General features: G+C 34.9%; 1 long non-coding RNA gene and 1 other non-coding gene across 2 annotated transcripts; both read right to left on the reverse strand.

Annotated features, from left to right (window-relative positions):
- Positions 1-33,331: 33,331 nt before the first annotated feature.
- LOC144282754 (U4 spliceosomal RNA) lies at positions 33,332-33,467 on the reverse strand. The gene has a single exon (XR_013351206.1). It is a non-coding gene; the product is annotated as a U4 spliceosomal RNA (small nuclear RNA).
- Positions 33,468-41,373: 7,906 nt separating this feature from the next.
- LOC144281607 (uncharacterized) lies at positions 41,374-57,839 on the reverse strand. Its single transcript, XR_013350046.1, has 3 exons — positions 57,624-57,839; positions 43,750-43,865; positions 41,374-41,936 (listed from the first exon to the last, which is right to left on the reverse strand). It is a non-coding gene; the product is annotated as an uncharacterized LOC144281607 (long non-coding RNA).
- Between the last annotated feature and the right edge of the window lie 14,250 nt (positions 57,840-72,089).

A 72,089-nucleotide genomic window follows, 5' to 3' on the forward strand; every position in this document is an offset into this window, starting at 1 on the left:
GGGTACTTCATAACAAAATATTCCTATTTTCTCCCTTCCCTTCCCTTATGACATTGCTGTCATTCACTTTCCTTATTCATACCCTACAATACCCCAGTACATTTATCTGTGCTTAACATTCTATTGTCTAGATGTCCTACTAGTTTTGTTTAAAGTTATCTTTTATATAAGTTAAGAATAAGAAAAATAAAAGATCTTATTTTACCTCTGTTTAATATTCTTTCCTTCTTTTTGTAGACTTGAGCTTCTGTCCTAGATCCTTTTCCTTCTCCTAAGATCTTTTAAGATTTCCTACAAGCAAAATCTAGTAGTAATGAATTGCCTCAGGTGTTTTGTTTTGTTTTGTTTAGAACATTTTTTTGTCCTTCACTTTTGAAGGATAATTTCACTAATATAGAATTCTAGTTTACCAGGGCATTTTTTTTGTCATTTATACACTTCCTTCAGACTTTGTGGTTTTGATTAAATACCCATTGTTATTCTTTTCCTTGCTCCTGCATAGGTAAGAGATTTATTTTTCTCTGGCTGCTTTTCACATTTTTTTTTGCTTTGTCTTAGGTTTCCCACAGCTGAATACGATATGCCTTAGTGTAATTTTGTTGTTGTCGTTGTCTTATTTTATTTTGTATTTATCTGGAATGATGTTTTCTGAGTGTCCCATAACTCTGATTTGGTGTTGGTAATTAATTTGTTTCGTTCCCAGGCATTAATATCTCAAATATTTCTTCTGCTTCCTTCTGTCTTCTTCTGGTATTCCAATTATGTGTATTTTCATCTTTTGAAATGCTGCCACATTTTGAAGGTCCTGGCCTGGTTTTTTCATTCTTTTCCTATTTGGATTTCAGTTTGAGAACTTTCGATTGGCCTGTCTTTAAGATTACTGTTTTCTTTTCCTCCTTGTCACTTATGGTTGAGCCCATAACAAACATTCTTAATTTTTCTTATGGTCTTTTTATTTCTAGGTTTTGTTTTTGATTTTTTCTTAGTCTTTTCTTCTTTTTGCTGAAATACATATCTATTTTTGCACATTGTCTTCTTTTTGCCTTAGAACCCTCCACATATTAAATAGTTATTTTAAATCCCCTGTCTGATAATTCCAACATCTGTCTCATGTCTGTGGCTGGTTCTAATGGTCGCTTTGTCCATTCAGATTTTTTTTTTTTTTTTTGCCTTTGACATATCTTGTAATCTTTCATTGAATACCAGACATGATGAACCAGATAAAAAAGAACTGAGAGAAATAGGACTTTACTGTGAAGTTTCTTGTTTATCTGGCTAGGAGTTGGGTAGGTTTAATGTTTGCTGTCCCTGTAGGTTCCAGTCTTCAAATTCCTTATACACCTTGTTTATGTACCGCCTCTTTATTTTGGGCTTCACCAAGTAATTTTCTTCATACATTGTCCTGTAGCTCTTTTAGGTGTAATCCATTGTTATACACCAGGCCTGTTGGTGTAGTGATGAGGTGTTGAAAGGAGAAATATTCTATAATCTCATGATTAAATCTCAAACTTGCAGTAGGCCTGTGTCTCTAGGCTATCAACTTCACAAGTGCTTCTCCATTGACATGGCTTATTTTTCCCCTTCTGTGGGACTGGGGGGATATTAAGAAAGAGGGAGAAATGCCCTTCTCTGGTTCGAATAAGGCTCAAGGAAAACCTTATCACCTAAGGAAAACCTTATCACCTAAGAAGTAGGCCTTTGTTATGGAAAATGTTCTGAGTGAATTTCACGTTGATTACTGTTTCCTTCTCCCTGTGGGAGCTAGATCTTTCTCAGATCCATGAGAAAGATCCATGAGACCATTGTGGGGTGTCTGGAGGTAAAATCGATAAAAGTCTGAGTTCCTCTAAGATCATAGCCCCCAGGAGTTTCTCTCTCAGGCTAATACACTAGTCTTCAGGCATGTTTACTATACCCTTAGGTGTCTTCTGAGAATTAGGGATATTAATTTGTTGTTGTTGTTAATTAAGCAAATGGCTGATTTATCTTTTGAGAGAAGTGAGAATTCTCTCACTTAATTCATCTCTGAAGCAAAATGACCCATAAATCATGTTATAGGAGCCATAATTTAAACAAAGTGTACGGAATCAGAAGCCCAGAGCTAAATATGGTACAAATCTACTATTCTCAAGAATTTGCAGAAATCTTGGTATAAGTATACTCTTATACTTAAAGAGTATAATAGAAGTTTGAGCTGTATGCATCTGTCTTAAGGAATTCTCAATCCAGTTGACAAAAGACACAAGCATATTCTCCTTTAAAAAAATTTTTTTTTTTGCTTCCAGTATTTCTAAGAAAAGTTGTTAATCTTTTCAGGGGTAAACTGAACCCTAAGATTTGGGGATTTAAAGAGAATAATCTAAAACTTGAGATCTCAAAAATTCTATAATTTGGGGAGTAAGCTTGAAGCAATGTAAGCAACACAATGGTCTAATTTCATGTTTCTAAGAGTTCCTTTTTGGTAAAATTTTTAATAAAGTAAAACATTTGTTGAGAAAAGTATACACATTTTAAGTGTATGGAATGACAACTTTTAAGTGAACAGATGTAGCCAACATCGATGAATTTCACAAATTATACACACATGTGTGAACAAGACCCAGATCATGAAACAAACGATTACTAATAGCCCCCATCATTCCCTTTATGTGCCTCCCCACCCTAGAGCAATATAAGTGTTATGATAGCAGCCATAGAACATGTTTGGAGATACCAAAGGAGAACTCAATTTACTTTCAGAAACAATCACTATACAAACCATTGTAATTAATATTTAGGTTTTGCAATGGGCTTTCCTTAGTTGAAGTAGGTTAGAATATGCTACAGATAAAACAAATAAAACTCATCAAAGTCCCAGTGACACAAAAAAGGAAATTTTTATTTCTCATCAGTACTTGAAGTCTGAGTGATGCTCTAGGGATATTATTTTCCGTGTTATTATTCACTGATCCAGACTATACCAGTCTTACTCTATCTCAGTTAAAACTTGATATGGTTGTTCTGGCATAGGACAAAGTCAATGAAGTCTTACACTGGTTCTGTATCTTCCTATAGTGCATTGGCTAAAATGAGGTGCATGGTTCTGCCTAAGCAGAAGAACAGCAGTTGTAGCAGAAGAATAGGTGCCCATGCACCTGAAAGGAAAGGAAAGCTGGCTAGAGGTGAAAAATAGAAGCTTCTACTATAAGCAATATTTGGGGGGGGTTCCCTCTATTATGCTATATTACTCTGCTTAACAACAAAAATATCTGTTCATGATGAGCAGAGTTGTTCTACATAAAATATTTCTTTTTCTAGAATTGCTAACATAAAATATTTCTTTTTCTAGAATTGCTTATTTTTTTTTAATACTGAGTTAGACTGCTTCATACCAGTATATTTTTGGTTCATACTGTGTATTTCATTTCCTGGTCTCTTTCAAGGAATGGTTTAGAGATAAAGTGGAGATGGAAATCTAGTCTTCACCATGACTTTAAGGAAATTGTAAGAGATATAAGTAAATGGGACCATTTAATTTGTTTATAACAGCTTAGATGTTGGATAGTTGTGCTCTGGTTTTTGAGGGAGGAGAGCAAAGGATGCCCACACGTTTGAAAGTATTGGTTTGATTTCTCATAAAGACAAAGAATAATCTCACTGCAAATCTTTCTGTGAAAAACTCATTCTTTGGACATGAGACAGGATTCTGTAGGCATGACTTTATCATGGATTGAGAAAAATCCTCTTGCTAGGCTAGGCTTACATTTGGGGCATTGAGATTTCTGAAGTGTTTCTAATGATGTAGGTTCTTTTTTTTTAATGGTGTAGGGTTTTAGACTCTTTTCCTCCTTAACCTTGAAAGGAATGCAAGTGAATATATGAATATATGGCCCAAAATGATTGCTAAAAGAGGAGGCATGAAGAAACTAAAATCCCTACCAAGACCAATGGACTGGAACTCATCATTGATTCATATCCAAAGAATGAAAGCATTTTCTGGATCTTCAGCTAGATGTTCACAAACACAGTCTCTCTCTGTCACACACACACACACACACACACACTACATACACAGAAATTTATCATAGACATTTATGATTTATTTTTATTTATTTATTCTGTAAATAGGAATTTATTATCCATCTAAAAAAGTCTGTAATTTTATAATAGATTTAAAATTATGGCATATCAGTGTATGGTGCCATGCATGATTCTAGGGCATTACTCAGTATATTAAGCCATTAATAGTCTATATGCAGCAAAAAAATATAGAATAATTTGGAGAAACAAGGTCAGGCCCAAATATCCAAAGTCAGGCCCAAATATCCAAAGTTCTACATTCAGCCTCATTATTAACTTGCTGTGATGCCTTATACATCATATTGAACCTGTCCAGATACATGTCATTTCCTCATTAATTTCTTCTCTGATTCCAGTGAAATCACTTATGAAAGTGTTTTTTTAAATAACTCACACATTCCCAGATCCCATTCTTGGTGACTCTGTGTTGAAGCCAACCCCTCTCCCCACCCATGGAGAGAGACCATTGGAACAGGATAGCTCGATCCATTATCCCAATTACATACTGCTAATGAGAAGCCATAAGTGAGACTCATAGGGGTAAGCAAGCAAACAAACAAACAAATAAACAAACAAAAACACCCAGCTGAGCCCCAGCCAACAAACACAATTATGCAATATAATAATTTGAAGTTATTTTAAACCTCTGAATTTAGGGATGGTTTTCATGACACAATACCAGGTAACAGAAAATGTAAATCTAATCATGTCCCCACGATCTCTCAAAAAAAAAAAAAAAAAAAAAAAACCCAAAAAAACAAAACAAAAAAAACTCGCTAAGTGATTCTAATACCCAGTCAAATTTAGAAATAGCAGAATTCACTGATAGTTGATGTATTTTCCAGTTTCAGCATTTCAGGAGTCCAGGATCCTAGTGTGGCCCAGGAATGAATCAGTCTTAATGGGATTCAAACTGAGTAAAATTCTCCACATCACCGCCTTCCAATGATCTAGAGTTTAGGTGGTCTCAATAGGCACTGGCACAAATTCAGACTCACTATCTGATATAACAATGCTAAATGATAGAAATACCACAAATACTGAGTCTTTTGCAACCTTCATTATATGTTCCAATTGGCAGCCTAGTAGTTGATTCTTAGGTATCATGGGAAATATTGCATATCAAACTGCAACTCAGGAAAACTTACTCTACATTCTAGGATTCCAATTTTAAAACTAATCTGTTTGATTATTGACATCATCACTCAAAACAAAACAAAAAAAATAGCACAAATTATTTCATCAGACTCAGTGGTAAATTTAAGCAAATGTGGCTAATGTGTAAATATGCAGCAGAGCCAATGGTTGAAGGTTGTAAGAGACTTTCACCGCTAGTCAAGGCCAAAACACATAGGCTTATGATTTCTAAGTAAAAACATTGGGAAGAAGACTTCTGGCGTAAAGAGATAAGGGCTTAATTTTACTGTTTCTTGAGAGTCAATAGTAGACCTTTGGGAGCAATCAGTGCTATGAGCAATGTTATTTAAGGAAGCAAAAAACCAGCCTTTTAATACTTTTATAAACTATCTCATAAAACTTGAAGGAAAGAAATGTTTTTTCTTACCCTCCTCTACTAAGAAATTCTCATGTATGGAGCCAGACCCTGATAAGAGAGAAGCACCAGTTGTCGCAGTGGATTCCACAATAAACTTTGCATCTGGCTCGTTTTTACCATTTATTTCTCTGGCCAGACTTTTGACTTGTGGATAAGAATTTTATCTACCTTCAACCTATGTTTATACAGCAATTCAAGATCTAGTTCCACGCAAAACACTATTCCTTTCCTTTCATATTTCAAAAAATTTGAAACAAAGCTAGTAAAAAATTATTTTAGAAGTTATTTAAACTATTTGTTGGGTCTTCATGAAACCTGTGAGTAGACCACATAAACTCAACTCATGTGAATTATGGGTCTATTTTTCACCATTGCACAAAATGTTCTGTCCTAACTTCTGTTTGTAATTAGTTACTTTGGAAAGAACTAAGCAGATGTGTTACAGTTTTTTTGAATTATCAGCATATATTTAAGACAAACTGCATCTTCTGAAGAAATTGTGTCCTCAGGGGAATTATTTGTCTTGTGTTAACAGACTTTTATTTGAGATGTAGAGTTAGTTTTAGGTTTCAGGTGCGCTGGCCTGAAGTTAATATAGCTAACAGTTATAGCATAAATTTTTGAACATACAAGATCATCACACTTGGTTCTGATCCTTTGATTTTTAAGAAAGAATGTATTCCCAGGATTTAATAGCTGGAAATTACATCTGTACAAGGATTTGCAGTAATTAGGATTAATGCAACAAAATAAAGGTGACTGTGAAAGTTTTAAAATAATTGTGAAACCTTCCCTATAGCACATTTTGGGCTAATTTTATTACAGATGTTTGTTTTTATAGGGAAGAAAGTGTTCAGGGTAGAGACATATATGTTTCATCAAAACAAATGAACAGTTCTCAGCACAGAGATTTCAGAGAACTAGTACCTTTCATTTTGAGGAGAAAAAAGGTAGTATTGGGAAAAAATAAGTGTTTTAATACATTGTAACATAAACACAATAACAATATGAAAAAAAGTTCAAATCAGTGACCATTATTGTTTATTTGAATATATATCCAATTACTATTTATCAATCAGAAAATAATGTTACTCTTTCTGTTACGTTGCCAATTTATCATCATTTTTTTTACTTCATTAATTTATTTAACTGCTTAAAAATCCTATCAACTTCTCAATAATACTTTTTGTTCTTTTGGTTAAAGTAGTCATCCAGAAATAATGTTATGACATTTTTATTTTATAAGTGACTTGGTTCCTAACCATTAGCCAAGCAAAGCATCTTTCATTTAACAAATATACTTTGAAATGCATGACTAATAAAGTTATGTTTGATGTAGGATAGCATTTTATGTTTTGTCTGAAATTTTCTCCACATATTTTTATTCTAAGATGTGTACTTTAAAGTAATAATCTAAAGCAAATATGTCAAAATTAAAAGAATGATTAATAGTTTTTTAATGTAGATATTGTGTGTTGATATGCCATGCCTTAAATTTCTTCAAGGCCTTTATTTTTTAAAATTTTATTAATAAGATTTTCATATTTGAAATTTTCTCTAGCTTTTGTCTATATTTAGCCATCTTACTTATGACAAAGATAATGATGCCTTCTGAAAAAACAAACTATATTTTGTCAAATCTCAAAAAGAACACTTGAGGTTATTAGTGCAAGGTTCTTTAATTTTTAAAATGAACATAATTGATATCTTAAGAAAAATTTAACTGAAATATTAATTTGCTCAATAAATTATATTAATTCAATTTAGTTGCATAGTTTATGATTTCCAATTGGCTTCATGTTTAAACTCCATTCTAAATAAAAGGCTTCAGTAAGGCTACTAACTTCACTCACAATATCTTTAGAAAAGAAAAACAAGAAAATCTTCTAAGAAATATATTTTCCCCAGACTTTTCCCTAAGACTAAAATCGGGCTTCATATGTTGTACACTGTTTCTTCATGCTATATTAAAAAACAGACACAAGTTGAAACTACAGGGAGACAAGGGAGGTTCTTTATCTCATTCCTAACATATACACAGTAAAAATGGGTATCCTATTTTTCTTATTTTGTTTTAAATATAAGACTTTGATTCTAATTTGGGAGACCATCAAAACTGTGAAAATGAATAATGACTCTGATTTGGCTCCAATCTGCAATCTGTACATTCATATAACTCCCACTGAAACTAATTATTTTTTTTTCTTCAATTTATGTTAGTAGGAGTTGGGCATTCAGAGGTTTCAGTTAAATTGTGTATATTGAAGTCAATGGGAGTTCACTGATGTTGAGGGAGTTACATACGTGAAAAGGATATAAAAGAGGATGTTAAAATTTGATCAGGTTAGATCACTTAGCAAAGAAATGTGTTCCTTAAAATTAAAGGGCTATTTATTTGTCCTCTAAATTGCAGTTTAAATTTTATGTATGCTAAATTCTCAAATTTTTAAAAATGATTTTAAAATACATATTCAAAAAGACATGCAAATACCTGAATTCTCTAAATTTATCATGTAAAATATATAGTTTTCATCGTAGTGTAAATCTTTTTTTTATTTTCTATTTCTGTATTATTGCATCCTTTATTGACTGAAATCAGATTTAAAATGTTGGGAAAGGCAGTTTCATGTGCACAGTCCACTGATCTTCATTCAGCCATATAATAATCGTTTTGGGGCCTGAGAACTTTCTTACAAACAGATAAAGAGCTCACACACTGGGTAGTGGACCTGTATCTTATGCTGAAATATCTTTTCCTATTTCATGGTCAGTGGGGGTTCCTTTGTCCAACCTAAGTGTATATGTCAGTGGACCTCAGGCATGCCCCTGCTTTCAGTATTCTATATTCCACAGAAGTAGGGCGGGATCCTTCTGCAGGGCCATGTAAATGGAGCACATATGCCAATGCCCTGCATCGCTGCCAGGAACACTCATGAACGATGAAGGACTTACACACACAATTGGAGTTGATCTTATTCTGTCTCTTTCTCCGTTAGAGTAAAAGCATTGATTGTTCCATTTAATGTTGACTATGTTCTGTTTTCCTTGGTGACTCAGATACCAAGGTGCAGTGGACAATGTATTTGGACTTCAATTTCCAGTGGCTAGCATTGGGATGACCTTTGCTATCTCTCATGCAGTTGGAGAGTCCTTCTCTGGCATTGGTAAAGGGGACATGGTTTTCTGCCCAACATAAAGGTATTTAAAAAGGAAGAAGAAGGAAGTGAATATCCACATAGCCAGTCCTTTTGTACATACGAATTTCACTGGATGTGGATGCTGTCCATCTCAGGAACATATAAAACTGTCAATGGAATGAGCTCTGAAAATCTTAAAGACATGAAAGATAAATAGATGGATTGATAGATAAACAATACATAGAGATATTGAAATATAAGACTTTTGGTGGATAATATCCAGTTTTAACCCACAAAAGTTCCATATGTGTCTTTTTACTCAAAGAGAACTTCGTATATACTACCCCTATACAAGGCATCAGTATTATTGTAATGTACTTTATTAACTTAATGTTCAGAACAATTCTGTGGAATTCCAATTCTGTGGAATAGAAATCAATATTTCTAGTATAAAGAGGAGTAAACTAAAGCTTAGAGAATTAAAAAGCAGAGCCTGGATTTCAACTTTTGTCTTGTGACTGTAGTTTCAGTTTTCTTTATATCATGCCAGACTGGCTCATGAATCATCTTCAAAATTATTGTACATATGTAAATCCACTGATATGTTATTTGATGAGCCTATCATTCCCCATCTTATTGGACTTCAATCGAATTTAAATAGCTTAAACTCTCATTCTTTAAATCCCAATTCCCAGTTAAAATGTTATAAAAACTTTAGTAAAGGGATGTAACTCATAAATCTATGCAGAATTCATAAACTTTTTTATACCAATGTTTTGCTAAGATGTATGTCAGTAATTATGGCCATATGTTTTAAATTTTATTTAACAAGATAAAGCAAGGAGAAATGTTGCTTGACAAAATATTTTTCTTAGACCAAGACACTCAAAATAATTTGGGGATGTCTTGTCAAATCAAAATCCTCAAGTCCATTCATCCATAGTTTTCCATGTTTATGGTCACTTTCTTTCTCAGCAAAAAATAGTAATGAGAATTGGATATATATGACCACCTCTGATATATAACACCAATGCTATACCCAACACAGTGATGACTAATTGAAGGAAACCTTATTGTCTATAAAATAAATCTCTTTAGCAGATAGAGGAGTTCACAGTGATGTTGTATAATATAAATATACATAAAATTAAGTGTAAATAATATAGTTTTAATAAATTAATATGACATTGGAATTAGTTTAAGTAAAAATAGGATGATATGGAGTCTTTCAACTTCAAATTAAATTTAGACTTTGCTACAAAATTAGCAAATTTTATTTTCAAAACCTTTTTTATTTCTTTTTTAAAAATTTTCATTGCATTTTTTATTTAAATAAAATTTGCCAACATATAATATAACACCTAGTGCTCAGCCAATCAAGTACCCTCCTCAGTGCTCATCACCCAGTTACCCCATCTCTCCCCCCACATCGCCTTCTGCAATCCTTTGTTTGTTTCCCAGTTAGGAGTCTCTCGTGGTTTATCTCACTATCTAATTTTTCCCACTCAGTTTCCTTCCTTTCCCTTATAATCCCTTTCACTATTTCTTATATTCCAGGTGTGAGTGAAACCATATGATGATTGTCCTCCTCTGACTTATTTCACTCAGCATAACACCTGCCAGTTCCATCCACATTGAAGCAAATTATGGGTAATTTTTATTACATTTTTATTTATTTCTTTTTATTTCTTCCATTTATTGCTTTTTTTATGAGATGCCAACTATGTCCTATATTTACTGAGATTTGATAAACTGTATTTATCATAGTTTTTAATCACAACCTTTTATGCATCACACTAGCTAGAAATCCAAATAAGGGAAATAAGTAATAGATGCACATAGGACCATAGATATATTCATCTCTCTTGATCTTCTGCCTTATATTTAACACAAAGTTTTTTTTTCCATTTACTAATCCTTTCTTCAAAAAGCCAAGTTGGTTACCTCCCCCATTCCTCTTCTTTTTGTAGCTTTTATAAAAGTAACTCTTTAGCAGAACACTTAATTATGTTACCTCAAAAATTTACTTGAAATTATGGACAACACTAAATCTCACTTATCTTTATATTCTCTCTAACACAATCCTCTATATAATAACAACTAAAGAGAAATACTTCTTGAGTTAAACTGTTGTAGCCCTGAACAATTTAAACTATGAATCCTGGATTTACTATACACTCTTTGGTGAATTTCAGATGAAATATAGTCATTATTGTAGTAATGGATATAAATAAAAGTAATTGCCATTTTAGTACCTCCTATGTGTTACCATTATATTGTAACATAGATTACTATGTGTCCGCACTTTTCATAGATTGTCATAGTTAATTTTTGTAATCATTTACAAGGCAGCAAAGTATTAACACAGTGTTTAGATAGGGAAACAGATTTAGAGACATTGAATGATTTTCTGAAAGACACACAGGTAATAGAAAGTATAAGCATTTAAAATCATACTTTTTTTACCTTAGCTTTTTCAACATTTTACTAAGCTATACTTTAAAGACAGTATGCTAACTTTAAATTCCTTGATTTTCTTTTAGGGATATCACTTATTTTCTTTAGTAAAAGTAAAAGACACTGGTCCTGTTCTTTCTACATATGCAATAGAATGACACATATCTGTCCCTTTGAAGAGAAGTATGGCTAAGAGACTTTCTTTGGCCAAAATATATTAGTGATGTGATGTATGTTACATGAGTACACACTTATCCATCTGGCATGACATTTGACAATGACCCAAATAGTGAAGTCCTGGTCCCTAAGGAGGCAATATAGAGCAAACTCCTATAAGTGAAAATCCTTGCTTTTTAAAGCATTGAGATTGAGGGATTTTATTTTTTTTTAATTTTTATTTTTTTTACTGCAGCAAAATCTACCTACCTAGCAAGTTCAAGGAGTTGATACATAACAAAAACCCAATTTTAGACATATTTTGGCTTGTGTTGATTAACATTCCAAAGGAGCCTTCAGATATCAGACAAGGAAATGTAGGGGATAAAAATCTAACCCCTCCTTTTAACAGCTTTATGACATGTAATTGATATGCATAAAAGACACATTTAATATACACAATTGAATAGATTGGCCATATGCAAACACATGTGAAACCATCACCACAATCAAAGTTTTAAACATGTCCAACACCTCTTAAAGTTTCTGTGTCCCTTTATCTTGTTTTTATAGGTTTTTTTTGTGTGTGTGTGGTAACATTTAAATCTACCCATAACAAATTTTGAAGAGCATGATACCATATTGTTAACTATAGGCACTGTGTAGTATAGAAGGTCTCTAGTTATTCACCTAGCATAACTTTATACCTATTGTGCAGCAGAGGCAAATACATTTTTAGTTCAACTGCACAGCAATTATTTTGTGGTCAAGGTCTCTCACTGGTAGTAAAGATAAATAAAAAGTGGCCAGAAGTTAAAAAATAAAAAACTATGTGAACATTTAATGAACAAAGCTCTATTAAAAACAGCTATTTATAGCTGTAAGATGAATGAGGTCTGAGAGTCTAATGTAAAACATGATGACTATAGTTGATAATACTAGATTGTATAATTGAAATTTTCTAAGAGCTTAGAACTTAAATGTTTCCACACAGACACACAAAGTGAGTTGATGAATGTGTTAATTAACTAAACAAGGAGAATTCCTTCAGAAACACAATTAAAGAAAAACAACAGCTATTCTTAAAACATGTGATGGAAAGGAAAACTCTTATATTATTCTACAGAGAAATAAACCTTGTTTATTTTCCCATTTAAATAAAATTTACTCTATTTGTGTGTGTGTGTGTGCATGTGTGTGTGTGTGTGTGTGTGTGTGTGTAAGAGAGAGAGAGAGAGACATATAGCTTTCCAGGCCATTCCTATAAAGTCCTTCTGAAAAAATATATGTATAATGAAATAGATTCAGCACAAATTCACTTGTTGATGAGATATTTAGGGCTCCATTTGATATTATGCTCATATATCATGTGACAAAATGTTACTTTATTTTTTTAAGATTTTATTTATTTTATTTATTTATTCATTAGACACACACAGAGAGAGAGAGAGAGAGAGAGAGGCAGAGACACAGGCAGAGGGAGAAGCAGGCTCCATGCAGGGAGCCTGACGTGGGACTCAATCCCGGGTCTCCAGGATCACACCCTGGGCCGAAGACAGCGCTAAACTGCTGAGTCCTCCGGGCTGCCCCAAAATGTTACTTTAAACATTATTTGTTCACCAATCCCTTATGGTTCAAAATAATAAAAATTAGAAATTATAAAAAAATAAAAAATATGCAACAAGATATTCCAGATTATACATTAATGATTGGAATCTGAGGTCAAGCTGACAAAGATTAAAGCTTGAGTCAGTGTAAAATTATACATGTATGTAAATATCCATAAAAATAAAATTCTTGACTATTTCAAGGCCCAAGTACTATTATAATTAATTTGACTTAAGAAGTAACTTTATCCATGTATATTAAAATAAAGCAAGCCATTATTTTACACCTATAAACAACACTAAAATGCTTGATTGAAAATCTAGTCATTTGACAGTGTTATTGACTACATGACAAAAAAGTACTGTCTGCTTTTTACAGTTTTTATATTTACTGATTGTGTTTTCTTCCTGAGTAAAGAAATTGTCTGTAGTAATATTGTATATGATAATATCTTTAGATTTGAATTGCTGCTATGTTTTATGAAAAAAAAAGATCTATATGTACTTAGTTTTACAGATATTTCAGTCACTACTGGCTTAATTGTGATTGCTCTTATCTGAAATGATTCTTTTTCATTCCCACATCTTCTTTTATAAGAAGTTTTATAGAGCCATCTCTAACCAATTAAGAACTTGTAGATCTAATATTATTTGAGAACTTAATTACTAATTCTTGCTACACAGTTATTAAAAACAAAGATAGGATTTAGTCTTGCATAGACCAGGTATATAAACAAAAACAATGATAAACTACAGTCTTGTTCATCCTCTTAAATGACAATGATTGGTTTTCCTTTTCTTTTCTTATGTGCCTGTATTTACAAAGACATTGAATATACATAACCAGAAACATATTAGCAAAGGAAAAATATTTATATTAACCAAGAGATACTTTACTTTTACAAAAAAAAAAAGAAGTAAACATATAATAAGCATACCACACAATCAAGGTGGTAATATACTTTTACATAATAAGTTAAAATTGTGTCAAAATTTATACTTTTAATAAAACAGGGATATACAAAGCACCTGGGTGGCTCAGTTGGTTCTACATCTGTCTTTGGCTCAGGTCATGATCTCAGGGTCCTGGGATCAAGTCCTGTATTGGGCTCTTTGCTCAGCAGGGAGTCTGCTCCTCCTTCTTCTTCTATCCTTCCCCCTTGCTTGTGCTCTCTCAAATAAATTAAATAAATAAATAAATAAATAAATAATAGATAGATAGATAGATAGATAGATAGATAGATAGATAGATTTAAACAGGATATATACACAATTATAAGGCAACTCCATAATGTATATCATTAGGGTTTTCCCATTAGTATTTGGCTGTTTGTTTATTGGTTTCTAATGAAATGTGAAAAAGATAATTTTGTTGAAAAAGATCAGAATATGGCCAAAATTTATAATTGTGACACACTGTAAAGATTAGTACACAAGATGTATGAGATTTTTGGATAAGTGACTAAGAATATTGGTTTCAATGTCTTCATTTGTAAACTCAAATTTAAGGTTAGATGAGCTCCAAAGGTTTCTTCCAGCTCAAAATTATTTTTGTGCAATATTAGAATTACAAGCCATTTATTACACATTACCTTTTTGACTAAGTCTTATGTGTTCTCAAATGATATCTATAGTAAATACAAATGAGCACTAGCTATTCCAATCATTAACTAATATTGGGAAAGCATTTTTGAAACTCTAAATATATGTACTCTCTGTACTCAGTCTTTTCATACACTTGCCAGAGTAATAGAAATCAGAGACTGTCAGCAGACACTAAAATTCTTTAGCACTTGACACTTCAAATATCTTCTGGCAACATCCCCAAGATGATGTCAGCTTCTTGTACAGTACCAAACATTTAATACTCCCCCAGAGCGTCTCACTTTCAAAGTTGGTGCACTTTGAAATATCAAGTGCAGTAATGGTTTTTCTCCAACTGGTGACTGAAATCTTTAGAAGTTATGCTCTGATCTCAACAATGAATGATATTATGATAGGGAAAACAAAGTGAAAGAAACATAAAATACATATTAAATGTCTGAGAAAACATTTATAATGAACAGATGCCTTAAAAAGCATTCTAGAGACAGCTATGTTAAATGGTATAATTAAAACTGAACTTAATTAAAATAATATTTTAAAGGAAAACATTCCCTTTAGATAGAAGTCTAATGAATGTTGACTCAGTATAGCTGTTGATCCTATTTCTTAATACCACATTTCAGAGAGATTTTATTGTGATTAATCATGTATTGCATCATATATTTAGCATCTATGGGTAAATAATTTGTTGCCTATATGCCAATTTGTATATTAATAAATATTTTAAATCAGAAACTTAGCTTAATTTTTAAATAAAATAACACATTTTTTCCTGCTGTCTTAAAAAGCTAACTCCAAATCTGACTAAAGTTTTTCTAAGCAACTGCAGTACATAGAGTATTTTAATCACCAATTTAGGGATTCTCACTTATGCATGGCAAAATAAATGTTCCAACACTAAAGTCACATTGATAACAACGGTCTTTGGTTTATTTTGCTGATTATAAAGTATAATGTACGATGATAAATAAGACACTGGGAATTATGGGAACAAAAGAAACTGAGAAAGTCACTTACAATTCCACCATCTACAACCATATTTCCTTTCTTCTTTTTTTTCTTTTTTTTTTTAATTTTTATTTATTTATGATAGTTACAGAGAGAGAGAGAGGCAGAGACACAGGCAGAGGGAGAAGCAGGCTCCATGCACCGGGAGCCCGATGTGGGATTCGATCCCGGGTCTCCAGGATCACGCCCTGGGCCAAAGGCAGGCGCCAAACCGCTGCGCCACCCAGGGATCCCTCTTCTTTTTTTTCTTTTTGGTTTTCACATAGAGTAATATTTCTATAAGATTATGCATTCTGCATTCTTTCCAGAGCAATATATCATAACCACTTCTCCATTAAAAGTTTACAACTCCATTTTTTAATGAAATAACATCCATTCTATTATGCTAAGGCACCTCTTACTGGGTTATCAGGTGATCTCTAAGGTTTTTTTTTTTCTCTTAATCATAATTTACGTTATATCCCTAAAACAGTAAATACATTATTTAAGTACCTTATGCAAAAAGCAGTCTACAGGAAGGTAATTTAGCAATTAAGTGACATGAAGCCTCTGCCATTTTTTCAGTCTCTTAATCTTTCCCTTCTGATAGCCAAGCAACTACAAAATCTCCAGGCTTTATTTCCTTATACAATTTTATTGAAAGATAGAAAGTGTAAGAGGTAACCAGAGTGACAAGAGATTTATTAATATATCTTTGTCCTTTGGTCAAAGAAAGAGAAAATCTCTCCAAGGGACCACCAGCAATTCTCATGACTCATCGGCCAAAACCGAATCACCTGAGAACACCTAATTACAGGACAGAGACTGAGAACAAGGGATAAAGGATCAGAATTGGACTAGATTAATTGTGCTTCATCCCCTTGGTCTGGCACACTGATGAAAGATCAGTTTTCACATGGCAAAGTAAGAACAGGCATCCCTGTTGATTGAGAAAATAACTAGATTAAGAAAATCTTGCCATTTATTACCTAAGAAATACTAGCACTTTATATATGCACGAGCAGTACATGATAATGTATTCATCAAAAATGTGACCATTTTTTCTAAGTTCTTATTAGCTGAGAATCGAGTTGCCCTGATGACTCTCCCCCTGGTGGTATTCCTTTTCTTGCTTGTTATTGTGGATTCTAACATCTTGCATATTGGAAATATAGGTGATTTTTAAAATTTTGCCTATTAATTTTTATTTCCTGAACTTCGGTGCTTTGGAGAAATGTTTTAAAAATTTACTCTTGCACATTTCATGTATCTCATAGGTTGTTTTTATTTTAATTTAAATTCAAGTTAGTTAACGTACCGTGTAATATTAGTTTCAGATTTACCATGTATGTTATTCAACGCTTGGATACAAGACCTGGTGCTCATCACAAGTGCCTTCCTTAGTCCTCATCATCTTTTTTTTTTTTTTTTCCTCATCACCTTTTTAACCTATCCCCTCCACCACCTCTCCTCTGGTAACCGTGTCAGTTTAACTTCAACTCTATAGTTAAGAGCGTGTTTCTTGGTTTGCCTCTCTCTCTCTCTTTTATCCCCTTTTGCTCATTTGTTTTGTTTCTGACATTCCACATATGAGTGAAATCGTATGGTATCTGTCTTTCTCTGTCTTGTTTTGCTTACCATAATACCGTCTAGTTCCATTCATGTTCTTGCAAATGCCAAGATTTCATTCTATTTTGATAACTGAGTAATATTCCATTGTACACACACACACACACACACACACACACACACACCACCTCTTCTTTATCCATTCATCAGTCGATGGGTGCTTGGGGCTGTTTCTGTAATCTGGCTATTGTAGATATATATGCTGCTATAAACACTTGAAGTAAATTTCTAGGAGTGCAATTACTAGATTGTAGGGTAGTTCTATTTTTAAATTTTTGAGGAACCTTCTACTGTTTTCTAGAGTGGCTATACCAGTTTGCATTCCCACCAACAGTGCAGGAGCATTCCCCTTTCTCCAGAACCTCACCAGCTTTTGCTGTTTCTTGTGGTTTTGATTTTAGCCATTCTGACAGTGTGAGGTGATTTTTCATTGTAGTTTTGACTTGTATTTCCCTGATGATCAGTGATGTTAAACATGTTTTCATGTGTCTGTTGGCCATCTGTATGTCTTCTTTGGAGAAATGTCTATTCAGATTTTCTGCCCATTTTTTAATTGAATTATTCAGTTTTGGTGTGTTGTGTTTTATATGTTTAGGAAAAATAATGTTTCTTCAACAAACTGTACTGGGAAACCTGGACAGCAACACAAAAGAATGAAAGTATGCCACTTCCTTACCCCATACACAAAAATAAACTCAAAATGATTAAAGAACTAAATGTGAGACCTGAAACCATGAAAATTCTGGAAGAGAGCACAGGCAGTAACCACTTTGACATTGGCCATAGCCACCTCTTTCTAGGTATATCTCTTTTGGCAAGGGAAACAAAAGTAAAAATAAATGATTGGCACTTCATCAAAATAAAAAAAAAAAAACTTTTGCACAACAAAGGAAAAAATTAGCGAAACTAAGAGCAACCTATAGTGTGGGAGAAGATATTTGCAAGTGACATATCAGATAAAGGGTTAGTATCCAAAATATACAAAGAACTTAGATGCTATAAAGTTGCTGAGTGGGGAGTGTTTACATAGAAAAATTCTACCTAAATATTCTGCTTTCTAGAAGCTAAAGAGGGAAAAAATAAGGAACGTCCATATTGCTTGGTCAGGCTATGGAATTAGTTGACAATAATAAAAATGGGGCCACCAATGATTAGCCCATCAGACATCATGAACCCATAACATCCTTCTGGAGTCATTGGCAATTCACCAAATGATGCAGAGAAAGGGAACTTTTATGGATGATGAGGGTGGATCTTTGACTGTAATGGAATGAATTCTGGTATAATTGAAGAAAAATCCCTCTCTTCAAGGACCATATTGTTCAAAAGGTAGATGTAGTAAGCCAAGCAGAACTAAAACATTGATGATATGATGTGTAAGAGTTTATAAAAAATCTTTCACAAAAAAATTTAGTCTTACAGATTTACATTAAATACTGCCTGAAAGTCTTTCTGAAAGTCAGGTTTACCAGAGATCTACATGTCTGCTTATGCCTTTGACTTTCTACCCCCTAATTCTGGAGATACTCAAGGATAGCCACTTTATCTGAACTGGACCTTGTATTCCTAATTACTATTTAAGTGCTTATCTGTATTCATCTTGTAAAATTACATTTCTTAAGGGAAATTATAAAGATTATTTCTCACCTAATAACAACGCCTTTAAAATATATGTAATTTATTTCTATAATTGTAAAGCCTCTTTTCAGTAGGTGAATACAAATCGAGTTGACCATAATCAAAGCAAACAGGCATAGATCAAATGGCAATAACATAGAACAGATATATAGAAGCAATATTATTTTTAAAACCTTTTTGATTTTTTTTTAATTTTTAAAGATTTTACTTATTTATTCATGAGGGACACACACAGAGAGGCAGAGACATACGCAGAAGGAGAAGCAGGCTCCCTCCAGGGGAGGGATTGCAGGACCCCGGGATCAGGACCTGAGACAAAGGTAGATGCTCAACACCTGAGCCACCCAGGTGCACCAATATTCAGTTCCATTGAGGTGAACCAGCAGTGATATTATAAGTTACAAATAGCATTGGTGCTGTGTTGATAATGATTATTATAAGGGTTTTGGTGCTTACTGTAAGCCTGACTCTTAGAGCTACATTTTCTATCATTCACTTTCAGTACATGAGAAACCAGGCTATGGAAGCTTAAGAAATTTGCTAAGACACCCAGCTTGTAAGTAAAGAGGATTTTATTCCAGCATATATCTGTTTGGCTTTATAATCTATAGGCTAAACCTGCCGTGTAAAAGGTAATATTATCAATTTCAAAGTAACCAAATATGAAAGCAATAGATAGAAAAGGAAAAAAATAGGATATAAAAATTTGTAAGTTGTAACAAGCTCTACCAACTGAGAATATTTTTTCACCTTTGAATGAATTCAAAATGCCAGATTTAAAATATAAACTACACTAGCTATGGGATATTTGTCTTTATAAATATTCAATAAAATCTGTGGCTCATGAGCTTGTAACATTACAGTAAAAAGTGAATTCAAAATAACAAATACTGTTATTCAAATATGAAACCACAGACTGATCGTCTAACTATTCTAACACTAAAACATTCCAACACTTTTGCAGTATATTTAACAATAATTATAGTAATAATATCAAATTTAAAGTGATTATACTAAAGCAATTAGTATATTAATAGCTGTATATCCTAAGTTTCAAGAGAAAGTTTAGATTTAAGCATCTCTCTATATATACAGTGTCAATATATATAAAGAGTTATATTTATATATCTTTCTCTCCCTCTCTCACTCTCTCTACCTACCTCTCCTCTGAATTTCTCTCTCTCTAACAGAAATAAGCATAATAAATAAGAGTTTCTTTTAGAAAACAAATTCCCTCTACCAGCACCTTCCAGTAATCACTGGCTTCACTATCAGTATTGAATTCTGAATATTTAATATGCTTTGGAAATAGTCCTAAGAGATCCAAATTTCAGTTGTTCTATTTACTAACTACAAAACCCTGTCAGTAAGCTGGACCATGGGACCTAAAAAATATTAGTGCCTCCACACACATTTCTTAGAGTTAAGATTTCAATTATATTTTAAAAAATTAGCTTTCATTGGAAAAGAGGTAAACTAAACATGGTGTACAGGACAAAGTGAAGCCATAGTTGAAAACCATAAACTTAGCTCTCAATTTTGGAATATAGATAGAAATTTAAGCTCCGTAATAGATGTCATCTATTTACTTTGAAACAAAATTAATATGCTACTTTAATTATTATCACCTCATTAATATAAATATGCATAACAAAATAATAAATCTTGAAGGATATCCCCCTTTTCAAACTGTTTTTTAGGTCTACTAATTTCCTGTGCTGACAAAATTGGTTTCCTGTGCTGCAGGAACTGGAAATTAAATTTTTCAATTTAAAGAGCCCCCAAAATAATAAATAAACAAATTAAATTATATCACAAGTTCAATTATTCAATATAGCAATATAATGTAGTTTACCGTGGTCACTTTAAGTAGCTCTTTAAAAAGATCCAGAAAGTATAAATTTGACCTAAACATCAATTTCAGTACCCTATGTTTTTGTACCATTTCCTTAATTTCTGTGAATCACTTCAAATTTGTCTAAGATCTCCTAGTCTATTCCATCTTTCTGCTCTTGTCTGCTCTTGCATCCCTTTTTGGCTCTAGATTCTTCCTTGAATTGTGAAATCCAGTTCTTTGGCTTCTACAAGAATACCCTCAAGCAAACATTTCTTAGTAACTTTACTGAAGAACTGGATACTCAGTCAAAAAGGATTGTATTTGGCTTTATTCTCAATTCACCTCTACTCTGTCCTTTCTCTGTCTCTCTGCCTCTGTCTGTCTCTGTGTGTCTGTCTCCCTTTTACACACACACATATAATGTTTGTCGGGTCATGCCACAGAGAGAAATTATTTACCTTGGGAATCTCGGGTTCCACTACATATAGTTTGTCAAAGAATTATTTCTTATGAATCCCCTGCAATTTTTAAGGGCACACAGGTTTGTACATATTGCTCATTTTGTTATGGCAATACTGTATAGAACTTGATGAGGTTGTAATATTTTTCTCTGGGCTCAAATCTAGTATGTGCCGACGTAGAGAAATGCCACACAGAAGATGCCACTAGAGCTTTTAGGCTGGATCGTGCTTCTATTGGCAGTTGTGTTCATTTCTTACATGATGCTTGTATAAAGAAATAGAAGCTGTCAGTCATTAAAATGGAAGGCATTCAGCTTTGTGCCTGTCTGAGGATAAAATTGGATTTCTCTGTCTGGGCTCTGCTGATTCCTTTTTATTCCACAAAGCAAATTGCTTTTCCAAGGTGTCGATATTAACGGAAAAAGCCTTTGCTAGGACAGGTAGTACTAAAAGCTTATTAGGAACAATACTTTGTATTCTCTCCTGAATATCATACTATTGGAGAATAGATTCATGGAATACAAAACTCATTTTGAAAGTTTTGTGCAATTTCATGTGTTTTACTATTTTTTTATCTTTCATTCCCATTCCCTTCTCGTCTTGTTTGTGTCTAATGCATCACATTTTTCACATTTATTGACAGTGCAATACTTCATTTTGGAAGCAATAGACAGCTTTAGCAAATGGCTACATTTGTGATGAAAAACCAGATAAAAATTTTAGGGTCAAAAATAAGATATTATTCTATAGCCTTTGTTGATACATTTGAGAAATTGTTTCAAGCATGCTAATTATTTCTGTAGCAATCTTTGTACAATTGACGGCCTTAAGTGCCAAACATCAGTGTTTCCCTATGGTATTTCTACTATATGTATTTCTACTATAACAAGGGAAATTTATAATGCAGCACATATAATTTAAACACATATAATTAAATCAAATTTGATTTAAACACAAAGTTTGAGTACATATTATGTAAATTGATACCTTCATCATTCATGTTCCCTAACACCGCAGTAATTTCAAAAGGTTTGATGTAAATATAGTCATCAAGTTGCAATTGAGGTACTTAGATCTTTTTTTCCAACTATTTAAATTTACTTTTAATACCACTGAGACATAAAATGGTTTGTCATTTAGGTGAATATGAATCAAAGTTTACTAAGGTACTAATGAATTTCATAAAGGTGTGTCTCCACAAAAGTAATTCATGGTTCTGGGCCCCTGGGTGGTTCAGTCATTGAGTGTCTGACTCTTGGTTTTGGCCCAGGTCCTGGTCTCAGAGTCCTGAGCTCCAGTCGCACTTGAACCCTGTGCTGGGTCTGCACAGTGGGCACTTAGGATTAATTACCTCTTCCTCTCTCTCTTCCTCTGAGCCCGGCTTCTGGGTGCACTCTCTCCCTCTTTCTCTCTCTTTCAAATAAGTAAATAAGTAAATAAATAAATAAATTTAAAAAACCATTTTTTAAAAGGTCATTCATGGTTCATTTACCTCCGCTGTGACTCTGATTGAAGATAACTGTATAAAAAGCAAAAACTGGGGGTGCCTGGGTGGTTCAGTCAGTTAAGCATCTGCCTTCATCTCAGGTCCTGATTCTAAGTCCTGGGATGCAGCCTTGCTTCTGGGTCCCTGCTCAGAGGGGAGACTGCTTCTCCCTCTCTCCACTGCTTGTGCTGTCACTATCTCTGTCTCTCTCTCTCAAATAAATAAATAAATAAATAAATAAATAAATAAATAAAAATTTTTAAGGAGCAAAAATTGGGTAGCCATTTGGAATTTTAAGTTTTAGAATCCTGGAATTTTATTTGTAATATCATTTAGAGATAAGAAATAGCATGCCCTTCATTGGTGAATGGAAATAAAATTCCACTTAAAGCATAAATTGCTTTAATTTCATTGCTTAAAATCATAGTTTAAAACTATTTAAAGATTAGTTTTCATTTTGATCTAGTAAAAATTAGTAAACTTTTCTCAAATAGTTCTTTGTAACATCATTTGAAAATGTTAATGGTATCCTGAATAAATATCTCAACCAAAGTATTGCTGGTTCATCTTTTCTTGCTGACCCCATTAAAAAAAATAATGGAAATGACTTTTAATAAATTAATTTTTATTGCTGTTCAATTTACCAACACACAGAATAACACCCAGTGCTCATCCCGTCAAGTGTCCCCCTCAGTGCCAATCACCCACACACCCCCACCCTCCGCCCTCATCCCCTTTCACCACCCCTAGTTCGTTTCCCAGAGTTAGGAGTCTTTATGTTCTGTCTCCCTTTCTGATATTTCCCACACATTTCTTCTCCCTTTCCTTATATTCCCTTTCACTATCATTTATATCCCCCAAATGAATGAGAACGTACACTGTTTGTCCTTCTCCGACTGACTTACGTCACTCAGCATAATACCCTCCAGTTCCATCCACGTTGAAGCAGATGGTGGGTATTTGTCGTTTCTAATGGCTGAGTATATCCCATTGTATACATAAACCACATCTTCTTTATCCATTCATCTTTCGATGGACACTGAGGCTCCTTCCACAGTTTGGCTATTGTGGACATTGCTGCTAGAAACATCGGGGTGCAGGTGTCCCGGCGTCTCATTGCATCTGAATCTTTGGGGTAAATCCCCAACAGTGCAATTGCTGGGTCATAGGGCCGGTCTATTTTTAACTCTTTGAGGAACCTCCACACAGTTTTCCAGAGTGGCTGCACCAGTTCACATTCCCACCAACAGTGTAAGAAGGTTCCCTTTTTCCACATCCTCTCCAACATTTGTGGTTTCCTGCCTTGTTAATTTTCCCCATTCTCACTGGTGTGAGGTGGTATCTCATTGTGGTTTTGATTTGTATTTCCCTGATGGCAAGTGATGCAGAGCATTTTCTCATGTGCTTGTTGGCCATGTCTATGTCTTCCTCTGTGAGATTTCTGTTCATGTCTTTTGCCCATTTCATGATTGGATTGTTTGTTTCTTTGCTGTTGAGTTTAAGAAGTTCTTTATAGATCTTGGAAACTAGCCCTTTATCTGATATGTCATTTGCAAATATCTTCTCCCATTCTGTAGGTTGTCTTTTAGTTTTTATGACTGTATCCTTTGCTGTGCAAAAGCTTCTTATCTTGATGAAGTCCCAATAGTTCATTTTTGCTTTTGTTTCTTTTGCCTTCGTGGATGTATCTTGCAAGAAGTTACTGTGGCTGAGTTCAAAAAGGGTGTTGCCTGTGTTCTCCTCTAGGATTTTGATGGAATCTTGTCTCACATTTAGATCTTTCATCCATTTTGAGTTTATCTTTGTGTATGGTGAAAGGGAGTGGTCTAGTTTCATTCTTCTGCATGTGGATGTCCAATTTTCCCAGCACCATTTATTGAAGAGACTGTCTTTCTTCCAGTGGATAGTCTTTCCTCCTTTATCGAATATTAGTTGCCCATAAAGTTCAGGGTCGACTTCTGGGTTCTATAATCTGTTCCATTGATCTATGTGTCTGTTTTTGTGCCAGTACCACACTGTCTTGATGACCACAGCTTTGTAGTACAACCTGAAATCTGGCATTGTGATGCCCCCAGCTATGGTTTTCTTTTTTAAAATTCCCCTGGCTATTCGGGGTCTTTTCTGATTCCACACAAATCTTAAAATAATTTGTTCTAACTCTCTGAAGAAAGTCCATGGTATTTTGATAGGGATTGCAATAAACGTGTAAATTTCCCTGGGTAACATTGACATTTTCACAATATTAATTCTGCCAATCCATGAGCATGTAATATTTTTCCATCTTTTTGTGTCTTCCTCGATTTCTTTCAGAAGTGTTCTATAGTTTTTAGGGTATAGATCCTTTACCTCTTTGGTGAGGTTTATTCCTAGGTATCTTTTGCTTTTGGGTGCAATTGTAAATGGGATTGACTCCTTAATTTCTCTTTCTTCAGTCTCATTGTTAGTGTATAGAAATGCCACTGATTTCTGGGCATTGATTTTGTATCCTGCCATTCTACCAAATTACTGTATGAGTTCTAGCAATCTTGGCGTGGAGGCTTTTGGGTTTTCTATGTAGAGTATCATGTCATTGGCGAAGAGGGAGAGATTGACTTCTTCTTTGCCAATTTGAATGCCTTTAATGTCTTTTTGTTGTCTGATTGCTGAGGCTAGGACTTCCAGTACTATGTTGAATAGCAGTGGTGAGAGTGGACATCCCTGTCTTGTTCCTGATCTTAGGGGAAAGGCTCCCAGTGCTTCCCCATTGAGAATGATATTTGCTGTGGGCTTTTCGTAGATGGCTTTTAAGATGTTGAGGAATGTTCCTTCTATCCCTACACTCTGAAGAGTTTTGATCAGGAATGGATGCTGTATTTTGTCAAATGCTTTCTCTGCATCTAATGAGAGGATCATATGCTTCTTGGTTTTTCTCTTGCTGATATGATCAATCACATTGATTGTTTTACGAGTGTTGAACCAGCCTTGTGTCCCGGGGATAAATCCTACTTGGTCATGGTGAATAATTTTCTTAATGTATTGTTGGATCCTATTGGCTAGTATCTTGTTGAGAATTTTTGCATCCATGTACATCAGGGATATTGGTCTGTAATTCTCCTTTTTGGTTGGGTCTTTGTCTGGTTTTGGAATTAAGGTGATGCTGGCCTCATAGAACGAATTTGGAAGTACTCCATCTCTTTCTATCTTTCCAAACAGCTTTAGGAGAATAGATATGGTTTCTTCTTTAAACGTTTGATAGAATTCCCCTGGGAAGCCATCTGGCCCTGGACTCTTGTGTCTTGGGAGGTTTTTGATGACTGCTTCAATTTCCTCCCTGGTTATTGGCCTGTTCAGGTTTTCTATTTCTTCCTGTTCCAGTTTTGGTAGTTTGTGGCTTTCCAGGAATGCGTCCATTTCTTCTAGATTGCCTAATTTATTGGCGTATAGCTGTTCATAATATGTTTTTAAAATCGTTTGTATTTCCTTGGTGTTTGTAGTGATCTCTCCTTTCTCATTCATGATTTTATTAATTTGAGTCTTCTCACTCTTCTTTTTAATAGGTTGGATAATGGTTTATCTATCTTATTAATTCTTTCAAAGAACCAACTCCCGGTTCTGTTGATCTGTTCCACAGTTCTTCTGGTCTCGATTTCGTTGAGTTCTGCTCGAATCTTAATTAACTCTCGTCTTCTGCTGGGTGTAGGATCTATCTGCTGTTTTTTCTCTAGCTCCTTTATGTGTAAGGTTAGCTTTTGTATTTGAGTTCTTTCCAGTTTTTGAATGGATGCTTGTATTGCGATGTATTTCCCCCTTAGGACTGCTTTTGCTGCATCCCAAAGATTTTGGATGGTTGTATCTTCATTCTCATTAGTTTCCATGAATCTTTTTTTTTTTTTTTTTTTTTTTTATGATAGTCACAGAGAGAGAGAGAGAGAGAGGCAGAGACATAGGCAGAGGGAGAAGCAGGCTCCATGCACCGGGAGCCCGATGTGGGATTCGATCCCGGGTCTCCAGGATCATGCCCCGGGCCAAAGGCGGGCGCTAAACCGCTGCGCCACCCAGGGATCCCTCCATGAATCTTTTTAATTCTTCCTTAATTTCCTGGTTGACCCTTTCATCTTTAGCAGGATGGTCCTTAACCTCCACGCGTTTGAGGTCCTTCCAAACTTCTTCTTGTGACTTAGTTCTAATTTCAAGGCATTATGGTCTGAGAATATGCAGGGGACGATCCCAATCTTTTGGTTTCGGTTCAGACCCGATTTGTGACCCAGTATGCGGTCTATTCTGGAGAAAGTTCCATGTGCACTTGAGAAGAATGTGTATCAGTTGAGTTTGGATGTAAAGTTCTGTAGATATCTGTGAAATCCATCTGGTCTAGTGTATCATTTAAAGCTCTCGTTTCTTTGGAGATGTTGTGCTTAGAAGACCTATCGAGTATAGAAAGAGCTAGATTGAAGTCACCAAGTATAAGTGTATTATTATCTAAGTACTTCTTCACTTTGGTTAATAATTGGTTTAAATATTTGAGAGCTCCCACATTTGGGGCATATATATTGAGGATTATTAAGTCCTCTTGCTGTATAGATCCTTTAAGTATGAGATAGTGTCCCTCTTCAGCTCTCACTACAGTCTTCGGGGTAAATTTTAGTTTATCTGATATAAGGATGGCTACCCCTGCTTTCTTTTGAGGACCATTCGAATAGTAAATGGTTCTCCAGCCTTTTATTTTCAGGCTGTAGGTGTCCTTCTGTCTAAAATGAGTCTCTTGTAGACAGCAAATAGGTGGGTCCTGCTTTTTTATCCAGTCTGAAACCCTGCGCCTTTTTGATGGGGTCATAAGCCCGTTCACGTTCAGAGTTACTATTGAAAGATATGAGTTTAGTGTCATCATGATATCTATTCAGTCCTTGTTTTTGTGGATTGTTCCACTGAACAACTTCTTAAAGGGGAATTTTAAGAGTCTCCCTTAAAATTTCCTGCAGAGCTGGTTTGGAGGTCACATATTCTTTCAGTTGCTGCCTGTCTTGGAAGCTCTTTATCTCTCCTTCCATTTTGAATGAGATCCTTGCTGGATAAAGTATTCTTGGTTGCATGTTCTTCTCATTGAGGACCCTGAATATATCCTGCCAGCCCTTTCTGGCCTGCCAGGTCTCTGTGGAGAGGTCTGCTGTTACCCTAATACTCCTCCCCATAAAAGTCAGGGATTTCTTGTCTCTTGCTGCTTTAAGGATCTTCTCTTTATCTTTGGAATTTGCTAGCTTAACTATTAGATGTCGAGGTGTTGAATGGTTTTTATTAATTTTAGGGGGGGATCTCTCTATTTCCTGGATCTGAATGCCTGTTTCCCTTCCCAGATTAGGAAAGTTTTCAGCTAGGATTTGTTCAAATACATATTCTGGCCCTCTGGCCCTTTTGGCGCCCTCGGGAACCCCAATTAAACGTAGTTTTTTCTTCCTCAGGCTGTCGTTTATTTCCCTTAATCTATCCTCATGGTTTTTGTTTGTCTCTTTTTTCATCAGTTTCCCTCTTTGCCATCAACTTGTCTTCTATGTCACTCACTCGTTCTTCCACCTCGTTAACCCTCGTCGTTAGGACTTCTAGTTTGGATTGCATCTCATTCAATTGATTTTTAATTTCTGCCTGATTGGATCTAAATTCTGCAGTCATGAAGTCTCTTGAGTCCTTTATGCTTTTTTTCTAGAGCCACCAGTAGCTGTATAATAGTGCTTCTGAATTGACTTTCTGACATTGAATTGTAATCCAGATTTTGTAACTGTGTGGGAGAGAGGACTGTTTCTGATTCTTTCTTTTGAGGTGAGGTTTTCCTTCTAGTCATTTTGCTCAGTGCAGAATGGCCAAAAACAAGTTGTATTGGGAAAAGGAGAAAAAGAGAGAGAAAGATGGAAAGGAAAGAGAAAAAAAAAAAAAGGAAGAAAAAAAGAAAAAAGAGAAAGAAAGGGAAAAAAGGGTGGTGGAAGCAAACAGAAATCAAAAAAAAAAAAGAAAGAAAGAAAAGAAAAAACACGGGGGAGTATCTTCTGATTCTGTATACTTTAAGTCCCTTGACTTCCCCTGGAACTGGTCCGTCTAGCTGGTCTTCTGGGGGAGGGGCCTGTTGTGATTTTCAGGTGTTAGCACTTGGGGGAGCTGCTCAGCCCCTGCCTGGTGCAGGGCTCAGTGGGGGTTGTTTACCCCGTGAGGCCCCAGGAGGAACAGCCCCAGTGGCGGGGCCAGCTCTGGAGCCCTGGAGTCAGCCCCCGCAGTAACCCCGGAGCTCTCCGTCTGCAGGGCCTGGAGGCTCCGGGGCGGGGCCGCTGATGTGCTCAGCTGGGGCAGGAGCGTCCTCGCTGTCCTGGGCCCTCCCGGCCTCTGCCTGTCCCGGGGGAGGCCGGATCCTGGGCTGTGACCCGGCGCCCTGTGCTCCCGGTCTGCGCTGTTGGATTCGCGCTCCCGCCCCGCAGCCCCCTCCGCGGAGCCGCCCCCGAGCCCCCCCGAGCTGCTCCCGCCCCGCAGCCCCCTCCGCGGAGCCGCCCCCGAGCGCCCCCGAGCCCCCCGAGCTGCTCCCGTCCCGCAGCCCCCTCCGCGGAGCCGCCCCCGAGCCCCCCGAGCTGCTCCGGGTCCCGCCGTGCGCGCTGCAGCCCTTAGGGAGCTCGGCGCACTCTCCTGGGCGCGCAGTTGCTGTTACTGTCCCCGGGAGCCCGAGGGCATCCCCGCCCTCCTGGGTCCTGCTCCACCTCCCTGCGAGCCCCTTTCCGCCCGGGAAGGTCGGTGCAGCTCCTGCTCCTCCGGGACGGGGCTCTCCTGTCCTGGGGACACTCGCCCCGGCCTCAGCCCGGCTCCTCGCGGGGCCCCTCCCCCTCGGAGGCCTTTTGTGTCTTTATTTCTTTTTCCCCGTCTTCCTACCTTGGTAGAAGCGCAAACTCTTCTCACTGTAGCAGTCCAGCTGGTCTCTCTTTAAATCTCAGGCCGAATTCGTAGATTTTCAGGGTGATTTGAAGGTTATCTAGGTAATTTGGTGGGGACAGGTGAATGTACCGTCTGATACCTCTAAAACAATGTGGTTGAGAATGAACAGCCTTGCGGTTTTTGTTGTTGTTGTTGTTTCTGTATTTAGGAGCATTTAGTCTTAACCCTTTTATTTTTGTTTAAAGATTTTATTTATTTGTTTGAGAGAGAGAAAGAAAGAGAGAGATAGTGAGACAGAGTATGAGCAGTGGAGAGAAGGAGTAGCAGAGTCCTGGCTAAGAGGGGAGCCCAATGTGGGGCTCCATCCCGGGACCCTGGGATCGTGACCTGAGCCGAAGGCAGATGCTTAAAAACTGAGCCATCCAGGCGCCCCTAGTCTTTTAATCCTAAATATAATATTAGCTGTAGGTTTCTTGGAAGAAGCCTATATCAAGCAAAAGGTACCCTATTTTTCTACTTTTCTTAAAATCCGTATAGTGAATGGATATTGGGTGTAGTCATTTGATTTTCCTGCATTTAATGAGATTATTAAATGGTTTTCCTCTTTTAGTTTGTTAATTTATTATATCACATGACCAATTTGGGGATATTAAACCAATATCACATTCCTGGGATAAACTTTAATTAGTTTTAATGAATTTTTCTTTTTATAAATTGTTGGGTTTGGTTAGCTAAAATTTTGCTTAGGATAGTTACATATATATCCAGGAAGGATATTCATCAGCAGTGTTCATTTATTATTTTGTGATTATTTGATTTTGATATCACAATAATGCTATTTTCATAGAACAATTTGCAATATATTTTCTCCTTTTAATTTTTTGTAAATAATTTGTGTAAAATTGGTATTACTTATTTCAAAATATTTTCTAGAATTCATCAAGAGCATCTGATGGAGTTTTCTTCGTGATAATATTTTAAATTAAAGTTACATTGCTTTTAAAAAATTTAAATTGTTTTAATAAATGCAGGGTTGTTTAGATTGGCTGTTTCTTCCTGAGTGAATTCGGTATGTTGTATCTTTTGATGAATTCATACCTTTTATCAATTCATCTTTTAAATTTATTGACATGAATTTTTTATATTTTCCTTTTACTTATTTTCCTTTTAGTATCCATAAAATCAGTGGTAATGTCATCTGTCTCATTCCAAACATTGGTTATTTGTGTTTTCTGTATTTTTTTCCATAATCTGTCTCTGTAGATGTTTATTAGCTTAATTTGAGAAGTCAAAGAAAGGTCTTTTGGTTTCATTTATTAACTCTATCATTACCCTGTGTTCTTATTCACTAATTTCCATTCTGAATTTTATTATTTGTTTTCTTCATGTCCTTATTTGCTTGTATTTTTCTAGTTTCCTAAAGTGGAAACTGAGCTCATCAAATAAATCATGGCTGTTCTTCATAACAGAAGCATTTAGCGCTACAAATCTTTCCCTGAACATATTAGTGCCATCTGCAGATTTGGATATTCTATGCTTTCATATTCATTCATTTCAAAATACTTTTATTTCTCATTTGAATACTCTTTTAATGCTTGAGTTATTTAGAAGAGTGCTAAAATAAATATAGAATAAACATGCAGGAATTTTTTAGAAACTTTTCTATTTTTTTATTTCTGATTTAATTCCATTATAGTCAAGACACAATTCAGTATAATATCAATATCTTTTTAATTTTTAAGACTTGTTTTTGACCAAAAATATAGAATATATAAGTAAATATTCCATGTGTACTTGAAAATAATACTCTGTTGTTGTTTGGTAGAATGTCCCATAAATATCAGTGTCATCTTGTAGGTTGATATTTGTTCATATTTTCTATATTGTTATTGATTTTCTCTTTTCTTCTTCTATCAGTTATTCACAGAATAGTATAAAAAAAAACTCTATGATTTTACATATGTTTGTTTCTGCTTACCATTCTATTATGTTGTGTTTGTTTATCCAGGAGCTTGTTTGGTAGCTACTAGCTCCTTTCTTTGGTCTGAAAACATATCTTTAGGAAGTGGGTTGTTCAGACCATTTACATTAAATGAATTTATTGATATTATACAGTTAAAGAGATCATCTTGCTACTTGTTTTCTATTTGTTCCATGTGTCTCTACTTCTTTTTTGCCAAATTTTCATTATTTGACAATTTTGTTATTTAATTGTATCTCCTCTGAAATCTTATTAAGCATAACCATTTATTTTGTTATTTTGGTGGTTATGTTAAGATTTATGATATTCACTTTTAGCTTATCAAAGTCCAACCTGTATATAGCACCAGAGAGTTGAGTTATATTTTTTCATATAAATGGTTCCAGCATGATCTTTTACTACTGATTTTCCCTTTCTTAAATGTCTTTTTTTCTTTATGTGTGAAAGAAATAAAAATTACTATCTTTTTATTTCTCTTCTGTCTTTGAGTTTATACATGAAGTTTATTTCTTGTAAACAATATAAAGCTGGGCCTTGCTTTCTTGTCCAATCTGAGAATCTCTACTTTTAAATTGGGCTGTTATATCTATATTTAATGTAATTATTTATATGGCAAAGTTTATGTCTATCATCTCTCTATTTATGTTCTATTTATCTTACATTTTCCCCTCTGTTTCTCCTTTCCTTTATTCGTTTCTTTAAAATGTAGTGGTTTTGGTTTTGGTTTTGTTTAAGATTTATTTATTTATTTACTCATGAGACACACACAGAGAGAGGCAGAGACATAGGCAGAGGGAGAAAAAGGCTTTGAATTTTACTCGCTTGACTATATTTTACTTGAAATTATTTTTCTTCATTGTATTGTTTTTGTTGTTGAGTTAAATTTTCATTCAAATTCAGGAAAAAATCAATTATTATTTCATGAACATCTCTTTCCCATCACATTCCTTTTCTCCATCTGGATCTCCACTTATACAAGCAGCAAACCATTTGATATTACCATCATGTCTGTGAAACTCTTTTAAAATTAAAATCTTCTTTTGGAGTTCCAGCTTGCAAAAAATTCTATTTGATTGCATGTTTACTGACCTTTTCTTCTACAATGTTCAATTTATTGCTTGTACTGGCAAGTGCATTTTTAATTTTAGAGGTTGTGTTTTTCATTTCTATAATCACTATTTTTTTCTTTTTAGAATTTCAATGTTTCTACTAAATTCTCTAAGTCTTCACTTATCCATATCCATATAAATTCTCTACATGTTAAAATAGTTACAGAAGAGTCTTTATTTGCTAATTCCTTTGTAGACATATGGATACATTTCTAGTTACCAGATTTTCACGATATTTTTATAGGTTCTACTTTTGATCTTATCAAAGACCCATTGCATCCTAAGACTCAGAGTTGGCAATTATTTTTTTTAATTTTTTATTTATTTATGATAGTCACAGAGAGAGAGAGAGAGGCAGAGACACAGGCAGAGGGAGAAGCAGGCTCCATGCACCGGGAGCCCGATGTGGGATTCGATCCTGGGTCTCCAGGATCGTGCCCTGGGCCAAAGGCAGGCGCCAAACCCCTGCGCCACCCAGGGATCCCAGAGTTGGCAATTATTAAAAAGGAACATTTGCCCGTTATATCAGACCTCTCCTGCACTGTTTCTAAAATTCCATTTTTCTCTCAGAGCATGCTGAGAGTACATCACACTCTAGATTGTACCTTTTTATTCCCTATTTAGGGAATCAGAAAGTGCCCTGAAGAGAAAAAAAAATAAAATTGACCAAAGTAGGGTTCAGACTTACACATTTTGTTTTCTCAAAGTTCTTGCCTCCTCAAACCTCATCTCCCTCGGATGCTCTCCAATACTTCAAACTGCTAAAATTTTATATTTCATTTATTTATTTATTTATTTATTTATTTTTATATAATTTCAATTAGCAATAATCGCGCCTCGGATAAACCTCATTGGCTACGATACTGCCACTGCGCAAAGCTTTTTTTATATAATTTCAGTAAGAGGCTTAGTCTGATACTAGCAACTGTCATTTCAAAATAAGAAAGTGTTCCCTTTTTTCTGTTCTGTGTTTATTACTGCATTGATATATAGTTGAAAAGATTTTTTATATATCAATGATTAACTCATTTCTTTGATCAGCTATTTATTCAGCAATTATAGTTTATGTACCAGGCATTGTGTTAACTCCTGAGACCACTGATAAAAGTGGGTAACAATAGATCATAACATCTTTGCATTGAACACAGACTTTTATTTATCATTTCATTGAATTTTTTCAATAAGATTGTTATTATTATCTTTTGAATTTTTGGTAAATTGAAGCTTGATGTTCATATATTTAATAATGAATTTAGATTTTGGTCCCAAATGCATATAACTTCACATAGCATGCATTTTTATTGGATTTTAAGCATAATAACAGTGAAAAGCACTACGTTTTTAGAGATTATTATACTACATGGTACAAAATAGGCATGATGGAAATAATTGCTTAATTTACAAATGATTGAATTTCTAGAATAAAACATTCTGCTTATACAATGAATCTATATCAGTTGATCTAAATCTTGATATTATACAAAACTGTTAACAATTAAGCAATTGCCTACTTCCTGTTCATCATCTTGCCTAAAAACCCTTATCTTCCTTTTCCATGTAAACACACTATATATAAATAGATTATACCATATTTGTTAGAGCTAAGTTCAAACCACTCAAAAATATCCTACAGTATTTACAGAATGGGTACCTATACGATACTTATCAATACAATATTTATCATTCTGTGATATTTTATGCAAGAAACTTACGAACCAGGTTATATACATCCTTCTATGCCCTCTTCATAGATTAGATATAGAATTATGTGACCCAACCATTTATTGAACAGTCTAAAACTGGAGCTTTTAGGATCTAATAATAATAATAATAAATCAATAAAAACCATGCTTTGCCTAAAGCAAAACCTAGAAAAGGAATCTATTTATAATTTTGGATCACAGCCTGATTAATAAGAGGCAAATAATTTAGTTATATTTGGTTTCCCTAGAACTCATGAACTATGACATTTGTACAAGTCTATGGCATTAAATTATTAACCTAAATCTTATTTAAGATTTTATTCTATTGAACACAAATATTATATTATATGAACACATCACCCTTTTTGTACATTTTATTAAATAATATCACCTATGATTTTACTACTTATATAGCTTTCTGCTGGGACTTTTATTATCATAGAAATTATTTGCCTCTTGGGACTGTTGAATTACATGACTTTTATCAAGGATGAACCTCCAGTATCTAAAACCCAAGTTTTTTAAATTGCCCTTTTGTATAATATACAATTATATTTTCATGGTTTTATTTAATAAAGAGTGTATTTGATGTAAATATTTGTTAGTTCACAACTCCCTCAGGAGCTCTTTAGGTATAATCCGAAGTAGCCCCCATATGTAAAGAGAACGGAGAAACCAAAAAAAGAGGTAGACCATTCCAGATTGGTAGGTAGAAGCTTTAAAAAGCAAGGAAACATACTTATGAGGCTTTGTTTTGGGCAATCTCAAGACAAATAGATCTTCACACCTTCCTGGCAAATCTTAAACGTTTACATAGAGGCTTTAACTGCGTTCAGACACATATACTATCCAAATCAGGTCAACACCATATTTCAGCCTCCGGGTTGTATCCTTGGGACAGCTTCTGGGAATGGGAAAGGCGAGTGGAATACACATTCCTAGGACAGGGGAATCTTCGATTGCCTGGGTCCAGCTTGCAGGTCAACCGGTGGTCATGTCTTCTCAATGACTTTTGCAACATCACTGGTGCCCTTGGTTATCTATATGGAAGGAATGGCATTAGGACCAAAGTAGTCCAATGAGACATTACTTCAATCTGTTGACAGAGAACCAAATTTTTGGCACAGCCTCAAAGAGAAGCTAATGAGCCTCCAAAGACAATGATTTCTTTTTTTTTTTTTTTTTTTTTGCTTCTTAGCTAATATAGAATATATAAGAGACCTGATCTGAAGATTTGCAAAGTTCATCGAAAAATGCATCTACTTTATTGGGTTATAGTAAGATTTTAGACCATAGGACACAGCTGGTCTCCAGCTGGTGCTTTGCATTATTTCACTGGAGTGGAATGTTTGTTACTCCAAGCTTCATTAAAATTAAATTCTACCTTCACTCTATTTACAATGAAAATTAATATGTTTTATAAGCCATAGCTCATGATTCCACAAGTTACAGAGTAAGAATAAATAAAATGGAGTAGGTTAGGATATGTATAATTTAATAGAGTACAGATAAGGTTTTGGAATAAATTTTTAAAAAAAACTATTTAAAGAAGTCAGTATTTACAGATTAGTAATATCTAAGATTTGATGAGATTAATATTCTTGATCCTGAGAATCTTATAATCAATCTAGTTGAGTAGTAGCCTTGAGATCAAATTAGAGATAAGCAACTTTTCTTCAACACATTTATTAAAATAAATAAATAAACAAAAAAATATGATCTAAAAGGGGAACATTTATCTAGTAATAGTAAACACAATATAAGTAACTCAAATATGAATCTAAGATCTGAGACATAGGAAAAGAGGGGCAAATAGTAAAAGATAAGGACAATGAAAGTGGAGAAATAATTTAAATTTTGCTTCCAGTGCAACTGCCTTTAGACTTGCAGCCATTGGATTTTTTGCTATAAATTATAGAATACCAATATAACAATGGCTTAAATAATTCAGACATTTATTACATAAATTGACAAGGCTGGAAGGAAGCCATTTCATAGTGCAGTAACTTACTGATGTCATCTTCAGCATAAAAATAATATTCAAGTGACAGTTGCAGTGTATGCATCATTTGGTATGCGATAACGTACCAATAAGAAAGGAAAATGAGTTTTAAAAAAGTTGTGTTTTTTCTCAGCTCCCCTTTCCATAAAGGAACAAGCTTTTCTTCTAAAAACACCTTGTGGACATTCCCTTGAGGATCAGTGATGAGGAAACAACCATTGTCCCTCAAGAGACAAATCAAAGGCCACAATGACAGAGTTTCCATTAGCTGGCTTTTATCCAAAGATTTAAAAGTACCCCACAGTAAAAAGGTTACTTTTATATGAACACTCTTACACACAGTTTATATTTTAATAAAAACAGAAATTCTGTAAAACTATATTTACCATACACTGGAAAAAAGCACTTTGATTTTTTCTTCACAGTTTAAATTGGTTTTGATCCACTAAATTAATTTTATGACTCACAGTTGGGTAATATTGCATAGATTGGAAAACGCTGACTTACTTATTTCCTAGAGCTGGCAGGTTACTTAGGTTTCTGTGAGCTGGGAAGGTGGACAAATGATTATTGGGCGTGTATTCAACTATATCCCACTACCAGAGACACAATATGGCAAAGTGGGTTGTCTTTGGCTTTTCTCTGCTTTTCTTTTTATAATTCTCTCCTACCCTTCCTCAATGTGGATGTCATCCAGATTGTACCCTACCATAAAGTTCAAAGTTGCTCTGAAATTACCAACATTCTTCATGCCTGACAGGGGAAACCATGTTCATTAGCTCAGTGTATGTAAAAAAGGAAAATTTTTATTAATTCAGACAATATGCGAAGGATTATTAGGCCATCACAACACAGCATTTTTAAAAAAAGGATGATTTCTAGCCAAGCAAATATTCATTTGGTGTCAGGTAATACAACCAACTACAGCAAAAACAAAAATCAAGCAGTGTAAGGAAAATGCTTAGTTACAGAAGTGTCAACCACTTAGCAAGGGAGGTTTTTCTGGGGTTGTCAGCTTGTGTGTGTCTTTTAGGCCATTCTCAATTTTCATAGGTATAATTTTTCCTTCTCTGGACCCACTAGCAGTATTTTACTCCAAATGTGTGAAATATAGAACAGAATGGGAAATAAGCACTTTGACCTACTTGTTAACTTTAAAAGTAATATGGCTTTATGAAGATCAGGTATTGCAGATGACCCAGTAGAAGGCATTAACATTTTATCAGATTGTCCCTATAGAATTTATGTATTCAACTCTGTGTTTTTGTTTTCATTTTCTGATGCTAGATTTTGCAGGTATAGATGGGCAAACGTGGTGATCCCTGCTTGGGAGTAACAGGAGGAGCATATAAGGAAAGAATTTAATAAGCAAACTAAGTTGTAAAGCAGTGTATTTCTGATTAAAGATAGGATTGCTTCTCAGAGAGGGTCTTCCTCTTTGTATAATCATGGACTTCTAGATTTTCTGAGCTATTTCATACAAATGTTTCATGAAAACATAATATTTATGACCATTATTGATTAAATACATAAATATATGCCTTTACAACTTTTTAAAATGTTTAATATTTTTTAAAATATTCATTGTCCATTTCTAGGTTTTCTATTCTGTTCCATTAATCTATGTGTCTGTTTTTGTGCCAATACCATACTGTCTTGTTTACTACAGCTTTTTTTTTTAAGATTTTATTTATTTATTTGAGAGAAAGAGAGAGAGAAAGAGAGAGAGCGGGCACAAGGAGGGGGAGGGGTAGAGGGACAAGCAGACCCCTCCATAGCACAGAGCCGGACTCAGGGCTCAATCCAGGACCCTTGATCTCAAGACTCTGATCATGATCTGAGCTGAAATCAAGAGTTGGACACTTAACCCACTGAGCCATCTAGGCATCCTTTGTTGACTACAGCTTTGTAATACAACTTGAAATCTGGAATTATGATGGCCTCCAACTTTTGTTTCCTTTTTAAATTTTTTTTAATTTAAATTCAATTTAACTAACATATAGTGTATTATTCATTTCAAAGGTAGAATTTAGTGATTCATCAGTTGCATGTAACTCCAGTGCTCATAACATCAAGTGCCCTCCTTAATGTCCATCACCTAATTGCCCCATCTCACCACCTACCTCCTCTCTAGAACCCCATTGGTATCCTATATTGTTTCTTATCATTAGGAATCTCTTATCCAGGGCTTAATCCTGGAGTCCTGGGATCAAATCCCACGTCGGGCTCCTTGCATGGAGCCTGCTTCTCCCTCTGCCTGTGTCTCTGATTCTCTCTCTCTCTCTGTGTCTCTCATGAATAAATAAATAAAATCTTAAAAAAAAATCTCTTATGGTTTGTCTCCCTCTCATTTTTTGTCTTATTTCATTTTCCTTCCCTTCCACAATATTTATCTATTTTGTTTCTTGCTTTTCTTTTTCAAGATCGCTTTGGTTATTTGGAGTTTTTTGTGGTTCCATACAAATCTTAGGATTATTTGTTCTAGCTCTGTGAAAAAAGTTGATAATATCTTGATAAGTATTGCATTAAATGTTCATCAACTAATGAATGGATAAAGAAGATGAGGGATATATATACAATAGAATATTACTCAGCCATAAAAAAGAATGAAATCTTGCCATTTACAACAATATGGATGGAGCTAGAGAGTATTATGCTAATTGAAATAAATCAGTCAGAGAAAGACCATTTGATTTCACTCATCAGTGGAATTTAAAAAACAAACAGATGAACATAGGGGAATAAAAAAAGAGAAACCAAGTAATAAACTCTTCTATAGAGAACAAACTGAGGGTTACCAAAGGAGAGGTGGATGGAGGGCTGAGAGGGCATTAAGTAGGTGATGGGTATTAAGGAGGGCACTTGGAATGAGCACTGGGTATTGTATGTAAGTGATGAATTATTAAATTCTACACTTGAGGGATGCCTGGGTGGCTCAGCGGTTTAGCGCCGCCTTCAGTCCAGGGTGTGATCCTGGAGTCCTGGGATCAAATCCTGCGTTGGGCTCCCTGTATGGAGCCTGCTTCTCCCTCTGCCTGTGTCTCTACCTCTCTCTCTCTCTCTCTCTCTGTGTTTCTCATGAATAAATAAATAAAATCCTTTTAAAAATAAATAAATAAAAACTTAAAAAATAAATTCTACACCTGAAACTTATATTACACATATGTTAACTAGCTAGATTTTAAATAAAATCTTGAAGAAATAAAATAACTTGGAAAAATTACTTTTTAAAAAAATCAAGAAAAATAATTTAAAAATTTTTAAAAATATACATTATCAAGCCCCATTTAAAAAATAATATCTGTGTTGTACTGCTACTCATCTTAGGTACCATTTTGTAGATGAGGGGGAGTAGGTCTTGTTTGTGGACATTTCTTATGTAGTTATATTCTTGTTTAACTATATTTTTGTTTGTTTTTATCTCTTTTAAGCTTTCTAGTTTTCCTGAAAAATAAAAAAATCAAAACTGAAAACAAATACTAATTTTTTTATTTTGTTAACAGGCAAAACATATAGTGAAAAGATGTAGTTTTTAACATTAAAACAAAAAGGTATGCACATTCCCTAAAATTACTTTTTCAGGAAAAACAGAAGATAGAATTATTCCTAAAACTTAGCAATGTATTTTCCTATAAAATTACCTAAAACTTAGTTAATCTTCTTCCTAAAGAGAAAGAATAAAAAACCAGTAATACTTGGCCACTTTGTTTACTTGGGTTCTAGGGAATTTTCAGGTCTATAATTTGTAGGTGACTCAATAATGCTTTTAAATATAATGGTGGGGGGGCAGCCCTGGTGGCTTAGCGGTTTAGGGCCACCTTCGGTCCAGGGCCTGATCCTGGAGATCCAGTATCGAGTCCCACATCGGGCTCCCTGCATGGGGCCTGTTTCTCCCTCTGCCTGTGTCTCTGCCTCTCTGTCTCTGTCTCTCTGTGTGTCTCTAATAAATAAATAAAATCTTAAAAAAAAAAAAGGCCCATAGAGGTAAATAAATAAATAAATAAATAAATAAATAAATAAATAAATAAATAAATAAAATGGGGGAATGAAAAAGGACAGTAGTAGGGTGACCACATAATTTATTTTCCAAACTAGAATACTTCTTGAGAGTAACAAGGAATACTATTAATAACTATGTAATGACAATAGGTATAAAGCACACACTCAGGGACAAAAGGAACCATAAAGTCATTCTACCTATAAGGGATGTTGGAGAAGCAATTCTTCAGGTTCTTTTGCCTAGAATAAACTTTCTGTATTCATTAAAAAACAAGGTTTTTTATTATTGTTCTTACATTATTGCTTGCTTATTATGTGCTGCTTCTTTACTGAGTGCATGCATCACTTCATTTTTCTTTTAGCAAACCTATGAGGTAGATATTATTATTTTATCTAGCTCATGAAAAGAAACTGAGATGAAGCTCACTTTTCATTATCATGCTCTAGTGTCTTGCACTGCTTCAAGCACTATTATATGCCTCCCTAACTAAACCACTAAAGCACCAGAAGAAATGAAAAACAGTTATAAATCTTCCTTCCATGGGGGCTTTATAGAGCACTTGCCTCACAACATCTGTGAGAACATTGTATCAAACAAGCTACTAACCTGTTTTCAAGCAGAGATGATAAAGCAAATAAGGTGCTTTGGATGATGTGGGCAAAACTCACTCATCCATATGGCAAACAGTTTTTGAGCAACTATCAATTATGAGACACTGAAGTAAATAAGATGGAAGAAATCAAGTTCTTAACTGCAAGGAACCAACATGCATCAAGATAAGATGGTAAAGACCACTCTACCACATGGCATTATTAGATTAGGAGCCCAGCTACAGTGTGTTGCCAAGCACGGAGTGATGGACAAGAGGGGCTTTCCAAGTAAATGAACTGAACGGACCAAAGAACGAAATGCCCACTTTGTCTCAGGAAAAAGAAAATTGCTCTTGTCAGAGGGGAAATACACAGGTACATCTGCATATGCTTGTGCTTGTACTTGTATATTCGAATATATACTTGTACTCCCTTAAATACTCACACCTACAGGTATCCGTGCATGCACATCCATGAACACATGCATCCTTAACAGCTCTGGGAAATGAAGCAAACAGGGCAATGAAGGTTGCATGACTTTAATTATAAAAATCTATATAGTAGTCCTAATTCTGAAACTTATTTCTGAGATACAGGAACTTTTTTTGTTGCCAGCATACTTAATCATCAAACTTCCATCATATAGAAATCATATGTCTGTTATTTGTGTAAAAGGAAACATGCAATTCCCTTGACGCTTTCGCTTAGGAAATTGTTATATTTGTCACTGTTTTCAGGGCATTTTGCAAAGAAGAATAGAGCTATAATTTATTAAGCTCGGATAATATATTTGCCCTTTTGGAATAATGAAAGACCCATTCAGGAAGCTCCGTCTGTGGAGAATATGTTTTTCAAAAAGTGATACATTTTATAGATAAAAATCAAAAAGGGAGGTGGGGCAAGGCAGATACGTGTATGTTACTTTATTTAAAATGACATTTAGAAGCAAAATAAAGCGATCTGGTTTCAAGTATATTCAGTATTGGAAAATGAAACACTGCGTCTGTTTTTCTTAAATTGGACATTTCTTGTTAGAGTTTTAAGATCTTGCCTCCCTGGAATGAAAAAGATCACAAAAAAAGTTGTCAAAAGCATTAAAGCTTCCTTCGTTAACCAATTACTTTGATGAGTAGTGGAGTTATATTTGCTTGAATACATTTTGTAAAGAGATACTCAACATGTGTAATAAAATGGCAGTATCCAGGAAATTAATATCACATACAAATTGTAATAAATGTTTCAATAATACTTGGAATTCAAATGTATAACATAATTTACATCTTGATTTCTTCACACCTCTTTTCTTTTGTTTCTACATTGGTAGAATTGTCAATTTAGACTTTTAACAAAAAGGAATTATTCTAAGGCACAGTGATTTTCCATAAGATATTATTTTCTGCCTTCTCTCAATAACATTGCCCCCTGAATCTTGCATAGCCTGTTCTTGTACTCAAAATATTTTAAGCTAATAGAACTCAATTTTCTGTTTTTCCAAAATAGGGTCAACATATTTTATATATTACATATTCAGTATTTTATTCAATGAACGTATTCAATGATAATATACTCTAAACACAATATTGTGGTTAGAAAAAAATTGAGTAAGCACGATGTAAAGTGTTCTATCACATATGGATGGAAATTACAAAAAAAATATTGATTAATAGTTTCAGTGATTCAGTCTAGTTTTGTTGTGTTTTAGAAAAAGAGAGAGCACAAGTGAGCAGCAGTAGGGTGTGCAGAGGGGAGGGAGAGAGAGAATCTCAGGCATGCCCACACCCAGCATGGAGCCCAACACAGGGCTCCATCTCAGAACCCTGAAAACATGACCTGAGCTGAAATCAAGAGTCAGATGCTTAACTGACTGAGCCATCCAGGAGCCTCAATTCATTATAATGTTTAAAATAGTAAAGATAAGTTTAAAAAAGATTTTTAGATTTTTTTTCTAATGGAATGCCATGTGATTTTTAAACTTCACATTCCCTATTTTCTTCCATTAATTTGTAGTATGATTATTGGATGTTTTAGACTATATTTGTATGTATATTTCTAGTGTATTCCTTGGAATATTACTAAAATCATACAGCCCAAAATATAATTACTTATGTTGGTTAACCCCAAATATTAAATATTCATTTATTACTAAAAATAATAACAGCAATTTTTTTATTTTTTGATTTTAAATATTTAAACAATTTGTTTGTTTAGAAAGAGAGAGAGAGAGGCAGAGGTGGGCTGGGGGAGTGGCAGAGGGAGAGGGAGAAAGAGCATCCCAAGCAGCCTCCATGGGAGCCAGACATGGGGCTCAATCTATCAACCCCAAGATCATGACCTGAGTTGAAATCAAGAGTCAGACTCTCAATTGACTGAATCACTCAGGTGCCCTAAGATCATAACAGTCATTTATATTTGCACTAGATGTTATACTGTGGACTTTTAGACAAAAAATATCACATAACTATATATTTAAACAACATAAATGTGTGATAAAAATAGGAAATTCTAGACAGCAAATACCAATCACTCACTATGTTTATTTTTTATATTATTGCCATTCAAATTTGAATATACACATATAAGTATATATATGTATTTACATATGATTTTCTGTACAATTTTAGAATAAATTGCAGCTGTACATGCCATATCACTCCGAAATAGTCAGTGTGCATTTTGGAAGAACAAGAACATTTCACACGCAATCCTAGTACAAGTATCAAAATCAGATTATTTAACCTAATTTACCGTAAGTACAATTAATAACTATAAACATATTTAGTAATTATAATTAATAAATATGACTATAGTTATTTTTTTACTATAGTTATTAATTTATAAAAATCAAGTACAGTTATCTGGTTAACATACCACAGATGCTTTGCCGATTTCCCAATAATGTCTTTCTGTGTAAGATAATCATCTGTCCTGACCCATGGTCCAATCAGGATCACACAGCCATTTAGTTTTCATGTCCCTATAGCCTCCTGAATAAGAAATAGTTTATCAGTCGTTGTCTTTCATGTTTTGGCATTTTAGACAAGGGAAGGCCTCTTATTTTATAGACTTCTCCTCCTTTTGGGTTTGTGTATTACTTCCTTACAATTAAGAATACCACAAAGGTGATGCTGTGTCCCTCTCCTTGCCAAACAAAGCCCTAATCCTCGGTGTCCATCGAAAGATGAATGGATAAAGAAGATGTGGTCTATGTATACAATGGAATATTCCTCAGCCATTAGAAACGACAAATACCTACAATTTGCTTTGACGTGGATGAACCTGGAGGGTATTATGCTGAGTGAAGTAAATCAATCGGAGAAGGACAAACATTATATGGTCTCATTCATTAGGGGAATATAAAAAATAGTGAAAGGGAATAAAGGGGAAAGGAGAAAAATTGAGTGGGAAATATCGGAAAGGGAGACAGAACATGAGAGACTCCTAACTCTGGGAAACGAACAAGGAGTGGTAGAAAGGGAGATGGGCTGGGGGTGGGGGTGACTGGGTGACGGGCACTAAGGGGGGCACTTGATGGGATGAGCACTTGGTGTTATGCTATATGTTGGCAAATTGAACTCCAACAAAAAATTTAAAAAAATATTTAAAAAGCCCTAATTCTCAAGCAGAGAATTACTGTGAGAATGGCCATGTTACTCTGGCCATTCGCAGGATTCGAGCTAAGAATAAAGACAGTCACAGGACCCACCCTCAGTTATTTTGACCATCCCCAGGTTTATTCTTTTTGTGTTTAAATTCCTAGTGCAGTTCAAAGCAGTTAGGTTATTGTCATACCTTTATATTTCTTATTTTTGCTGGATAGTCTATTGTAGCAGGTCCTCAACCTATCCAAACTTGACTTCAAGAGACATTCTATTTCAGCACCACAGGCTAGGTAAGGTAACTGCTTTGCCCTGATGTCTTATTAAAACACCAGTGTCCTTTCCCTCATGTTCATGAGGATGTCAGCGACTCCAAACAGAGCCAGAAAGATAGCCAATCTCACAGTGTCATGTCCCTGAGTGCCTGTTGCCTGTGACAACTTCTGGTGGCATCAAATGTTCTAACAGGATACAGGGTGCAGAAAAAGGCGTGAACTCTTAAAGTAGTTTGCAGGACTGTCTCCTAAGCTATTGATGACAGAAGCAGGACACTGAATCACCACTGTCTTATCTGTAATTCAGAGAGTGTTGGCATTGTTGTGACTTCAATCAAAATCACAATTATCAGAAGCCTATCATATTCCGGAAGCTGTATGTTCCAGAAATGTGTGACGTGGGCAAAATGGATGTCCCATGCCTTCCCTCTTGGCATCCCTAAGTTAGTGACTGACAGAGATGGGTGCTGTAACACAGAAAAACAATGGCTTCTGTAACTGCACCTGTCAATAGAAACTTCAGAACCAACAGACTTTGGAGCCCCACCCTACTTCCAACCTCCCCCTTCCCCACAAATCTGGTTGGCCAGATCTAAATTTTATCTGCAACTGAGCCACAAAAGAATCTAGAAAACGTAAATCCTAACTTTTCAACCTCTATTTTACAAGGAGCCGTATAGTTCAGAAGTGCTGACCCACCCTTACTCTTACTTTTGAAGAGAATGTTGCAACATCCTCAGAGTTTCACCTCTTAGCATCTTCTACTACAGTTTGCTTAATGCAGGCTGTGGTCTTTGGCTCTTTCAGCCAGATATGTTTTGAGTCCTCCAGTAAATAAAATTATTTTTTATAGAATATTTTCAAAAACTTCTATTCAATATGTTTATTTTCTACAGATGTCATTATTTTGTTTTCCATCACTAATCTGATGAGTAGTCTTAGATTATTTTTCATTTAAATTTAAGGCATTTATTTTCACATATTCCCCGGGCAGGTTTAACTGTCCATTTCTCTGCATCATGTTTACTATACTGAGGGTTACATAAACCCTGACAAAGTTACTAGTTTCACAGAAATGAAGGCAAGATATTAGGATTCAGAGATGTTCTCAATCTTTCTTCATCTGCCAGGCATGTGTACTAAAATCTCTCATAATTTACATCAGCTCGCACTGCCAGTGCTCGAAATGCTGAGCACTGCCTAATGGTACTTTAAGAGTTACTTTCCCATGTGTGTAAGATGGGATTTGGAACAAGACTTCTCATTCTATTCCTGAGTGTCTTGTGGGATTTAATGAGAGATGAGTTGAATGTACTTTCCTTAGCTCTTAGGAGCCCTGGGTTGCTGCTCCCCTACCTATCCCTCGGGTGTAGCCAATCTGTTGACTAAATTACTGGCATATCATCCCCTTCCAGTCCCCTGCTAAGATTTCACTGAGCTCTGCATTCTGGCATGGCCAGCTGAGAGTTCTGATCTCCTCATTTGGTCTCTGCTGGTACTTCCCCTCGGGGTCAAACCTTGCTTCTGGTATCCTCTGAGTCAAATACATGTTGTCCAGCACATTATCTTTCATAAATAATATAGAACTCTCACTGCATTTCCTGGCAATTTGATCACTTGCTCTAGGTTTCATATTGAAAACTGTCTCAGTCTATATTGAGTTTTCCTTGTTCTTTATACTTATTTTTTTCCTTTAGCTTTTCAGTCATGAAGTATGGGCTTATTGGATTTTATTGTCTAACTTGCTCTCTGTGGTCCATAGCTGTCCATAGCTCAGTCCTATGCCTTTCCTTCCTATTCCTTCTCTAGAGAGTGGATATTTCCATCCATTCTTTTATCAAAGGTACTTTGAAAAAGGGTCTAATAAATTTATTTACACAAAAATTTTTTTTAACAGATTTGCATGCTAAGGAAACAAAGCTTGGGCCAAAAGAAAAAGGATGTAAAAAAGTAATATGTCCCAAGCCATGATGGATGGATTTGGCTTATAAACCGCACCAAGTACCGTCTATATTGTTGAAGTTTATGACCATCATTATGGGGAGATATGTTGCTTTTAGGGAATAATTAGTCATTTATTAATGGAGAATAATCTGGTTTTATAAAACTTTAAAGGAAGAAGAAATTTCAACAGCCATGGCCTGAGAATATTTCTTTGGTGGGCTTTTGGCCTCTGTAATGAAGCAAGTCTTTCATGTTTCAATATATATTCTTATTCAGCAGGATCAGTTCTTACAACTCCAGAATCCTAGATTTAAATAGCTCTTGAGGGGACCAAGTTTTTTTATTGGTCTCCAATTACTAGTTGTCCAGTCCTCAGACTAAATCAGTTCTCTATTTTGGTCCATTATGATATCCACCAGTTTTTCCTGAAAAGAAATTGTAGGTGATAAAACTAATAACTCAAGGGAAAGGGCAACTGTGACATTTAACAAGGACAAAATAAATGGTACAATTTAAGGCCAATATTGCTTTGCAGAATATGAAATGCCATACCCTTAGTAGCCCCAAAAGGCCAACATTTTTCAAAATCTCTCTGAAATGCTAAGGAATATTTGATAAGAGTCTACAATCCTTATAAAATATATATCTTTATATTAAATAGGCTGTGGCCTGCCTTTTTTCAGCCTAGAATTCAAGAATACTGCAATCTTCTTCTACAGTCAACTTATATTTTAAAGATGCACTCCTTTTTCTAAACATACAAAAAATCTATTTCTCTTCTTTCTAAGATTGTATTATACTCTGTGAAGTTCAAAGCAATTAATCTTCTCACTTCATTTGATCATTCTAAGTGTTCTTATTTTCAGAAAAGGAACCAAGTCTGAAATATTGCCTAAGAACTTTGTACACAATAAGATAGGTAGCAATGTGCTTACTAGGGTACAATGGAATCTAACCAGTCATCCTTAGTATTGTTATTTGTTCACGTTAAAAAAGAAAAAAAAAAACCCTTAACACTTATTATTTAATTCTCCAATGTTTTTCAATTTGTAGCCTACTAATAGAAAACAATTTTTAAGAAAGATAACTTGGAAACTAAATTTACAGCTTTTTTTTTTTTTTAAAGATCCTATCTATTTATTAATGAGAGAGACACAGAGAGAGGGGGGCAGAGACACAGGCAGAGAGAGAAGCAGGCTCCATGCAGGGAGCCCAATGTGGGACTCAATCCAGGACTCCAGGATCACACCCTGGGCCGAAGGCAGGCGCTCAACCACTGAGCCACCTGGGCATCCCCTAAATTTACATTTCTTATGAGTCAGCCATGTTAATGGGAAAACTGGAGGTTATTATACTACTTGATATTTTTCAGAGTGTGTTAGAAAACACAAGGCTTCACAGATAGATAGAAATAAGTTTAAAATACAATTATACTGTTATTGAGGAACTAGCATAACCTGTATGACTCAGTTTATTCATCTCTTAATAGGTAGACCACAAACTTATAAAGTTTGTAAGAATAGACATTGGAAAGGGCTGAGCCTGAGTCTATAATAGGCGTAACAGTACAGGGAACATAGACTGTTTCACCAGTTCTTAAAACTGTCACTCAGGCTAACAGAATTCAAAACAACTACTCCTAACTAGTAGGCACTCATGTAGCCAAAGCTTGAGAGCATAGAAAACAGCATTAGAACTAAAAGCACCCTTAAGAATGACAAATAGAGCTGCTTAAGTGTCTCTCAACCAAATAAGGGCATTTCCAATAGCTCCTGGGAATCATTGTGAAAAATCGTTGTATGCCGTATTCTATGCAGCTATCTTCATGATGTACCTCTTTCATAAACCTGTATTATTCTTTGTATTTGCTGGTCTATACATCAGTCATTCTTGAGGCAACTGTGTGGATTTTTATGCTGTCATTATTAAAAAAACATGTAAAGTGTCTGACACATAATAAATAAACCCTTAATAAATGTTCATTTGCCCTCTTTTCAATACATACTACATATCAGTGACCATATCTCCCATTTATATATATATGTATATATATACATATATATCTTATATTTCTCCTAAAAATTCTGAGTGTCACATACAACTACTGTGATTTTGATTTAGATGGGGAAATTAAATCCCAGTGTAAAAAAAAATGACAAATCTAGTAATTGACTGAATTGTTTGGAACCCAAAACTGGCTCAAAGCTTATGTTTTTTTCCAGTGTCACATAAGCCTTCATTTTCAGTGAAGCATACAAGTGAGGAAAAAAAAAGATCTATCCTTTATACCTGAGGAAGCAGTATATATAGTGTAGAAAACTGGTGCACTGATTACTCTCAAACTGATGTGTAGAGCAAAAGACACAATTAGTATAATATTGATGTATATGGTGATTAATGATGATAAACTGAAAAAGTCAGTGACTGGCTCTTTCACTTAAATAAAGAGTGAAATAGAGATAACACGAAGGAGGTAGAAGTAAAGGTAATAAAATTGTTTATAAAGTGGGAGAAGTTTTACAACAAATCTAAAATCCATTCTCTTTTGGTGGAACAAAATGGAAAAGTAGACTGGACTTGCATCTAAAAATCTTCGGCTAAAGATCCAACATTTGTATTTACTTTATTTATGATTTATCATCCCTTAACAAACATAGTTGGCCGGGGCACCTGGGTGGCTCAGTCAGTTAAACGTCCTACTCTTGATTTCTGTTAGGTCATTATCTCACGGTCATGAAATCAGGCAGCTTTGGGCACTGTGCTCAGCAGAGAATCTTCTCAAAGATTTTTTTTTTTCTCTCTCTCTCTCCCTCTCCCCCTAACCCCACTTATATGTGCATTCTCTCTCTCTCTCTCTCTCTCTCTTTCTCTCTTTCTCAAATAAATAGATCTTTGAAAAACTAAACAAAACAAATATAGTCAACTGACCTGACAAAGGAGCAAAGGCAATTCAACAGAAGAAAGATAGTCTCTTCAACAAATGGATCTGAGATAATTGGATATCCCTATTCAAAAAACCAAACCTGGGCAGCCCGGGTGGCTCAGCAGTTTAGCACCGCCTTCAGCCCAGGGCCTGATCCTGGAGACCCTGGATCGAGTTCCACGTTGGGCTCCCTGCATGGAGCCTGCTTCTTCCTCTGCCTGTGTCTCTGCCTCTCTCTGTGTGTGTCCCTCATAAATAAATAAATAAAATCTTAAAAAAAACCCCACAACCCTAAACAAGATCTCATACCTTTCACAAACACTAAAAAAAAAGTGAATTGTAGACCTGAATGTAAAACATAGTATCTATAAATAATTCTAGAAAAAAACTTATGTGAAAATCTAGGTGACCTTGAGTTTGGTGAAGAGTTTTTAATCCTTTTTTTTTTTTCATTGAGGTATAATTGGCATATGACATTATATTGATTTCAGGTTTCAGGTGTACAGCATAATAATTTGGCATTTATGTATGTTGTAAAATGATCACCACATGAAGTCTAGTTAACATCTGTCACCCTACATACTTACAGTTTTTTTTTCTTGTAATGAGAATTTTTAAGATACAACACCAAAAGCACAATCCATGAAAAGAAAAATTGGTAAGTTGAACCTCATTAAAATTAAAAACATCTGTTCTGTGGAAGGCATTTTTAAGAGAATCGGAAGTTAGCCACAGAATTGTATGAAAACACTTGTGAAACATATATATAATAAAGATCTTGATTAAAACATACATAGAACTCTTAAAAATCAATAATAAGTAAACAAGGAACCCCCCCAAAAAATAAATCAAAGATCTAAGCAAACTTTACAATGAAGAAGATAAATATTTAGCAAATAAGCATAATGACAGGCACTTAACATTATTTGTCATTAGGGAATTGCAAACCAAACAAAGAAATACCACTACACGCTTATTAGAATAGCTGAAATCCAAAAAACTGAAAATACCAATTGATGTCTAAAATGCAGAATGATAGGAATTACTTCAAGAGAATGGAAAATGGCATAGGTACTTTGGAAGGCAGTTTGGGGTTTTCTTACGTTACTAAACATGAATAACTTACCTGTTTACATCCCCAACTGGTTTGAAAAATATATGTCCACAAAATCCTGCACGGGGAGAGCCCGCAATGTTTAAAGAGACTTTATTCATATTTACCAAAAAATTTAAGCAATTAAGATGTCATTTAATAAAATGATAAATTCTGGTACATCCATGCATTTGAATATTTTTCAAGTGTAAAAAAAGTAATGTTATCAAGCCATTTTAAAAACTTAGATATACTTTAAATGCATATTGTTACATGAAATAAGTCAGTCTTAAAAGGCTACATATTGTTTGATTCTAATTATATGACATACTAGAAAAGGCAAAACTCTAGAAACAGTAAAAAAAAAAAAAAATTAAAAAAATTACACCAGTGGTGGCCAAAGCTATGAGAGAATGAGGAGGATTTTTTAGAACAGTGAACATATTCTAAATTATTACTGTAATAGTGGATACAAAACTAAATACTTTGCAACACAACCAGTGAAATGTAATGCATGCAAATAAAAAAATATTTAGGAGGTCAGGGGATACTGATATGGAATGACGAAGATGACACAACAATCTGTGTTATGAATACATGCAGCAGCCACACTAAAGGGCTTGGGAGGAACAGGTGCTGACCTAGGTAAATATGAAAAGGAAGGGTATCTAGAAGACTAAAGGCAAAAGAAATCCCACATAAGCACTATACTGTAATTAATAAAATCTGTTCCCATGCGAGTACAGGCTAATAATTCTGAAATTGCTATCCATATATACTGGAACTGAACATGTAAGCAAGCAGGTGGTGTTACTGGAGCAATTAATTTTTTTTATGGTGGTCACAGGAAACCAGCTTTCTCATTGTTAGCGTGGGAGATCAGCAAGAAGAGGCCAGAATAATTTATAATAATTTATAATAATAATAACAATTTATGATAATTTATGGTAATGGCTTGAGGCCATAGACATTAGAATCCACATTTACCTTAATATAGATATAGATATCTACATACAGATATCTATAACTAAATAAAAATATTGATTTTTAAAATGCACAAGCATATCTGTGCGTGTATGTGTGTGTGTGCTCTGATAGCTGCCAGGGACTAGAAACAGGGACACCCCAGGATCAAGGAGGACACCTAGCACCTAAGTCTTGATTTCTAATAAAAGGCATCAGAGCTCCTTGGAATTCTAAGACTGAGGAAAGAAATACTTAAAATGAATCTAGAGCTCCTTGTAGTGTCAGAATGTAAGGAAATACTGACATTTAAAAAGCCCTCAATGACAGGTTACATCAAAGGGATGCAAAAACCAATTGAATAAGCCCCCAATGGCCAAAGTTTGAACAATTTGAGAAATAAAATAAAATAGAGTAGTATTGGATTATAACTAAGGAATAAAATAAATATTCACGAGTCCATAGTGATGTGAATAATACAATTAGATACATTAATAAATGGAGGAGAAGAGGCAAATTTCCCATGTGGAAGAAGGTATAGATTTTCTGCCCTCAAGTAGTGAGGCATAACTCCGCACTTGATAAGGGTGGGCTGAGTATAGTGGCTTTCGTCTAAAGGATAGACATTTCAAAAAAGGTGACCCTAATCCTAGCCTTTAATATGACATGATGAAGATGTATTTTTAAAAGATCTTATTTATTTATTTGATAGGGAGAGAGGAAAGAGACAGAATGAGAGGAAGAAGCAGACTCCCCACTGAGCAGAGATCCCAATTCGAAACTCGATCCTAGGACCCTGAGATCATGACCTGAGCCAAAGGCACTTGTTTAACTGACTGAGCCACCCAGGCATTCCACTGAAAAAGACTTTTCTTTCTGTAGTCTTTCGTCTAAAAACCCATACCTTTGTTCTAATCATGTTTTTTGTAAAAAAAAAAAAAAAAAAAAAAAAAAAAATCAGAATAACCCAGTTGAGATATTTGGATCTAAAAACTTCTGACCAGTACTCCTTACAATTACGAAGATAGATGATTAAAAAAAAAAAAAAAAAGTTTGAGAAACCGTTAGTCAAGGAGAGCCTAAAGAGACATAATGAATATATGTAATGTGGTCATCTCAAAAGGATCCTCAAATAGGAAAAAAAAATTCAATAATAAAGATCTGAAAAAATATGGACTTTAGTTAATGGTACTATATCAATATTAGTTCATTAATTATAACAAATGTACTAATAACATAAAATGTTAAAAACAGGGAATGCTGAGTACAGAGTAAATGGTACTCTCTATATCTGATTTTTCTGTAAATCTAAAACATTTCTTAACATTATGTAAAAACAATGTTTTATAACTTGTGTTGGCACTTAGAGAATATAGCAGGGCCAGGATTTGAACCTCGCTATTCTGACCCCACATCCACTTTACTGCCAACTAATACTAACTGTGAAGAGATATATGTATAAAAAAGAACATAAAGAGAAATAACCTGAACCAAGTTAGGTTGAGGAAGTGTTAGTTAACAAAACTAAATCAGCTTCTTTATCACATTAAAAGATTTCTAGGTATCTTCAGTGGACTAATGTAACCATGACTACTCAAGAAAAGAACAGCATTCAACCATAGACTCATTTCCCCACCCTGAACCTTTTGGTCTTGGGGCACATCCTGGGATTTCTGTTCCATAAAATATTCACTTTAGGGGAAAAGACAGACCACTTTCACACATCTGGGAGGTGAATAAAAGATTACTCTGAGCTAAACCCTGGGCATTGCGGATAATATGTTAATTTTAGTTTGTATATATATTTTTTTATTTTTATCTTTTTAAAGATTTTATTTGACAAAGAGAGAGAGAACACAAGAAGGGGGAGCGGCAGGCAGAGGGAGAGGGAGAGGCAGGCTCCCCTTGAACAGGGAGCCCCAGGTGAGATTCGAGGTTCGTTCCCAGTACCCCGAGATCATGACCTGAGCTGAAGGGAGACGCTTACTTGACTGAGCCTCTCAGGCTAGTATTTTTTATTATTTAAAAGAGGAAGGAAGACATACTAAGACTAGAATATCGTGCTTATATCATCATTCTCCATTTAATAGGAAAGCCAAGGAAAGGAAAAACACAAAGTGAAATATTATCTATTGTTCATTATTGGCGTATTTCTCTATTTAATTGGACCAATTTTAGAATAATGATGTGTGTTTTTCTATAATTAATCTTAGTTTGTCATTTTATTTTTCTTGGCAGCACTTTGTTCTTTTTTTTTTCTGATTGTATAGCAAGGGCCATAGTCTAAATGTGCTGCAAATTATAGAAGAGGGAAGAAAGTCTGTATATATCTTCCACTTCTGTATTTTAAAAAGTACAAAATGATCAAACTATTTTAGTGGCTTATGAAGCATTTGACTGAACATTCATTCTGATTTTTTTCAGAAACTTTCTCTCATCTGACTCTTACTATTCAGTACTAGAACCAGATAGAAAACAGTTCATCTTGAGTTTTCCTCTGAAAATACGAAATGAAATAGTCTATAAAAAGAATATGAATAAATGCCAGGTGTAAAATCAATACAAGGGATGGAGTGAATGTCTTTCCTCAATGATTAATATTCCAAAATTTAAAGTGGTCTAGCTTTTATAATTAAAAATATTTATACTTAGCCCAATGAATGATATAAAAGACTTCATCAAAAAAAAAGACTTCATCAAATATGGAATTTTCTATAACTGTCAAAATAAAACTATAGATATTCTATCCTATTGGGCCCAAGATATACGAAAGTTATTCAGCATGCCATCCTGAAGTCAAAAACAGGTAGTTACTGCTGTCTTGCCTAAATCTGACATTCATACAAATACAACTATGTAGGTAATTTATTACATGAAAGTCAAAAGGATATCATATTGCTAAATAGTAAATATGTATATTTTCAAACTTATGTGATTCAACTATATTCTAAATTCCTCTTACTTGTTTATCCAAATAACCCGTTAATTGTTGGTTTCCTAAACTTTTAAAGCTATTCCATTTAGTTCACCTGGTTAAAGCATTGACAATAGTAGAGTGACAGGTATTATAACAATTAATGAAAGTTTTAAAATTTTATAAATAAATACAATATAGTAAGACTTGCTATGATATTTCATGCACAGAAAAAATATATTACTGATCACCATTTTAAATAGTACAGAAAATATAAATATGCACTGACTTTTAAGGTAAAGGTAAACCCTAAGTCAAACTGATGAAAAGAAATTAGAGAAAAAGTTCTATAAGGACAATTTAAGTATAACTTATTAGTATATTAACTTTTATTTTGATATTTATTTTATATTCATTATATTTCAGTAGTATTCTAACAGAATTATTCTGTGATGATTCCATTAAATAATAAAGCGGGGATAATAAGGATGATAATAATAATGACTGTCCCTCTGTGAGTTCATCTTATGCCCTAAGAGTCATTTCTGGCTTATATTAGTTCCTCTAATAATCACAAGTTATAAGAGCTAAACCTCATTATCTCAATACTTTGAAACAGGTGGTTGCATTTGTTGTATAAACTCTAGAAATTTAACGTGATTTAGAAATTATTTTTGCAATCCATAAAATTGTTATTTATATGATGTTTTACATTTCCTGGTAGCATGGATGGGTATTTAATAATTTAAACACAGTTGACTACTTTAATATCTAATATATAAAAGTGTATATAACATTTTGAAAAATATAAATGGTTGAGATACTCTAAATGGAATCCAAAAAACCTTAGCAACTATCATTTAATGTCTTCAATTGTAATATGGGATATTGACAGTATACTGATAGAGTATCAACCTTGAAGCTTCCTTTAAGATTTTGAAATCACTTTACAGAAAAAAAGACGTACACTTCAAAAATAATTATTATAATGAATATTAATTCTAAAATGTTGAAATGTAGAAGAATGGTGAAAAACTCTACAGTTTTGGACGCATTAATAAAGTATGTAACGATTTCTTTAACACAAGTTATATACCAAAATCTATGCTGGTCGATTCCTTTTGTTATTTATTTTATCCTCACAGTGTGATTATGCGATTTTATTATGTCCACAGATATGAGAACTGAGGTTCAAAAACTTGAAATTGGAGGAATAACAAAAAAAAATTGAAGAAAAATATAAATAGGAAAACTAGAACAGTCTATTCTTAATGTAATAGGAGTAACTATTTAAGACTCAGGAAAACGATAAGATTAATGAGTCTTAACACTGGGAAACAAATTGAGAGTTGCTGAAGGGGAGGTGGGAGATGGGGTAACTGGGTGATGGACATTAAGGAGGGCACGCAATGTGATTAGCACTGGGTGTTATATGCAACTGATGAATTATTGAAAACTACATCTGAAACTAATGATGTACTATATATTGGCTGATTGAATTTAAATTAAAAAAAAGATTAATAAATCTAAGCATTATGATTTGTAAACAAGGGACACAAGCATCTCTTCATCCAATGGACTAGCAGGACTTTTCACATGGTGATCAATAAAAGGTTCCCAAGTGCCATAACAGAGTGAAAATCTCAGTGAGCAAGCACTTTTATTAAAATCTCTCTTTGAATCATGTTGGTTTCGCCCAATTGGCCAAATAAGGTCACAGTCATCTTGATTATTGTCCCATGGCCAAGAACATAATCAGTATGGGAAGAGACTACCAAGAGTAGTGGCTATGAGGAGGTAAATTATTTGCAAGCAATCTGAAGTTCAAATTGGTTTTTCTTATCTCAAGCCTACACTCTGTCCACCACAGGGTGCGTTTTGTATCTGCAAAACGCAAACAAAAAAAATAACAACCGTCCCAAGACTATTGGTTCCAAACCTTCTTGCTCTCAAATGTTGAAATCAAATGATGCCGTCTTATTGGCCTCTTCATACTGCCTGGTAAATACCCTTCTATTTTCTCCCTGGATTATTTTCTCATATACCTCTTAAACTACTGGAGTCAGTTGCATTATTTTCCCACTGCTACTTCCTTCACTCTATTGACACTCAAGCTACTTTTAACATGAAGCGTATGTGTTAAGAATATGTATTCCAGAGTTAAAATATATGTGTTCAAATCCTGACTATTGACAAGTTACTTAATCACTCTGCTCTAAGTTTAATTCCTCATTTATAAAATCAAAAGAATCAAGTACCTCCTAAATAGGGATAAAGTGAATCTTAGTAAAAATAATACGTGTAAATAAAATACTCATCATTTGCATAATACTTTCTGTGTTCAATAGTAAGTAGCTCTCAATATTTTATTTGCCTTCTGCTGTCATATGCAAATATTCTTAATTCTTTGAAAATGATTTTTTGGTTACACTCCCAATTCCTGCTATCAAACTGGGTGATGTAAATAATATTATGGGTAACTTACCTAACACTGCTGGGCTCTGAACTTTATTGCTTGTCAGAAACTTTTTTCCATCCTACCTTGGTAACTAACCTTCTCTACCATACCCTGAAGGGCCATTTCCACAAACTTGTCTTCACTGGAGTCACAATTCTGCACCTTCCACTCTTACGAATCCCTCACAGTTACTGCCTTCTCTGTTCCAAATCTTCATTGGGACCTTCCAGTCTTTGATCCCTCCTTTCGTTCTCTATCCACCTGCAGCTTCCTTACTCTGCTTACCTCCCTGTATGGATTCTTTGGTCCAGTAGGTCAAGTTGTCCTTTGCAAGTACCTTTCACTTCTTTTTGGCTGCTCCATGGGGATATTATATCCTTTAAAGTTGATCTTCACTTCCTGGCATAGAGTTTTCCTCATATTTATTAAATCAAGTTCCAATTCTTTTGACCCCCTCCCATCCCTGTTCACTTAAGTAAACTCAAATCCCCTGGTGGAAACCTCAATGCATTATTTCAGGTAAACTCCCCATGTGTTTTTATTGTATAATTCAACCCTCATCAAAACTATGCTTACCTAACTCATCAAACTCTCCTTGCTTATTTGTCAAATCTCTTATTGGCAGTTGCTCCAATGAGCCCCTAGAGAGCAGGGACCACATCTGACTTGCTTGCCATTTTCAATAGTAAACTGCTTTATAAATATTGTTATTGATGTCTAGGTCAGTACAGATGTGAGTACTCTTTTGGCTCTTTTTCTTCCCACCTACCCCCTTCTTCAAACTATTTTCCATTTTCTATGCAAAACAGAACTTCTTCTCTTAAAATTCTGAGTTCTAAAGCTAGTAATACAAACCGGGTTCTGTTAGGTCATTGTATCCAAGTCATCTGTTTTGTATTGGTTAATATTATTTCTTGCAGATGACAGGAAATGCAATTCAAACTGGCTTAAACAACAACACAAAAAATTTTATTGCCTCATGTAACTGAAATGTCCAGCTGTAAGTTTTCAGGTGCAGCTTGATCCAGAGCCTCAAATGCTGTCAACAGGGCTTATTTTCTCTAAATGTCTTGGCTCTAAATATACTATGCTGGCTTTGTTCTCAGCCCCCTAGCCTTTCAGGTTTAAGCCTAATGGGAAATAGTCTCTGCCTCTCTTTCATTGGCCCCAGAAAGCATCACACTGTGTCTCAATGGCTTTGTTTGGGTACTCATCACTTAGCCATCAATGTATGCAAGAGGATGTTCTATTTCATTTGGTCAGATTTGAGTGTCCCACTTGCCTGTCCTAACCCTGACATTAGGGGTGGAATCCTATGTGAAGCATCTGGGCAGAGACTTTCTCAAAAGTAAGTTACAGAACTGTTTTATATAGCTACCAGATTACGAATATGCAGCACACACACACACACACACACACACACAGATGTGTACTTATACGCACATGTTTACTGTAAATCCCATAACTAGAAAGGCATTGATGAAATTATATATGCTCATATTTATAACACCAACTCTTACCATTTTGGTCACATAGACAAGAAAAAATTTCTTGCAGTGAAATCCAACAAGATCCATCTCTCTAATTGAAGGACACTTGATCATCTTTACTATATAGGGTTTTTTTTCTAAAAAAGATTTGAAGACAAAATTCAAACCATGGAGTTGATCATATTCGTGCTTATCTTAGACATTCACATAGGTATAGCAAAATTCATTTTGCATGTTTCAGGTTAGCCCTTAACTGAAATATATTCCATGTTCAAATTTTCTCACTTCAAAAATTAGCATAGTAAATAAATAATTAATCTCATGTTTCATGAAATATCAAATATGATTAATTTTTATAATAAAACAGCATAATGTAAGGAAACAGCTGGGACCATGTGGGTGAAAATCTATCCCTGTGAGAGCATATACTTATCCAGCCTACAAGATAAAGAGGAGGTCGGAAGGAGGACATTGTATGCACTAAAAGTAATGTGACAGGAATTCAAACCCAAAAGGTCAGTTCTTAAACTAATTGGAAAAATGAGATAACTGTCAGAAGAAGTGAAAACCTGTGGTTGGAGAAGGATTTACAGGAGTGTGGTGAGGGGGGCACTTGAGAAGGTCCCAGTCCTGCCACTTACTATTTGACTTTGGTGAATTGTTGAGATTCTCTGGGTTGCTGATTTCTTATCTATAAAATGGGCATAGTAAGACCTACCTCTCCAGTAGTGATAACCAAGATCTCTAACACAATGATATTGAAGGCAATTATGACTCCACCTTGGAGATAGACTGTTACTTTATAAGGCAGAGAGGGAAGGGAGGATGAACATGAGAAGGAAAAAGTTAAAACAAAGACATGTAGGCACAAAACTAAATGTACTGTGGAACTATGGAATGCATTCTCTCACCCATTCTTCGTCCAAATCTTAGATTTTAAAACTTCAAGAACTGAAGTGTTGATTGGCTTTCACGAATGTCATTCTCTCTCCTTTACTTAATTGTGCCAATTACACCTTTCTCCCCCCCACCCCCCGCCCACAACAAGTAGAAATCTCAAATGTCTGCCGACAGGATCTCCTCTAAGATCTGTGATAACCTTCCCACCTGGAGTTGTGGGAGATTCCCAAATTACTCACTTAAACAGTCATCCAATGCCTTTCCGTGCCCCGGTTTCCAGATCATGTCTAAGTATGGTGGCTACATTTGGACAAGCAAAGCTCAAATAGGGGCGGGAATAAACTGTATCTGACCATCCTGACAGCATAGAAGTTGTCAGCCTTGATTTCACTATAGTTATTATAGAATACTTTGTGAATTATTAGCTTCTCTCACCTCCCTTGAGAACATTTTCAGCATGTTCACATTATCAGTTATTAATTGGTTAACATATCAGTAAAGATTCATTGAGGGTACATTCTTTAAGCTACCCCCCCCCCAAATAGGTTAGATTCAAAATTGATGGTGGACCTTTCCTGGCAGATATACAGATTAATTACTGGGTCACAATGTTTTATCAATGACTATTATGATTTTTAAGGAATGGAAAAATAATTTGACAACCCATGCCCTTTTCATAAGGACAACTAATTTTCTCTTTGGGAGTAGAGTCTCTTTGCCTTGTAACCACAAAGGCTGAGAAGGAATCCTTTTTATTCCCAACTCCCCCAAACTAGGATGCATTTTTATGAGTGTGGCTTTTTAAAACTGCACATGTGTTTAACTTGGTTTTTGACTTCACAATCCAACAATTTAGACAATGACTGACCAACACATAAAATCTATGATACCATTCTAGGTTTTATATACAGAAAAAAATACAAGGAATTTCTGGAGTACACAGGAATGATACATCTACTCATTCATATCAGTTGTCTATGTGTTTCTGTACAATGTCCCATGATCCCCACTCACCTCAAAGTGTTTCCTCCTGAGTAGGGGAATAAGGTTCAAAAGCCTCTGTGTTTTTTCTGTCTCTGCTTCCATTAATCCAAAAAGTCTGTCTTGCTCCATCAGACAGTATTTCTCCTTTCTCCTTTTTCAACTATTCCCAATAGTTTTAGATCTGAGATTTCTAAATGCTTTAACATTGAGTTTCAGCATGAGTTTTATAAATGGTACCATTATAAATATCACTGGTTTTACATATTTAGTAGCTGACTCTTGCAAACTTATTTTGATAAAATGAGTGAATTCATATTTGGAATAAAAACACAACTAATGATTTTGTCAGAAGTTCCAAAAAGCATGACTGCAATGAATCATAAGATATTTAATATTGAAGTTGTTTCATGAGTTTCCAGTGTGAAAATATCACTTTTCTTGTGTTTTGAACTCCTTTTATAACCCTCAAATTACATTATTGGTTTAATTTCTGTTTCCCTGGCTATACCATGAGGTTTTCAAGAGCTAAAATCATTTCTACCTTTTTCACCAAGCATGAAGTGTCCAACATATGCAAGGTACTTAATAAATATTGGTTGATTAATGAATACATTTTAAAAATTTGCAGAGAACTTGTAATTTTAACATCATATCTTTCTATAAGATTTATCATTTGGTGACAAAAATTCTTCCTAACAGAGATTGTGTTATTTCACACTCCTACTTATAAATAATGTTATTACTTTATTCGAACTTTCAGAAATAACTACCAGATCATTTAAAATCTTCCTTTACAGCAGTTTTCCATCTCCACAGTATTCTTCTCTACACTTCTTTACCTCCCTATTTCTGCCATTGTTACCTTGGCTTATAATATTATCCTCCTAATTCCATAACTTATAAAACTTATAACTTATAAAAGTAATTCATGTTAATGCCAGCTCAAAACTTCAAACTTAGGTTGTGAATAAAGCAACACCATCATGAGATGCTCTGACCATGTTATGATTCAGAGTAACTGAAGAGGAAATAGGCTTGAAAAATATCCCTTCATTCAGTTGTCTGAATTCTTAAAAAGGCATTTACAGTGACTTTTGCTCAAGCATTAATGACTGGGACATCTGGTTTATCCCTATAAAATGAAGGGCTATGCAAATAGAGGGAGCCAGTGATTGTGGCTGAGATTGAGTTTTGACAGGTTGTGATGCTACTGCATAGATTATCTGAATGAAGATCTGAATCTTGGTACGTACATCGAACTAGTCAAGTAATGGACAAAATTATTCATGATTGATCATGGGGCCTATAGTTCCTGACTTGTAAAGATGATAACTAAGCTACCTACTTGTCATCGCATAAGATTTGCTTATTTTTGTGTTTTTTTATAAAGATTTTATTTATTTATTCATGAGAGACACACAGAGAGAGAGAGAATGAGAGAGAGAGAGGCAGAGACACGGGCAGAGGGAGAAGCAGGCTCCATGCAAGGAGCCCAATGTGGGACTCGATCCTGGGACTCCAGGATCACACCCTGGGCTGAAGGCCATGCTAAACCGCTGAGCCACTGGGGCTGCCCTATTTTTGTGTTCTTAATTATGGCATTTTTCATCTTCTTTACTTCAGTCATGGTACCCTCCCTTTTTATATTCTTTCCAGCTCCTTTAAATTTTATACTTTCTTCTTGAAAATTTTTCCCTGTTACATGAATGTATATTGAGCCCTCGCTCATGGAAATCTTATCATGTTTAGTATATAAAAAAAGAAACAACTTGGCCAAATAGCTGGAGAGCCAGACAATTAAGTGGTTAAGAAAATGTGTTTTGTAGTCATACAAATCTTACCATAAATAGCAACATCACCACTTTCCTTTTGTGTTCTAATTACCATGCATATGTGAAATATATGAGGTATTTTATGTTCGAAGAAAAAAAAAGAAATTTTGATCCCAGGGAATATTTTTCCCTGAAGGACATTCCCTACAAAGACATGTTTACAGAATAGTTAAAAATTAATATATGTGACATTAGTATTATGTGACAAAAATCCATGACACCAGCACAATCCTTTTTCTTTCAGCTTATACCTGAAACTGAGTTTTTTAAGTACTCTCCAGCAGGCATTTTACTTTTCACTGAGTTTTACCTAGATTTTTATTCCTTTGCTCATTCCCAGGGACATAATTATACTTTTTTTTCTCATTTAACACTCTGTAACATAATAAAACATTACCTAAGAAACAAGTTAACTTTATGAATGTGAAACGTATTTTTTTTTTTTTGCCACAACATGTTACACATCGCTTTTGATTTAAATGTAAAATTTGGCACACACAGGCAAACAAAGAACAAAGAAGCATGTTGTTGGAATCAGTTGTGTATTGGCCTCTGAGGATGGACTTCAAGGTATAAGCTTATAGAAATTCTTTCTAACTGGAAGTTGTGTGTGTTCCCTCCTGCTGTTTTATCCACAGTACTTGCTTATACACTGGAATCCTTTTGGGGCTCTACTCACAGAAATTCAGTTAGTCTGTTAGGTTCAAAACCATGACTCTTTCATATTTGAAATGTTGAATTTTTTTCTACAATAAGCTACTTAGATCAAAATTTATAAAATAAAAGAGAATTTTAAAGGTCTTAAATAACTCAGTGTAATAGGAATCCTTCACCATATTAAACTGTGACAACTTGGTCAATTTTACATGTTCTTCCTCGTGTCACTAACTTGATTCTGCATAGAGTGTCTCTGAAGAACAGAAAGACACCAAATAAACAGATGTGAGAAAGTGTGAGTTTGGCCAAAATAAAGACATATCATCAGAAAGATGGGCAAGATTCCCAGCATTCTTCAGAGACACCTGAATTCTGTTTTCTTTGCAGTGTGTAAAGTTTCCATGTCCAGTTGATTCCCTTATGATTTGAACTTAATTAAGTAGAACATAAGAAACATTTCAGTAGATTTGATGGCTTTCCTTTCGTGTCCATAAACTTCACAAGGTCAGAAACTATATTAGCTTGTCCTGAGTCATTCTAACAAATAATCCTATAATTTTACTGGCTTAAAAAAACAAAGGTTTATGTTTGTCCATATTATGTGTCAGCTGTAGGTCAGCTGGGGCTCTGCTCCACATATATTCATTCTGGAATCCAGATTGAAGAAGCAATAACTAGGTGAGACATGTCATTCTTATGACACACAGAAACGAATAATGGTAGAAAACTACATGGGTTCTTAAACTCTCCTCTTGACAGTGGCATACGTCACTTTTGCTTACGTGCCATTGGTTATACCAATAGCATGGCTAACCTTGATGTCAATGGAATGGTATCTTCCTACTTAGATATACATGGCAAGTCATATGATGATAAGAATCATATTCCTTGTAGGAGATGGGCATCAAATAATTAGGAGCAATTACACAATCTACCACAAGAACTTAGTCTTGACATTCACCACTACTTGTACCTAGGACAGTTTTGGTCCTTTAGTAGTATTTTATTCATTCAATGGCTATTCAAACTTTCATTTATTATTTATTATTTCACTTATTTCATTTAATTTACTACTATGTGCCTGAAATACATTAGATGATTGGATACTGTAGTAAAGAAACATGGATTCATAGAGCTTATATCCTAATGATAGGGAAGACACAATAAACCAAATAAGTTAAATGTATAGCAGTGAGATGGTGATAATCTCCATGAGAACATTTAGAAAGAGGCTGTTGTTTTAAATAGTGTGATCAAAAAACGTCTCACAGGGAAGGTTATAGAAAGACTGAAAAGGAGTGTCGGAGAACAGTGTAAAGATCTGGCTGCCAGTGTAATAGGGACAGAGACCAAGAGATGAAAATTCCCTCATGCGGATGTACCACGTGCGTTTGAGAAACAGCAAGGAGATTAGTGTAGTAAGAGTTCAGGCAGATGGAAGGGATGTAGTAGGAGAATCAGTGCATGAGAATTTATAGTGAATGCAGGTCTGTTCACATATTTAGCTTTTCTACAAATAGGAAATCATCAGAGGGCTTTGAAGAGCAGCATGATCTGATTCACATTGATTTACATTTTATTTATTTATTTATATTTAATCTTGTTGATTTGCATTTTATTTTATTTTATTTTTTATTTTTTTAATTTTTATTTATTATTTATGATAGTTACAGAAAGAAAGAGAGGCAGAGACACAGGCAGAGGGAGAAGCAGGCTCCATGCACCAGGAGCCCGATGTGGGATTCGATCCCGGGTCTCCAGGATCGCGCCCTGGGCCAAAGGCAGGCGCCAAACCGCTGCGCCACCCAGGGATCCCTTGATTTGCATTTTAAAGAATCATTTTAGCTGTAATATTGAGAACAGATTGACTTGGGATTAGGTGGGAGAAGGAAGGCTAGTTTGAACATGTAACAAACTAGATAAGAGATGGCAATGATTCAGACCATGGGGAAGCAGTGCTGGGGGTAAGAAATGGGTTCTGGCTATATTTTGAAAGTAAAACCCATCACATTTCCTTCTTGAATAGATGTGGGATAGGAGACAAAGAGACACAGGGATGATTCTGTGATTTTGCCTGAATCGATAAAGGACTGAAGAAGTGGATTAACTGGGCCAATAAATCCAGTTTGTTCTCACATTCCTTTATCAGCATATTTTGAATACAAGGATATTTCTTTCAATACTCCTATGCTATATCTGTGCTTGGCCATATGACTTGCTTTAGTCAATGTAACAGTAATTTGTAAGACTTTAAAAGTGCTTGCATATTGGGGCTAACCCTCTTGCTCACCTGAAACCCTGAGCCTCCATACAAATAGGCCCAAACAGGAGTCCAGATGATTAAAAGCACACAGCCCAATCACCCTGGTTGTCTCTGATAATAGCCAGTCAATCCCTCGAAGCAGAACCAATCCAGCTGATTGGTCATTAACCTCCAATGCATAGGTAAGCCCAGTTTGGAGTAGTAGAATAATTACCCACCTGATTCTAGCCCAAACTCCTAACCCACATAAATGTTAGCTAAATAATTGATTTCTGTTTTTAGCTACTAAAATGGAGGGGCGGGGTGAGGTTTACAGAGCAAAAGCTGTCTGATACAATGAAGTTACTATTAACTTTGATATATTCTGACGATGAAGATTAGAAGCCTATTTTTGGACATGTTAAATATACAATACCTAAGAGGTGTTGAAGTGGAAGAAATGAACAAGAGAAATATAGTAGAACAAGCAGGAAGCCTTAGAGACTCCATACTTTTAGTGACCAGTTGGTGTATGTGTGTGTTTCTCTCCACAAGAATGGATAAAGAAGAGGAGGAAGCAGAGAGCTGGACTTGCTAGATATTTGCTAGATGTTAGGATATTAAATATTGGTAGCTTAAAATGAATAAAAATTGATTAAAGAAAATAAAAAATCTTCAGAGTCTCTCAGTGTATCTCCTATATTCCAAATTTCTTAGTCAAGCACTAAATAAGACCCACAAATCTATGCTCAGTGCTGTGAAATATACAAAATAAAAATAAATATGATTTCCATTTATTTGGAAAAAGAGATTAACATACATGAAACCAAGTGAAATGGATTACATGAAAAGCTGCATTATACTAACTAGGATTAGAAGAAATAACAGAAGATAGTAAAAACCATAAACTAACGTAGCTGGGGAAAATTTCTGGCAAATTCTTTTTTTTTTTTTAATTTTTATTTATTTATGATAGTCACAGAGAGAGAGAGAGAGAGAGGCAGAGACTCAGGCAGAGGGAGAAGCAGGCTCCATGCACTGGGAGCCCGATGTGGGATTCGATCCCGGGTCTCCAGGATCGCGCCCTGGGCCAAAGGCAGGCGCCAAACCGCTGCGCCACCCAGGGATCCCAAATTTCTGGCAAATTCTAAGTAAGATTTTTGTTGGTAGAGCAGAGAAGAAGTAGGGAAGAGAATTTACAGAGGCAAATAAATTGTAAGGATAGAATGAAATCACCAGCTGGAGCAGGAGATGGATGATACAGTAAAGGCGATTACTAGACTTTGGTAACTCACCAATCACAGGCTGTCAAGGGCAATGGATATCCTGGTAAATATTTAACAACTGGCTTTTCAAAGATTGAGGAGGCTGGTTATCTGTAACATGTGCTGTTTTCCATGGTGTAAATTCTGCCAACATTGCCAACTGCAAATTACCAATATTGTTTGACCAAGTTGTAAAAATCCTGAGATTGAATAATCATGTCTTGTAGGCCAGTGTATGCCAGGTCCAACATATCACTCCTGGACATTCTTACAAGTTAAACATAAATGTCTTTGTCACTTTGAGAATACTGCATCTTGGGATAGTAAGCCCTCTGGATCACCTGGGAAATGACTGCTTTTATTCAATCCAGAAACGTTTCTAAAAAGCTAAAATAACTTAAGTGCTCAATTAAATGTGGTTGATGATCTTTTCCTTATTATGAGGCAGACTTATAACATTTAGTTCTGTCCTCCAGAATGCAACAGTTCATTGAATTCTCCTTGTGTGCGGGTTCTTGATCTATCTCTGGTGAACCACCAGAGATGGCCCATGGTTCCATAGAGACAACTTCGTGTCGATCTCAAGTGTTCTATCCCTAATCTTATGGAATTTGATGTCCTGGGAGGCAGTTCATATAGACTGAAAGAAACTTATGAGTTCACTTATGAGTTCCACAGTTTATCATCTCTGTTTTATAAAAGCAAACTTATTTCTTTCTTCACTCACAACAATTCTTACACGAGATGTATGAATTGTTCTATACTAAAGCAATTTTCCGGTTCTTGGCAGACACTGACTGGATGTCCTATAACTTAATTCTGAAACTAACTGCCTGGAGTGAGCACAGACCTCACAAGTTAAAGGCCCTGTCCCCTAAGACCACTTTCCCCCAGATGCCAATTGCAAGTAGTAAGTCCCAGTTTATCCACAACTTCTGTCCAACCTAGCTACCTATCAGAGGTTCCTATGAGCCCTTCCTCAGTTTTGATAATTTCTTAAAACATTTCATAGAACCCAGAGAAACAGTTTATTTACTATTATGGATTTATTTAAAAGGGCTATTTTAAAGAAATAAATAAACAGATGAGATATGTAGAGTGAAGTTTGAAAAATCCCTGAATATAAGAGCTTCTTAGGTTTTTATTTCAACCAGCATTCATTTTCAGAAGACTTAGGATATAAAATTTTGTTTGAGATTAGTGGACTCCCAAAATTTCCTGCCATCTTCCCTATTTATGACTTGTATTTTCTACCCACAAATAAGCCCTTCAAGACTGAAGTGTTATAGCCACCTGCAGCCATGGCTATCTATATTTACAATAAGATTAAATCAAATAAAAATTCAGATCCTCAATTGCATGAGCCATACTTCTGATGCTCAGTAGCCACATCTGAAGATAGAGAGGATTTCTTTCATTACAGAAAGTTCTGCTTGGCAGTTCTCCTCAAATTATTAATGAGATCCCATAGTTCTTTTAAGCATAGCACATAAAGTCAAAAGTCCTTAATAAAATTAGAACTTTTTCATTACTGTTTCCCGGTCTAAAATCTATTAACTATTATATAATAGAACACGTCTTAAGATGTAGCCTTATTATTCTTACCAAGGAATTTATATTTCTGCTATATGTTTGTTTTATTGGCAGTAGAAACCAGTCAAAAGTTATTTTTCTTGAAAAACAATTCTCTCAAGAGTTTCTGCTGCCTAGTGAATCGAAGTCACTCATTGAAGAAATCTCATGAAGACATCCCTTTAATTTCAAACTATAATATATACTAGATTCATAGGCAGATCTACACCCTAGTCAGTAGGATTTATTTTCTTCTGTAGCAAAACAATAGAAGTAGAGATAGAAAATAAAAAATGTTTCTGTCATATAAAGAGAAATATTAAGTTAAAACAAAAATTGTCTATGTCTTTCAGAAGGTTAATAATATTTTGTTGTATTTGTTCTTGCTTACCTATTCTTCAAAATGATGAGTGTTTCAGTTATGCTCTTCCTTATGTCCAGACATAGATGACTTCTCAGGGTATTCACTTGAATGAGAAGCAACATATTGGAATGATTTAGAGCATCCATTAATAGGAACCAGGCTGCATAGGTTTGGCTACTAACTTCAACAATCTATGTGACCTGGTAAATAATGCAACCTCTTTGTGCCACCATTTCCTTATTTGTAAAACGGAAGTAACAAAAATCCTATCTCAGAAGAATAAATTTTAAATTAATTTATAATCAAAGGATTTACAACTGTGCCTAAAGTCCTCCATGTTAACAAACATTTAGAGATGCTTATTTTTTAAAGTATAAAATATTAACATATGAATATATAAATACATATATTTTTAACAGGGAATCATGATTTATTTGTGTTTTTTTAAGATTACTTGTTTATTCATGAGAAACACACAGAGAGAGGCAGAGAAACAAGCGGAAGGAGAAGCAGGCTCCCTGCAGGGGAGCCCCATGCGGGACTCAATCCCCCAGATTCGTGGATCACTCCCTAAGCCGAAGGCACACGCTCAACGCAGAGCCACCCATGCATCCCTGATTTGTTTTTTAATAGGATAAAAACTAAATAATGCCTTATGTGATTTTTCTATCTTTGCTTCCTTTTTATTTATACAACAAATAGTAAGCTATAAAACTTAAATGTGCTTTAGAGAAATTGTTCATTTTTATAAAGAGAATAAAAGTTCTGCAAGTATGTTCTTATATTTTCTAAGAAATAAGCAAATTATATTTACATTAATCAGATAGAAGGATTTTCATAAATTAGTTTTGTTCCTTATTCAAATATCTGGTGAAATTTTAAAGTGACGTGAACTTTCCTAAATTAGGACCTAGTTGGTTAGTTATTTAGTAGGAAATCATGATCATATTTGTAGGAAACCTGATAAACAGTCTTAACTAAAAACTAATTGGTTGGTAACTTTTACATTTATTTTTTGCTAACAGATCTTTTAAAATTTCTTATAGGAGGTTTTTATTTTAATTTTAAATTATTGCTTGCATCAATCAAGGCTTGAGCACAGAAATGGCAATTATACTTCATATTTAAACAGAATTTTATATAGTGAATTTGCTCTGCATTTGGAGAGCTGAAAAAGCAAAAAGGAACATTGAGAGAACATAATGGTAGTTTAACAGCAGGAAACAGCTGCCAGACATAGGAAGCTGTATTATCAAAATCTAGAAGCTTAGGGGAAGGGCCAAACTGGCACTAATACCTCTGAGGAGAGGTTGTTGCCTGGCCTGACTGATGCTAACTCAAGAGCTCTGAAGGATGCTTGGAAGTTGAGCTAAATTTGCTGAGAGGGGTAGCATTGTCCAGCTTCTGACAAACCAGGAGGGGCCATTTTTGAGGCTCACGTTAAGTGTCAGAAAACCTGTTTGTTGCCCAAGTGAAGTGCTATTGTGTGGGCTATGGTGCCAGGGACAGCAATAAATAGGAAGGAGAAAGTCCCTTTCTCTTCTTCCTATTTCCAAAGCCCCTTTCCCTCCAAGTCCTCCTAGTGACAGAGGAAGTCTACTGATAAAGGAAAAAAGTAATTTTTGAGAGACCCAGCCTCAGTGTCACAAAGCTGAGAAGAGAAGGGTAAACAAGGACTCCATAACTGAAATATACTTAAAAATGAGATTATTATGAATGTAAATGTCCCCAGTGCTAATGGCTCTCATTCATCTCATGGATCTCTTCCTCTTTCTCTCTGTCTCCCCTCAGAATAAGGTGAATAATTCCTCCCATCTTCTCCAGAATTTTCCTGGTTTTAGCATTGAAAAACATGCATCTGGAGAAAAGCTTTCATCTTGGGCAAACTAGGATGGTTGGCTACCTTACCCTAGAAACTAATATTTAAGTTTCTATATATAAGGCAAAGAGAAATTGTCGATGCAAGGAGGAAGGAAAATATACTTTATTGCAAATAGGTCTGTGCATCTACAAGTTAGGCATACCCCCTGCCCTGCTTGGTATCTTTTAATTTTGATTATTTCCAGAGGGCCATAAAGAAAATTGATGATGTAGGAGGAGATGTAAGAGAAGAAGTTGAACTCTGATCTCACTTGAGTGAAACTTTGCAAATTGTCACTACCTGACTGATAGCTGGGACTGATTTATCCACCCACAGAAGAACCCCACACTGACAGCTTACTGTGTGCTAAAATAATACAAGACAATAAAAATTTAACAATACATTTTTCTTTCATAGTCAAATAATTTTTTTCTTTGATCTTATTGCTCTTCAAAATGATTTTAATGAGCTAATTTAAGCCTATTAAAGATCTGGTTTCTTACTACCTTCTCAACCTCAATTCCAATTACTCTGCTTCTCTTCATTTGCCATCCGGTAATGTGAGATAGTTCAAAATTTGTATCAATTGAGGTGAAGGATAAGCTAGGGTAGTTAAAGCAAAGAGACAAGAGGCAACCGTGCTCCATGAAGTCATTCTAGGATCCAGGTCCCCTCCTTCATTTGCCATGCTATTCACTAGACGTCAGACTCTTCTGCATGGTCCAAGCTGAGATGCAAATTGTCTGGATTCTAGAAAGAGGAAAAAGGAGCTGAAATCCAAAGCAGCAGGGGTTTTATTTATTTAGTTTGTTTGTTTGTTTGTTTGTTTGTTAATTTTTCTGCTCAAGTGAGGAAACTGCACAAGTCACAGTTGCTAACCTGGCCAATCATGGCTACAAGAAAGAATGGGACCTGTAACAGATTTGAGGGTTAGTCAGCCACTCATTTTATGGAAGTTCCAAATTGCCTAAATAAATGCAGTCAATTACTTTATTTTCTATACCCTGAACATACTATTGCACTTACCAAATCATTTATATATTTCAGCATCTACTTCTAACAAGAAGTAGCAAAGTCCTGAAAATAAGAAGAGAGGTCTCTTCCTTTATATAGTTCCTAAACCTTGCACATGGTAGATAATCATATTATGTTACCACGTTGATCTGAATAGATTGCATTGTTGTGACAGCTAATTAGGTACAGAGATTATAACAACCTCTATATTATAGATGGGGATCCTGAGGCTCTGACAACATCAAATGACATTCCCAAAATCAAGTTCATGATGAAACCAGGAGTAGAGCAAACATTTTGATTTCTGGTTCAATTTTATTAAAGTAAGCCAAGCAATTTTGTAGATCTATTCTGGCATGGAAGTCATTAATTTGAAAACTAAACACTAGTCATTTGAATGGTACTGTGTTTATTGCGTGTGGATTTTTTTAATGTCAGCATCCAAAGATATCCTTCTGCATCTTGAAAATATTCATAATCTAATCTTTTCCTTAACATCATTTTACAATGTCTAGCTGAACTATTTCCAGTGAATATTGCCATTCTCAAACATCACATTGGTTTTTGATAGTCTTAAATTTGAAGTTGTTGCTATATTACACTAAGAGAGCTTCAGAAATAAAGACTGATACTAATTAATAAGATAGATTTATTAGAAAAACATAAATATACATGCTAATGATGGAGGAAAGGGTGTGGAGATGAAGTTGAAATTTATCAGAAAAAGCAATATGTTGGAAACTCAGTGGTGACCGACTACACTACAAATAGGATCTAGAAGAGATACACTTTGGTGACACTCTGGCTCTGCTTAATAATAGCTCCACAACTTTTGGAAAGTCGCTCTTTGTAAGCCTCAAC

The sequence above is a fragment of the Canis aureus genome, chromosome 13, assembly GCF_053574225.1.
Source record: "Canis aureus isolate CA01 chromosome 13, VMU_Caureus_v.1.0, whole genome shotgun sequence".
NCBI classification, from domain to species: Eukaryota; Metazoa; Chordata; class Mammalia; order Carnivora; family Canidae; genus Canis; species Canis aureus.